The sequence below is a fragment of the Carex rostrata genome, chromosome 19 (genome assembly GCF_964058835.1).
Source record: "Carex rostrata chromosome 19, lpCarRost1.2, whole genome shotgun sequence".
Taxonomy (NCBI): domain Eukaryota; kingdom Viridiplantae; phylum Streptophyta; class Magnoliopsida; order Poales; family Cyperaceae; genus Carex; species Carex rostrata.
Genome location: NC_135936.1, coordinates 6,685,753 through 6,755,958, shown reverse-complemented (window position 1 = coordinate 6,755,958; position 70,206 = coordinate 6,685,753). Strand labels below are relative to the sequence as shown.

The 70,206-nt window shown below is 34.3% G+C and overlaps 8 protein-coding genes and 1 long non-coding RNA gene across 20 annotated transcripts; 4 read left to right on the top strand and 5 right to left on the bottom strand.

Annotated features, from left to right (window-relative positions):
- Nucleotides 1-122: 122 nt before the first annotated feature.
- Nucleotides 123-3,131, bottom strand: LOC144571388 (uncharacterized). Of its 2 annotated transcripts, XR_013517505.1 has the most exons (3): nt 1,263-3,131; nt 531-750; nt 123-362 (listed from the first exon to the last, which is right to left on the bottom strand). It is a non-coding gene; the product is annotated as an uncharacterized LOC144571388 (long non-coding RNA). The 2 variants fall into 2 exon arrangements; XR_013517504.1 differs by having other exon boundaries at nt 531-3,131.
- A 2,669-nt stretch (nt 3,132-5,800) lies between these two features.
- LOC144571683 (uncharacterized) lies at nt 5,801-10,637 on the bottom strand. Of its 9 annotated transcripts, XM_078321032.1 has the most exons (11): nt 10,574-10,613; nt 10,097-10,162; nt 9,922-9,978; nt 9,765-9,791; nt 8,522-9,589; nt 8,111-8,221; nt 7,909-8,007; nt 7,551-7,661; nt 7,155-7,455; nt 6,877-7,016; nt 5,801-6,540 (listed from the first exon to the last, which is right to left on the bottom strand). In XM_078321032.1, exons 5-11 carry the CDS (start codon nt 8,726-8,728, stop codon nt 5,995-5,997), a joined length of 1,515 nt encoding a protein of 504 aa, XP_078177158.1. In that variant the 5' UTR covers nt 8,729-9,589; nt 9,765-9,791; nt 9,922-9,978; nt 10,097-10,162; nt 10,574-10,613; the 3' UTR covers nt 5,801-5,994. The 9 variants fall into 9 exon arrangements, with proteins under 9 accessions (XP_078177158.1, XP_078177160.1, XP_078177157.1 ...); XM_078321034.1 differs by having other exon boundaries at nt 8,522-8,672; nt 9,542-9,589; nt 9,922-10,637; XM_078321031.1 differs by having other exon boundaries at nt 10,097-10,637.
- Nucleotides 10,638-15,561: 4,924 nt separating this feature from the next.
- Nucleotides 15,562-19,741, top strand: LOC144571787 (N-(5'-phosphoribosyl)anthranilate isomerase 1, chloroplastic-like). Its single transcript, XM_078321165.1, has 6 exons — nt 15,562-15,771; nt 17,550-17,652; nt 17,756-17,818; nt 18,076-18,419; nt 18,778-18,941; nt 19,192-19,741. The coding sequence occupies exons 2-6, from the start codon at nt 17,616-17,618 to the stop codon at nt 19,433-19,435; spliced, it is 852 nt and encodes a 283-aa protein (XP_078177291.1). The 5' UTR covers nt 15,562-15,771; nt 17,550-17,615; the 3' UTR covers nt 19,436-19,741.
- A 3,454-nt stretch (nt 19,742-23,195) lies between these two features.
- LOC144571475 (Pentatricopeptide repeat (PPR-like) superfamily protein) lies at nt 23,196-25,898 on the top strand. The gene is made up of 2 exons (XM_078320767.1): nt 23,196-23,536; nt 23,767-25,898. Exons 1-2 carry the CDS (start codon nt 23,422-23,424, stop codon nt 25,605-25,607), a joined length of 1,956 nt encoding a protein of 651 aa, XP_078176893.1. The 5' UTR covers nt 23,196-23,421; the 3' UTR covers nt 25,608-25,898.
- Nucleotides 25,899-30,622: 4,724 nt separating this feature from the next.
- On the top strand, nt 30,623-33,119 carry LOC144571474 (small ribosomal subunit protein eS8). 3 transcript variants are annotated; one of them, XM_078320765.1, is made up of 5 exons: nt 30,623-30,798; nt 30,924-30,996; nt 31,320-31,554; nt 32,032-32,312; nt 32,817-33,119. In XM_078320765.1, exons 1-5 carry the CDS (start codon nt 30,795-30,797, stop codon nt 32,893-32,895), a joined length of 672 nt encoding a protein of 223 aa, XP_078176891.1. In that variant the 5' UTR covers nt 30,623-30,794; the 3' UTR covers nt 32,896-33,119. The 3 variants fall into 3 exon arrangements, with proteins under 3 accessions (XP_078176891.1, XP_078176890.1, XP_078176892.1); XM_078320764.1 differs by lacking the exon at nt 30,623-30,798 and having other exon boundaries at nt 30,810-30,996; XM_078320766.1 differs by lacking the exon at nt 30,623-30,798 and having other exon boundaries at nt 30,940-31,075.
- Nucleotides 33,120-34,417: 1,298 nt separating this feature from the next.
- LOC144571747 (S-adenosyl-L-methionine-dependent methyltransferases superfamily protein) lies at nt 34,418-35,930 on the bottom strand. Its single transcript, XM_078321117.1, has one exon. The coding sequence runs from the start codon at nt 35,892-35,894 to the stop codon at nt 34,470-34,472; it is 1,425 nt and encodes a 474-aa protein (XP_078177243.1). The 5' UTR covers nt 35,895-35,930; the 3' UTR covers nt 34,418-34,469.
- Nucleotides 35,931-42,650: 6,720 nt separating this feature from the next.
- Nucleotides 42,651-43,627, bottom strand: LOC144571710 (late embryogenesis abundant protein At1g64065-like). Its single transcript, XM_078321071.1, has one exon. It carries the CDS (start codon nt 43,539-43,541, stop codon nt 42,873-42,875), a length of 669 nt encoding a protein of 222 aa, XP_078177197.1. The 5' UTR covers nt 43,542-43,627; the 3' UTR covers nt 42,651-42,872.
- A 7,478-nt stretch (nt 43,628-51,105) lies between these two features.
- On the top strand, nt 51,106-53,253 carry LOC144572042 (ABC transporter G family member 4-like). Its single transcript, XM_078321438.1, has one exon. It carries the CDS (start codon nt 51,218-51,220, stop codon nt 53,105-53,107), a length of 1,890 nt encoding a protein of 629 aa, XP_078177564.1. The 5' UTR covers nt 51,106-51,217; the 3' UTR covers nt 53,108-53,253.
- Nucleotides 53,254-61,506: 8,253 nt separating this feature from the next.
- Nucleotides 61,507-65,959, bottom strand: LOC144571450 (uncharacterized). The gene is made up of 6 exons (XM_078320731.1): nt 65,113-65,959; nt 64,234-64,533; nt 63,903-64,058; nt 63,045-63,361; nt 62,477-62,921; nt 61,507-62,254 (listed from the first exon to the last, which is right to left on the bottom strand). Exons 1-6 carry the CDS (start codon nt 65,285-65,287, stop codon nt 61,719-61,721), a joined length of 1,929 nt encoding a protein of 642 aa, XP_078176857.1. The 5' UTR covers nt 65,288-65,959; the 3' UTR covers nt 61,507-61,718.
- Between the last annotated feature and the right edge of the window lie 4,247 nt (nt 65,960-70,206).

Genomic DNA, 70,206 nt, shown 5'->3' with positions numbered 1-70,206 from the left:
ACAAAGAAGTTAAATATGCTAATTTTCCTTTCTATTCTATTCCATTTCATTTTATTCTTTACCTCTCATTCCTTCTTTTACTCTCCGTCCATCCAAACAGGAGTAAATATAAAGTAAATTAATTCACATGAATAGGTAGTGATTTATTTCTGATTAATTAATTTTTAATTTCATCTTACAAAATTACAAAACATGATTCTTAATCTAAACAGAAATTTAAATGATAAAATCATTAACCAAATTCGGGGGGCTTGCCACATTTATCCATTGCATTTTCATTGTCGTTGTCGAAGAGGTACACGTGATCACAGCTCTCTTGGCTAACATCTCTCCTTTGCACATCCACAGCCCAACCCTTTATCCTACACAGAGACATATACTTGAACTTTTGCTTCTTGGACTACAGATTTTTCATGTTTCTTTAATATCATTTTACCTTGTTTACAAACACGGCAAATCATACAGAGAAATTAAAAAAAAAAAAAAAAGTAGATTATGTGGGAGATGATTAACTACTTCACGGCATTTACCTTTCTAGCTAGATTCTCCTCAAGACCTTCGAGAACAATTTAGATTTATGGATGTCAGAAAATAGAGCTGGGGCCACTTTAGAACACTCCTCGTCCGTTAGCTGGCACAGGCCAATTGTTTCTGTATCCACTGAATCTTGAACCAAATGCTGGTTCGAAATCCAAAGTTTTTTACCAGAGCTAGTAGTGCTGCTGGTTCATTGAAATTAATTATGTTCATCTACAATGTATAATAACACAACCATATTAAACATTTGGTGAACTTTTCCTCAAATTCATATATACATGTAAAGAAATTATCCTAAAAAAGGTAGGAAAGGGCAAAATTGATGAATTAGGAATCAAATACCATCTTCTACCTTTAAAAAGACCAGACTCGTACAAAGCTTTAAATCTTTGGGGTTTTCTATTTCTCTATCCTTTTGTTTTCATGTTTTCAGGATAGAACAAGTTGGTTAATATTCTAAGTTGCGCAAAGGGGAAAAAAGAAAACATAAGAGAAATTGTCCATATAACTCAATAGAACCCCTGTTTTCCTAATTATTATCTGCAAAAGTTTGTGCACACGAGAGAAATTCTGTTGAAGGTTTTGTTGGAAAAAATGGATAAACACCTAACAATGGCTTAACACTCATAATTCATCATTTGTACACAGAAATGAAGGAAACAAATGTGCAAATTGGCTAAGAGGAGTAAGACTAGAGAAGACTAACCATAGAGAAGCAAGCTTACCAGTCTCAGATTTCAGTACTGCGAGCACCATTGACAAATTTCGACAATGTGCACACTTCCATAGGCAAGGGAAACCTACCTCTTGCAAATGTTAGCTTCGAGTGAAAGCGGCGCTCCCATGGGCTTTTAAAGCCATGGAACCCTAGAAAGAACATCAACGCTTTACAATTGAAGAAGAAATGAGAATCAACGGCTCAGAAAAAAGCCGACAACAACTAATAAAGTTAATCTAATCAAGTGCAGAAAAGAAATGAACAGGTTAGGAAAGAAAGGAAAAACAATCAATTCTCCCAGCTCTACCAAACCAACATAGATTTGCAATCAGTTTTTATATTATTATTACCTTTGTATCTATATTTAACTACTTCATTTTCTGAATTAGCACTGGCAAAAGATCATCAACAATGTACTTCTTTTCTTTTTTTTCTGGAAACAAGGACCTCGTCTCCTCGATGCCCAGACATAAATTTCCATTTTTGTTCTTTTTAAGATTTTATGAAAAAAAACATTTTACACAATAAATATAAATTAAAACTAACCACAGGATAAACAAAGCAAGATCAAGTAAATGACACTGATGGACCACCTCATAAAATTTTTGTATATACAATTTTTAGCCAATTGGAACTAAATGCACAATAATGTAAGAACCCCGCATTCATTTGCAGTGACTTCCTCTCTTTTTTTTCTCTTTTTTTTTTTGTTCTTTTGAAATAGTGTTTACACTAATTTCATTCTCCATTCAAACTGTTCCTACGAAGGGTTTAACTACGGTCAATTTCTATAGTAATTCTCTTATCATTTTAGAAAGACAGGTAAAAAAATAACAAAAGAAAAGAAGTGTAGGCTACTGCTGCTTCTTCTTCTTCTTCTTCAAAGTCTTTATTCCCAAACAAGTTGGAGTAGGCTAGAAATGAAATCCAACCGGAATCAGCAACACAGGGGCTTCCCAGGAGGTCACCCATCATAGTACTACTCATGCCCAATTCGTGAGGGTTTCATTTCCATAAAGATGCTGTTTTTTTACTGTTGGCTCGCCAAGCCTATCACGAACCCTCTTCCTTTTTCCTGGCTTGGGACAGGCTGTGTAGAAACTACACAGGCGGAGTTAAGTGTATGCTGCTACTAGATCACAATTTTTGTCAGTATACTGCTACTAGACCTGACCACTGGGATAACCAACACAATGAACAAGCCATCATCAGAGTTCTGTTTCTTTGCAGTGTGGATGTGTGATATCCAATTAATAAAGATGTGACCATAATTATCAAAACCTCAAGTATGTACAAGTCTGCCATAAAATACACGCATCTGTGGTCGATATTCTCACAAGCATTTAAATTTAGCCTTTTAATTTTCCAATACACATCCCTTTTATTTCACTATTTGATTGCAAAACTAATCCCAGCCAATGTAGAGTTACATACTGTTATAAGTTTTATAAACGGAAACAAAATAGACTTCTATTAATGTAAGAATAATTGTATGGTAGTAAATAAATGCAGTGAGGAAAAAGGAAAAAAAAAAAAAAGAGTATGCTACAGAATGTAGACATTTGATATTTTGGTGAATATCCAGACAGTCAATCTCACCAAAATCAAACGCAACTCAACATTAGTTGAGACCAGAAAATATAGTAAATCAACCTATATGACATTATATAAAAAAAAAAAAAAAAATCTTAGATTTCTTGTTATAACGGTACAGGTATTGACACCGTAATTCACAACTGAAAGAGGGGGAGAAAGAGTACCAACAACCGTGTGGTTCTCTGGGCCTAGAACCGACCAGCCGTGAAGCAAATCGGTGGGATCTCCGATGGAGGAAACCCCCCAGGGTAGACAGGTAGTAAAGACCGAAGGAAATGAAACGGAGAGGAAAAGCAAAAAAAAATAGAAAATAAAAATCCGAGGAATGTAGAGTATAATAGGTTAGGTTATGTCAATTTCAATTGGAGTTGTTTGGTAACACCTCTTAATTCAAATTAGGATTAAGTCTTAAGTAAACTTAAGGAATCGATATTCGGTTGTTTTAATCAGGAAGTAATAGTTCAAAAAACTACAAGAAGGGGTACAAGTGTCTTAAGACGAATTCGTATCCTCTGCATTAACTCAAAAGGGAATCTTTTGAGTTAATAAATCTCAACCGTTTGATCTGTTTTAAAATTCTTGCAGACTAGATCCGCACTAATATTAAAAGACTCCTAATGTTGTAGGCAAGTGTCGGATTAGCTCCGTTTAAAATCAGATGGTTCATATTCATTAACTCAAAAGATTCTCTTTTGAGTTAATGCAGAGGATACGCATTCGCCTTAAGACTCGGGCTGAGGATTAAGATCCAGGCAAAAAGGAGGTTAAAGAAGGTGATCTTAATCCATGCTAAGGAACCGGTGTTCGGCATGATTAAGCGGCTAAGGAAGCTAAATGAAACTTCTTTAGTCTTAAGGAGACTTAAGGAAGCCTTGCCGAACAACCCCTATAGGATCAAATTGATGTTAAATGATCAATTCGAATCATTGAAATATCTATTTTATAACTGATGTGTCTACGTCTGAAAATATTAAAATTTTAAATTAATTTAGTACAAAATTAAGCAGTCAAAATTAAAAGGTTCATAATTTAATTTTAATGCGTTTATTTTTTAAATGTTTTTTTATCACTTGACTCTATACAAAATTAATTTTAAAATTTACAATTTTCATATGTAGATATAACACTCATAAAATAGATAGATTTCAACCGTCAACTGATATGTCTACGTTGAAAAATTTTAAGCTTTCAAATTAATTTAGTATAAAGTTAACAAGTCAAAATTAAAAGGTTCATAACTTAATTTTAATGTATTCATTTTCCAAATGTTTTTTTACCACTTGATTCTATACAAAATTAATTTTAAAATTTAAAATTTTTATATATAGACATATCACTCGTAAAATAGATAGATTTCAACCATTCGGATTCGACTTTGAAACTAATTCGATAGATTTTAGAATTGAGTTTACAAAGAAACTTAATGAACTTAAGAACCCCTAATTCTGCTCTTTAAATTAATTATTGTAATAATACCATCATTCAATTTAAGATCCGACTCTCATAAATAAAAAATCGTGACATCAATTTTTTTTTTTTTTTTAAATTTTCTCCTAAGCATGTCGTACAGGGGAAAGACGACTAAATTTAATCAAATACGATAAAAATATGGTATTATTGAAAAATCATAGATAAAATGAGCCTACATGTATACTATATTCTATCTTTCTACATACGAATTATTTTTTGTCAGATAAATCAACTTTGAGTCTTTGACACTTCTGTAAATATGAAGATTTTATAGATATTTTAAATAAATGTATATTGTGTCTATAAATCAATGACAAAACTAATTAAAGAGGATATTGTGCAGGTAATTTTATTACATATTTTTATTAATAAGAATAAAAACTTCTTTAAAGAAAAATACTTAGATTTTTTTCCTTCTTAAAATTTTCTTAATGGAATAAAGTTTTAAAAAAGTCCAGGATCAATAAAAACATACCATAAAGTGAAACAATAAGTTGAGGAGCATAAGCGATCCACTAAATTGAGTAATGAATTAATATGGCCACTTAATTAGTTAATTCTGGATCTAAGTTGTAGAGATGTTTAGCCCCATTAAGGATGAAGAAAAATTAAAATGAAGGTTCCAGCAAGGGAAGTCTGCCATAGGCAGAATGGCTGTTTTTCTTTGTTCATTTAGGGTGTGCTCCAAAAGGTGGGGAGAGGAGAGGAGGGGAGGGGAAATAAGGGGTGATTGGATTGTCCGAAGGGTGTTTACTTGTGGAATGCTGTCGGAGGGTAGAGATGAATTTAGAATTGATTCTGGTAATGCAATGGGCTTGAATGCCTTTTTTAACAAAAAGAAAAGGACAAGGAATGCTGGTAATGAACTAAGGAATTCATATGAACCATAGAATTATGTAAGAACATATATATATGAACCATCTCTCTTTTCGTTTTCACTTGTGTAGTTTTATATTGATAATCAATCAGTAAAACAGCAAATTTGTATGTAGTAAATTCTGACAAAAAGTTCATATTACAGGTGACATTTCTTTTTTAACCCAAGTTAATGGGCCGTGATGGAGTTTATTGGACATGAAGAGAAAAGAGAAATCTGAGATTCCCATTGACCTTGCCCGTTGCATTTCGGCCTACGAGGGGAACAAATGGATGTCACAAAAAAATTAAGTCACAAAAATGCCAGTTCGAACTTTAAAGATGCCGCAGAAACGAAAACTGCATTTTAGATTATACGCCAACAAATTGAAGCCAGTTCCTGATCCCAATTCCTAGATACCCTCACATCAAAAGAACACCAAAAATTAAAGAATCGAGAAATTGTTTTCAGGGACACTAAATTCAAAATACCATCTATATCCCTAAAAAACACAAATGCTCATATGACCACTAAAATATAAGAAATATATACATACACCCATAACCCATTCAAGTAGAGAACCAATTATAATAGTAGTTCGGTATTTTTGCAGGAAACTGCTAGAGGGGCAAAAGAATCCATACCCATGTTTTGTACTAACTACCAAGGCATCCATGACAAAATCAATAATGCATTGCTCAAAGGGAATGCTATAAATGACATTCTGAACTTTGAAAATTGATTTAATGACATTTCCAAAATAAAAATAACGAATTAAACAAAACAAATGTAATTCAAATCTAGACACAGCACAACACTACACTCTCCAAACTTCATCCGGACTCTCCTCTGAAATCTGATGAAGTCCCTTCTCCAAGTCACCTAAAGTAATAGTCACCATCACCTCAGTATCCTCCACATCAAAATCTAGCCGTTCGTCCAAATTATCCCGGGCATTCTTCAGCCAGGGTATAATCAAACCTCCATTCCACTCCTTCCTCAATTTCTCGGTCGTCTCCTTCTCAATAAGCCGGGCAAGTGCGTGAATAGTACAACACTGGTGCAATTTGTACCCCTTCAAACAATGCATCTTCAGGTGTAAAATCTCAGCAAGTTCTAGAGGGGTGAAATCATCGAAGTAGAAAAACTTCTCGACCCGTCGGCGAAAACCCTCATTTGCGTCAATCACGCGCTTCATCGGTTCGCGGTATCCAGCAAAAATGACGATGACTTTGCCTTCATCCATGACTGACATGATCTCCTCGAGCGCCTCTATCCCATAGTCCTTGTCGTCAGATTTCTGCATCGGTATCAGCCTATATGCCTCGTCCACAAAAAGTATTCCTCCTTCTGCTTCTTTTATCTTTGAATGTATGGATTGGTTTAGTTCAATTTAATAAAACAAACATTGGATTTTGGTAATTGAATGCATTAATACATCATGTCAGTTGGCGCATGTTCCTTGGCTATTGATTCTGGTATGATTTTATTGGCGAGTTGATTTAATGCATATGTAATAAAACATGACCAGTACAATTAAGACTTGAAATGCCTTAGGTTGCCTTACCTTACCTTACATTACTGTATAAGTAATGTCAGGCACATTCTAATTTCTAAGGATCAATTCTAACATCAATAGTGACATTTTTTAGTTGAGACAAAAAGTAGATCAGAAATTTAAAAAAGGGCATCTATCTACCTTTCGTCTTGTCTTTGGTCCTGTATGCCCCACAAATTCACCAACAAGGTCTGTCCTTTGCACAACAGTTACTCTATCTGAAGGTAAAATCCCTACATGATGCAGAAGCTTGCCGAGGATATGAGCTACCATGGTTTTACCTGACACCAAAAATATTAATGTATTAGCCTGATTAAAACTTCAATCTCAACTCTTTTACAGGATAAACAGAAAAGTTAAAAAAAAAGGTACTCTATAAAAACAAATTGCGTTTCCGTAGTCTTGGAGTAAAATCTTACCGGTCCCTGGGTTACCCAAGAAAGCCATATGTGGAACCTTTCTTTCTTCAATGTCCAAGCCCATGGCCCGCCGCTTCTCATCCAAAAGCATCCCCCGGGCCCACTTTCGCATTTGCAACTTCATCTTTTTCAGCCCAATAACATGAGAAATAGATTTGTCAAACTCAGCCATTGCTTCTGCCTCTTGACATGATTCAAGTGCCTTTCTCTTCCTCTGCATCAGTTGGTGTTGATTAAGCAAATTTCTCAATCTCTCGTAAGTGGGACCCGCCAGCAGATGGTCTATTGGAGTCTTCCCTTCCTGATTAGGAGTGTTCAATTTAGGACAGGACTTAGCAAACATTTTCAAACATGATAACATAAATTAATTCTAATTAAAAGAAATCAAGCTTGTACATTGTCCTTCATGCTACATTCCGCATTATGGGAAAGTAACATGCTAACAGTAGTGCAGTCGCCTGAAGGGATTGCATGCCAAACTGCCAAATGCAATGGTGTCATGCCATTCTGCAATATGTAAAAAAAAAAAAAAAAAAAAGAGGAAAGGAATAAACCAATAGTCAAACTTTGGAAGATACATTTAAAGGTTCATCTTTTTCATCCAGCTGTAAATGAAATATTGTCTTAGAATTGAACAAGAGCACCAAGCCCCAGAAAGTCAGTGTGTTTTAAATCCAGTGTCAATTCATGATGTGCCAAGTACATGCATAAGTAAGTCATTTAACTTGAAATTAGTAGGGTCAAGTAAATTTACATCGGCTTTGGCTTCAAGAGCTGCTCCATGTTGAATAAGCAATTTGGCAGATTCACAACAACTATTTTTTATTGCCACGTGAAGAGGTGTTTCTCCATACTGTCAAAGAAACTGTCGTATTTATGCATTTGATAATTTAAAAATATAAATGAAATATAGAATGCACATGCCTGGAGAAATTACGGTGATTAAATTGATTTACCGTGTTCCTCGCCTCCAGTTCTGCCATTTCAGGACCCGTCCAATCAAGCAGATACTTCAAACCATCAACATAGTTTTTGGCTGAAGCCACGTGCAGTGGTGTTTCACGCATCTGAAAAGGGAAAACAAGAAGAAAGAACAACACATGCTATCAAAATTTCCTAATATCACAATTTAATTGATTAAATCGAACAAAAGAACAAATGTTTGGACCTAGGACCGCACATTCAAGATAAGATGGTTCCACACCAGAATAAATGAATCAGAGAAAAAGGAAAAAAGTATAGCATAATCAAATTGGGGATGTAAAACATCAAACAACAGAAATGATTGAAATGATCAAGTTCAAAACACAATGTGAAATCAGTAAAAATGAAAAATTAAATTAGAATCTATAAGAGGGACGAAGTACCACTGAATCTCTTGCATTAAGAAGAGAGGGATTCTCCTGGAGCATTCTCTCAAGGCCATGGAGATATCCATTTCGCGCGCAGCTGTGGATCGTCTCTGTTTTAATAGGTCTCATTTCACTGGAAGACCGTCCATTTTGGCTACCTGGCATCCTGCAAAAGACAGATCGAAAGAGAATGAGAATTTGGGACAAAAGAATAGGAAGCATGTGAAGAATAAAGATTTTACAATGCCGATATTTTCTGTTTTTCTTTTATGCAGCTAAGCCTTCAGTACTTCGCAAGAAAACAACGAAGAAGAAGCAGAATCGATTCGCGCCAAACTACTCTTATATTTGTGAGATTTTTTAACGCGACTTTCACCTCTTCAAATCCTGCCAGTTCGATTCGTCTCGCTTTCACTTTTCTCTTCCGATCGCTGGAGAGAGTCCAGACGCGAATTCTTTTCTTGTTTGAGTGGAGAAAAAATCATTCTGATCAGATTCTTCTTCCCTCCCCCTTCTCTCTCTTTCTGGCTGTGAGTGTGCGCTTGGGTGGTGAATATAGACTAATTGGTCTATGTTAAGAGAGTTATATTCAATATAGACAAATAAAGCCCCGACCCCGAGAATGCATCTCAGGTTCTAAATTTATTTATTGATTAGACTTTAATAAACTTTTTAAAAGGGATCATCAATTTGATTTCAAATAAAAAGAAAATATATAATTGCTGAAAATCAGAAGTTTTACACAATTTTGTAATTTTAGAGGACCACTTCATATTTAAAATATTATATGATATAAAATATTGGATTGGGTTTTGCCCAAAAGGCTTTCGACAAAATTTCATTAAAAGTCATTCTTTAAACGTTCGATTTGTATTGAGATTCGTGCAAACGTATTTAAAACTTAATAAATTTAAATGACTGGTGGTAGAACGTAATTATGGAACTAATTAGCTAAATGAAAGGAAAGAAGCCCAATCAGACCATTTAGACAATTTCAAAAGTTAATTATCATAAGAGACTATTTATGAAGCGTACCAAAAAATTTAGTGTCAATTAATGGTATAGAGCAATGCATCTGCCATCCTGCGCCAAATTGAAAGCAAATTCAGCTTCTAAGCGGATTGAAAGAACAATTCACGCACGCACGCATAGTTGGGTTCCTTTGGTAGCGTACCATTATATATTTGGGAACTAACACTAAAAGTTGAATATTCCATCCCTTATATGGCATAAACATTGGTTTTATTTACCGAATTACCTCTATTGTGTCAAGATCCTTTGTCCTCTGCAAAACATACATACACAAAAAAAGAAGTATACACATCAATTCACAACATATTGATAAGTACAATACCAAATTAGAAACTGAAACATAATTTAGATCATATAATGGTGGATTAGTCTCCTAATCATACTTGAGCCTGCGCAAACATTCAAGTCTCTCCTCTAAGAACAATGTGCAACACCAACACCTAAAGAAAGAATCAAAGTAGTACACTATAAGAGAACAACATTTATCAGAGGTGCTAGATTATAATGTCAGTGAGGTTAAAAAATACTGGTGCCGGATCTGTACTTAAGGAACCACACCTTGCAAGACCTTGATTAGTAGTTTTCTTCAAAAAAACAAAAGAGGAAACTGAAATCTGACCAGAGCTGAGGCAGCATGAGGAGGCCGAGAGGTAGCGATTGGAGAGCGAGGTGTGGCCGCACAGGAGAAAGAAGAAAGTTAAGAAAGAAAATTAAACAAAATATTATACAAAATGTTCATCTAGAAACTAATAATTGCAAAGTTAAACTGAGAAGGCAACATATAGGATTCTGTATTTTATATGATATGCGAAAACATGAATGAGTTGTACAGCGAAGGTGAGCTACTAATAGATTTCATAAATCGTACCAAGAGAAGAGAAGCAAGGAGAATTCAGATAAAACATGAAAAACTAATCTTGTAAATATCAACAATTGTTTTTCAGACAGCTTTTAGTGCCACAAAAGATGGCAAGGTGATAATACCAAAAACAGTATAGGAACAGTTTTGGCAAGAAAATAACATATTGTGCTTACCACTAATCTCATACTAATCAAAGCCGGAGTTGCATTTTATGCTAGTCACCACCAAGGGTATACCCAACCTACTAAAAAATTATAACAATTCAACTGTTTTTTGAACCAGTTAACTTATTTGTTGAAAATTGAATGCCTTCTAAGGTTCACCTTTCTAGCGCAACTCAATTGTAAGAGTGTTGTAGGCTCATGTGTCCTTTGCAAATCTAGAAGCGGAGGCGCGGGTTTAGGTCTGGCGGAGGCGCAGATTTAGGTCAGACGGAAGCGGAGGCGAAACGGAGGGTTGAAGGAATGAACGAAGAAGAGGGCTAATCTAGAAGAATTAACGAAAGAAGAACACATGTGACTCTAACAGATCTGAATCTATCACAATCCGTTGGATCAAATTTCAACGGTTTAGAAGATGACACCACTTTAATGAACAGTGCCCAACCCTTCCAACTTTATATATATAAAATGGATATCAAATTATATTATATAAATTAAAAAAAATACGAAGTTTTATTGTATATAGATTTTTAAAAAGTTTATATGAGTAGAACTAGGGTGTTTTTAAGCTCACCAAAGTATTTGGTGAGCTTAACTCCAAAATTCATTAAATTAATTTTAAATGATGAATTCGAACCGTTGGAACCCGCCTACCTTACGAGTGATGCGTGTACATGTGAAAATTTTAAACATTCGAATTAATTTAGTATAAAGTCAATCGGTTAAAATTAGAAGATTAATAAATTAATTAGTGCATTTATTTTTTGAACGTTTTTTGACCGCTTGACTTTATAATAAATTAATTCGAATGTTTAGAATTTTCACATGCATCACTCGTAAGATAGGCGGATTCTAACAGTTCAGATTCGTCATTTGAAACTAATTTAATGAATTTTGGAGTTAAGCTTACCAAACGCTTAAGAACACCCTAGTTCTACTCTATAGATATTTGTTGGAGTGTTATTGATTTGTATTAACCGCCTCCCCTCAGTCGCCACCGCCTCTCCCCTCAAGGTACAAACTTTGCTTTGAGTTCGGACATAGTAGACTAGTGGCGATGGTTTTGTATTGTCCGCTGAGAATACGATGAAATCGATTCTGAATCTATACTTGGCTATTGAGAATTCAAAACATCAGAAATCAATAAATTTAGATCTTTTTGAACTTTAAGAAAAAGATGGCAGGTCCCACGGACAATCAGAGCAAGTAAAAGTCCATGAAACCAGAGAAAGGGAGTCACAGAAATCGGATGATTTTGAATAGCTTTGTTTAGTTTTCGGCCATTTTTATTAATAACCCAAAAAAAAAAAGTTTTTTACAAAAGTAACTCCAAAACCTGAGTTTTTCCAAATATAACCAAACCGCCAGGCATGCTGGCGGTCCAGTTCCTTACCAGACCGCCAGGAACCTGGGCGGTCCAGTAGGGACCAGACCGCCAGCGTTCTGGGCGGTCCGCTTTTTTTTTTTTTTTTTTTTTTTAGAGATCTGATTTTTTTTCTTAATATTTTCATTTGTGAAGTTTTAGTTTTTTTTTCTTAGAGTATTTGCCAAAAAAATAACGTCATTTAGGGAGAACCCCTGAGCATCCGAAGCATCAGAATTAAAAAAAAACATCGTTTAGTGCCTCAAAAATGCAGTTTAAGTTTTAGTACAACGATCGGTATTTTGTTTAGTTAAAATCCTAAGAGATTATTCAAGAATTATCTATAAACAGCCGACACTAAACCTAAAAAAAATTCTCAGTTATTAGTGTTGCCTATTTATAAACAACCGACACTAAAGCTAAAAAAATTTCATTTTAAGTCCCGCGCACCTCTTTCAAACGCACGCCTAGGGTTTAAAACATAGCATTCACTTCGCTTCACGCTTCTCTCCGATATGATCTTCTCAAACCTAGCCGCTTCTTCTAGGCAAATACCAGAAGATGTGATGCAATATGGTCATGCGCATGCTTCACGAAAATGGCGTAACTTTTGATCCGTCCGTCGGATCGGGCTGAAATTTTGACAGGAACTCCACAGCCCAAAACCGGATCCAAAACAATCTATGATTTGTTTTGCCCATTTTTGGGCTCAGATTCGCGATCCGAGTCTTCCTTCATGGACTTTTGGACCTTTCTTTATAATTTTAGAGTTTTTAGGGTCTTTTATGTTTTTTTTTATGTATTTTCTGTTTTTAGGGTTTGTATTTAAACAGACGTCATGTCTTTTATGTTTAATACTTATTAGTGTCGACTTTTTAATAAATAGCCGACACTAATGCCTTACTTTTAGTGTCGGCTATTTACAAAGTATTAGTATCAGCCCGATTAGTGTCGCCTAATGTCCGACACTAATACCCATAAACAGCCGACACTAATTCCAAGTTCTCCACTAGTGAATAATCCAATTATTCTCTCTCTCGCTCTCCAATTATTCTCTTAAAAAAAAAGTTGTGAATCAAGACCAAGTCCTTAATTAGTGTTATCTTTAGACTCGTGATATCCAACTGACAACTCAATTGAAAGTTATAAAGAGTTACGACATCACTTATAAATATATCAAATGTTTTATTTTTTGGCAAATACCCTAAGCAAAAAAAACTAAAACTTCACAAATGAAAATATTAAGAAAAAAAATCAGATCTCTAAAAAAAAAAAAAAAAAAAAAGCGGACCACCCAAAACGCTAGCGGTCTGGTAAGGAACTGGACCGCCAGCATCCCTGGCGGTTTGGTTATATTTGGAAAAACTCAGATTTTGGAGTTACTTTTGTAAAAAACTTTTTTTTTTGGTTATTAATAAAAATGGCCGTTCAGTTTTGGACAGAGGTAAGGGGCCTCAAAATCTGCACTGAACAGACTATAATTTATAACAAATAGTTTTCCCTGAAACCACAGCACTTTTGTGCTCAAATATGCAAACAATTAATCATAGGGGCACAAGTGTTCTCCTCGAGCTTGCAAATTTGACCTAACTACACAGTTGCTATCTACTGTGGTATGTTGCAACAGGGGGTGGCAATGGTTGACCTACAACCAGACGGATAGCTGCGTGGGTTGGATTCAGGCCCACATTGTCAGGTCAGGTTTGGTCATGACTCATTTAACACAACCCAATCCATTTTCGTATTTTCCTTCTATGTTCTGCTGTTTTTAACAGGCTATAAACATGTTTTGCTCAACTGAGCCGGAAAGGGGAGAAAAGCATTCGAGAAAATTTAAAGTCAATGCATCTGCAAATCGGAACTCCCCATCTCCAGCACAGCCTCTGTTTGTGCCCATTGCAGTAACAAATATATATCTAAGTTAAAATAAAGGCAAAACAGTTTGGTTCGGACCAAGCCATGAGCTGACAGGTCAGATGCCAGTTAGGTCCGCTCCAACCCATTCAAGGAAAATAATAAAACATTGTTGACCCAACTCAAATTTGATCCAACAAAACTTTTACCAGTATAGTTGCAACTATTGAAGGTTCTTTTTCTCTGGAAACAGTTTTCCTCTTATTACTTGCAATTATCTAAATCCAAATACAACAATCTAAATCCAAATACAACATAATTCGACACAGTAAAGTAATAACAACTTACCATAAGGAACTTCTTGAGGTCGCGCCCTAAAGCAACATTCCTCAGCAAAGAAAGAACCCTGTTAATATCATTTCGCAAAGCGAAGGCAGAATGTCGAGCTCTCTCTTCAGAAATGTGCACCTCTGGTATTCCTGGCAGTGTCCCGTCATACAGAAAAATCAAGTTGCAATTTAAATTCATGGCCCAACAGAAATTTGACTCTGTATTTTCCTATTTGCGTAAGTTTCGACAAGCATAACATCAAATTATCACATATCTCTCCACCTTTCAATTCTACCCTACTTGACCGGCCATAGTACAAATTTAGAAACCAAATCAACAAACCCGTCACACAACAACAAAAGGAACTCAGAATAAAACCTTCTCTTTTGATTTGCACGTTACAAAACTACGAAACTAAAAATTGTGATTTAATCCCCAAAAAAACGAATTCAGTAAACAAGACATTAATAAACCTGAAGTCTTTAATAAACTAGAAAGTAATGGAGTAATTTGAGACAATTAATTTTAAGAAATATGATAAGCTCACTTGTTGATCCAGCTCATGAGCTTGGAAACTATGAAAAGTGCACCAAGGGTAAACATAAAGCAGTAAGATATAAGTGTTAGGAGCCGGTAATTGAGCAGTTCAAACAAAACCCATATAGCAGTTGAACTGGCAAGGGCTCCTAATGCGCTTTTCTTGTCTCTCCATAACAATACATCAGCAGCTGAGGAATAGAGAGGTTAGAGATTATTCACAGATTATATTATGAAACAATAAAAAACAATTATTAATTTGCTTGCTTGTTGGGAATATATATTATTGTCCTGGAAAATCTAGTCAACCTCTGTTGTCAAGTGTCAACCATAGCAGAGGCGAAGGCAGTGTATCACTCGTGTAGGGACTTGCCTACCCTGGAATTTATTTATTTGAGTGAGTCTATGGTACTATGCATATTGCGATTTGTTACTGTACTACGGCTCTATATTCGAGTTTTCAAATCCTAACAGTCGATTCAAACCGTTCATCTTGTTCTCTATATTAATATGTGTTTGGAGACTAAATTTTATATTTTTTGAAATTTTTTTACTATTTTGTTAGATTTATTAAAAATCACTGTTTTTGGATGGTCCAAAATTTTCAGATCAAGTGATTTTCTAAATATCTAAAAAAAAATAGTAACAAATTTTCAAAAAAATGTAAAATTTGGTCTCCAAACACATATTAATATGGAGAACAAGATGAACGGTTCGGATCGACGGTTAGAATTTGAAAATTCAAATATAGAACCGTAACACGGTAACAACCCGTGATATGCATAGTACCATAGACTCACTCTATTTATTTTTATTTATTTTGAACCGGGTCTCTTTTTGGGTTTGCCTACCTCAGTTTTTTTTAATTTGCCTACCCCAGAACCTAGAATCCAAAGCCCGGAACTCAGAGCCCAGACCAGCGAAAAAAAATGCTCTCAAGTCTCAACCCTCCGCTAGCAAAGAGCCGAAGGCAGAGCAGCCAGGGGCAAAACGCGAAAAAAGAAAAAAATTGGAGGACCGTCGCCTCCGCCTGCGCCTGCGCGAAGAAGAAGGATCGCCGCCCCGCCTGTGCCTGCCTCTTCCAACCTCCGTCTGTGCCATCCCGTCTCGACTGCTGTAGTGTTCGGTAAATCTCCTTCTACTGTAATACGGGAGTTTAGGTCTAACCGAATTTCCTCGATTTCTCGCAAAATTGCTTGGATTTTGACCTAATATCCTCACCTGAACTTTGATTTGAAGTATATTTCTCGCAAATTTCCTGACCTGCTTGGATTTGCAGACCGTGATTTACATGATTTGTGTGTTTGAATTGCTTGGATTTTGACCAATACTAAACAATGAATTTAAACATTTGCTAGAATAGTAGAAAAATAAAATAGGATAACCAAAATAAAAGGGTTGTAACTTAGAACCTGAGATGCATTCTCGGGGTCGGGGCTTTATTTGTCTATATTGAATATAACTCTCTGAACATGAGATCAATTAGTCTATGTTCACCACCCAAGCACACACTCACTTCTAGAAAGAGAGAGAAGGGGGAGGGAAGAAGAATCTGATCAGAACGATTTTTTCTCCACTCAATTTCTATTATAAGTTACCATTATATTAAAAAATTTGAGTTTTGAATAAGTTTGGTTCCTGCATTATTAAAGATTGATGGCTGAATCCATTAGTTGCAAATCAATTTCGAATGAATTATACCCAGTTTGAGTTTGATTTGGATAAGATTTGAACCGAACTGGTTTGATTTGTATAATCAGAGCATTTTCATTTCACCTAAAAAGTAAAAAGTAATTATAAAGAATAACGTGATAATTGAAGTTTTAATTTGTATGTCTCATACTTGTCTTATTTTTCTAATCCAAACTAGTCCAACGTTGAATATGTTTTGCCTCTATTTTTATTGTTGTCTATTTCTTTCGGTGATTGGTCCTCAAAATATATAAATTGTGTTGAATTTAATATAGAATCACACTCTTTTTTTCGTTCTTTCGTCGTTTTAATTCCTATAAATTCAGTATTTTACACATCATTTAAATATATGGACATTGATCTCTCATCAATTTCCCATTTTTAAAGTTAGAATTAGTGTATATATTTGAAAACATGATTTTGTTGTTATATTTGAGACACGTAATTAAATATAATATGAAACAGACTTTAGAAAAGATTAGAACGATATTGGTATAATTTGTGAATTCTCCTTGTTCCAAGTTTATTTAATTGTTGAATTGCTTCATGTATTAAATTTTTATTAATTTTTTTTTTCGTTTTAATTTTACACTGTAGTATTATCAGATATTTTTTATAGGGAAAATTATCAAAATGCCACTCCAAAACCTTCAAATTGTCAAAATGGCATTAACCATGGGTTTAGGGTTTACGAGTAAAACCCTAAAAATATTTGGAATTATAGCATGTTTAGGGTTTAGGAGCAAATATAGCGTGTTAATGCCATTTTTTTCTTAAAGTTCCAAGTTCTATTATTTTTGAAGCCTACAGGCTATTGGCTATACTTAAATTGGCTGGCTTATATCTTTAAATCTGTCTAACTTTTTCTTCTTTGGAGAAAGCACAAGTTTTAATAATTTTTTCTTCTATCTAAATTGTCCATATATGTTGTCCACACAAAGCCCGTTGGTTGTCCATATATTTTTGTCCAAACAGGGCTAGTTTGAACTGGGGTTTGTAATGATCTGAGTTGGATGGACCGAACATGGTCCAAAACTCCTCAAGTTCGGGCCGGTTATGGACTGGACATTTATCATTCAAATTTCAATACGGGCCGGTTATGGACTGAAACCCGCTCATTAGCAGGCCTACATCAGAGGCTGTCCTCTACCCACGGATTTGCCCTCGTGGCATCTCTCTCTCTCTTCCTCTAACTATTTCCGCTCCGTGCAGAGCTCGAGCTTCTCCCTTGCGATCATCCCGAGGAAACATTCTATCTCTCTCTGTCTTTCATGATTTATGCTCCCTCAAGCTTCAAGTTGTGGTTTTTGCCGAGGTACTTGTTACATATATAAAGAATTAAAAATCGTGTAAATTTAACCAAATAGTTCTTCTCAAGAACAACAATTTGTACAAGTTTTTTTTATTTTGTCGTGTAGTTTTGGAGATGGTGTCATCTTGCTTGGCTCATGTTCAAAGAGTTCCTGCACTTTGCAATAGGGGTAGGTATAGAGCCTTTAGTTCTATCTTCTGATTCTGAACTTTCCTTGATAATTTTCTAACTTACTAGTGGCGATTTTTGGTAGGCCGGACTTTTAACTGGTTGGTTGGTTCATTTTTGAAATGTGGTTGTGAAAATATTTTTCACGAGTACTTAAAATTTCCTTAATCCTTATTCCTGACCTCAAATATGATCTAAAATGATTTTGAAAATGGTGCTCTCTCTAACCTTATATTTTTCTGCTTTTGTACTTGTCAGTCTTGTATGTGGAACAACCAAAGCTTTCAAAAGTTAATGCCTCATGTCTCAAAACCAATCAACGTCCCTTATCAACAGATACCAATGCCAAAAGAATAGAACCAATAGTAAAGATGTGTGGCATTACATCAGCCAGAGATGCAGAAACGGCTGCAAGAGCCGGTGCAAGTCTAATTGGTATGATCCTCTGGCCCAAATCAAAGCGATCTGTCTCTTTAGAGGCAGCAAAGGAGATATCAAAAGTCGCAAGAGAATGTGGGGCTGAGCCGGTAGGAGTTTTTGTTGATGATGATTTGGATACTATTTTGCGCGTTGCTGATGCTTCTGGCATTGAATTCATTCAGGTTTATTTTGGTCTCTTTATTTTCTAATGCTCCTTTTTGTACACTGAGGCTAAACTGTAATTAGTTTGATTAAGTTGATGGCAGTTAAAGGTCAGTTGCATCTGTAGTTAAATTAGGAAAATTGTAACTTACTGGTCTGACATCTATTGCTCAGGTCTATTGTCAGTACTTATTGGCCAAAATTGGAATTATGTAAACAAGAATTCTTTTGGTTCCAAACCCCTAACAAGTTTTTTTCTATGAAGAAATAATAGGAAAAAATAATCCTTGTGAAATTGCTGCAAATCCTGTTTCTGTTTTGTAGGTGATATTCTTTTATAGGCAGTTTGCTTTATTCCATATTTTTCCTAACATGTAGCTTCATGGAGATGAATCTCGTGCGTCGCTTCCCCAGCTATTAAGAAAAAGTAGAATCATATATGTACTTCATGCTGATGATGGTGGTAATCTTATAAACAATGCGCCGTCTGAAGATTGTTTGCTTGTTGATTGGTTTCTTGTTGACAGTGCGAAGGGTGGCAGGTCAGATGTTATTATAGTTTATTATATAAAATGGTTTAGCATCAGATAAAATGGTTTTTGTGCTTTGATGGACTAAATCCTAACCGACTTCTAAGTGTTAAACTCTAAACCCTTATTTCTAAGCACCCAAACTTTACAATTACTTGCAAAAATCTTTATTATTTGCATCTCCTACTAGAAATCTGACAAATTTTCTCAAAATGACGGAGTGTACTTATAAGATTTGTGTTTTTCTAACTGTTGTTTGCAGTGGCAAAGGATTTAACTGGAAAGAGTTCAAATTGCCACCGATTGAAAGCAAGAATGGGTGGCTTTTAGCAGGCGGCCTCCATCCTGACAATGTCAGTGAAGCTGTATCTCTACTTAGACCTGACGGTGTAGATGTAAGTAGTGGGATTTGTGCTCCTGATGGGATTAATAAAGATCCTCAGAGAATTGCTTCCTTCATGAACAATGTTAGATCCTCAAAGAATTCCTTCATGAACAATGTTTAGAGCAAAAATTAGAGCTAATTTCAAGTTCTGAGAATAGTAGCTAATTCAATTTTTGATTGGGTTAATAGAATAATGAGCTAACTCATATAAGACAAACAAATAATAGTGGGTTAGTGCTATTTTTGCTCCATCCAAACATCGAATAGCTCAAAAGAATAGTGTTATTCTCGGGTTAGTGCTATTTTTGCTCCGTCCAAATGCACCTTAGTATTTATCTTCATTTTTTTTTATTTGAAATCGATTAATTTGTAGTTTTTATGGAATAATAGATGTCTGCTTGAAATAATAAAACTGGAGAGTTCGGTAGTTTCACCAGGCCTGAATATTTACTGAAATTTCTTCCTGTCTACGACGAACAAATTATCTTAGCTTTTTAATTGAGATTAACAAGATAAGTCTTATCATTTCAATAATGGGTGATGAATATTAACGTTAAAAAAAAAATACAAAAGTAATACGATGCATAAATCCAGATTATTTAAAAATAAAATTTATACAAAAAGAACTCTAAAGAGCTACAAATTTGAGAATATGTCATTGTTATAAAAAATATCTGATAATACCAGTGTAAGACTAAAGCGAATTTTTTTTTTATTTTTATAAATTTAATACATGAAGCAATTCAACAATTAAATAAACTTGGAACAAGGAGAATTCACAAATTATATCAATATCGTTCTAATCTTTTCTAAAGTCTATTTCATAATATATTTAATTGTGTCTCAAATATGACAACAAAATCATGTTTTCAAATATATACACTAATTCTAACTTTAAAAATGGGAAATTGATGAGAGATCAATGTCCATATATTTAAATGATGTGTAAAATACTGAATTTATAGGAATTAAAACGACGAAAGAACGAAAAAAAGAGTGTGATTCTATATTAAATTCGACACAATTTATATATTTTGAGGACCAATCACCGAAAGAAATAGACAACAATAAAAATAGAGGCAAAACATATTCAACGTTGGACTAGTTTGTATTAGAAAAAAAAGACAAGTATGAGACATAAATGAAAATTTCAATTATCAACCCATATTTCAACAACACCTATGTCAAGATGGATTGCCAGACTCTCCAATTTTCACATTGGCCATTAGGAAATCCATGCAATTTTGCCACATGTCCTTCACACACACACAAGGCAGGTAACGTTAAGCGACTACAATTCTGGGACAATAACTGGGGAGGGAATCACCTCCCTGACATGTACACTGTACACACATGCACTGGACACAACCATCACCCTCCAAGAAGCAATTCATGCTACAGCCTTCCACTCTCTCTTCAGAGTTCAGACCCATACAGCCATACTCTCTCTCGAATACCGCTACAACAAATGATAACGGGTCTGTCACTAAACCCGTTAACACAAGATGACATAATTTGGCGCTGGAATGAATCGGGCACTTACACAGTCAGAGGAGGATACTGTGCAATGCAAGATAGGCCTAGAATACAAATCAACATTAATTCACATGATTTGGAAATTAAAAGTCTCACCAAGAATCAAAGTTTTTGGATGGCTGGTGTTATCAAATAGACTTTTTACCATTGACAACCTAAATAGACGACGGTGGTCTCTGGTAAATAGATGCGCGCGTATTGTGCAAAAATCAGAGGGAGTCAGTAAAACACATGCTCGATGATTGCAATTTCTCAAGATCGGTTTATTTGGAATTAGCAAGATGCCAACTCAGCAGACCACTAAGTCTCCAACAGAAATTTTGATATGCACAGAGATACCAAAGCCTCAACGAGGAACTATGCTGATAGCACAGTTCGTTCTTTGGAAAGAACGTTGTGCTAGAACATTTACAGAGGCCAGTAAAGAAGTCTGCGACATCAAACCAGAAATTTTAGGGCAATTGCAATTTTTTACCAGCAGCAACACCAATAACGGGACAGTGACCAAAGCACACCAGGGACATACAATAATTTTATTTTTATTTTTCACATTTAATTGCTTTATGTTTTATTGCTTTTCATATTTTCCTAGTCCGGCTCAAATGTTTTGAGCCTTTTCTATTTTCATTTTATGTAGTTACGCCAACAGTGTAACAGAACATTTTATCTCAATCAAATATGGACTAGACTCCTATTTTTCATCAAAAAAAATCAATTATCACGTCATTCTTTATAATTACTTTATACTTTATGCTCTGATTATACAATGTATAATAATTAGGGGCGTAAACGGTCAGATATAGATCGGATAGTAGTCTTACCTTATCCGTATCCGTTATAATTTTTCGGATACGGATACGGATACAGATACAGATTGGGATATCGGACGGATACAGATATTTTTCATAATTAGCTTGTTAATTACAGAACATCTATTATATTATTAAAATATTAGTCACTAATTATGTATTATATTATTCATCAAAATATATATCTATATGTAGGGGTGAAAACGGAGCCGGATTATCAAACGGATACGGATAATAGCGGATACGGATCCGGATAATAACGGCCTACCTTCATATTACCCGGAAACGGATACGGATAATACAGATCGCCTGCAAACGGAACGGATATCCGCGATATCTAGCTGCATATTGCATCCTCCGCACGTTCTCTCATCCAAACATGTTAATTGATTAAGCGACATACGGAAGGGTATATATACCGCTCTCTGAATTTATTTATGTCTAATGTGGGACTAAGAGAACGCACCGCTAGACCATGCCGGACAACTTTTACAGTTAATAATTTTTAAAAAGTATCGGAAGACTACGAAATTGAATAATTAGTTTATTGGTACATGCTTTGGTTAACTCATACAAGGTCTGGGGTTCGATTCCCAAGCAGCGCATGAATGTTTTTACTCCTTTTTATGTTTTAACTTTTGTAGCCTGTACCTGTCAAATATCAAATGCTATTACAAGAAATAATATTTCCTCTTCTTCTCCATTCTCATATGAATGGACACCTCTTCTTTTTTCTATTTTTTTTTTTCTTATTTCGTTTTTGTGATTTTTCTAACGTTAGTTCCTATTTTCTTTTCTTTTTTTTGCATTACAAAAAAATCGGTTTTTATTATAATACTTGAATTATATTATACAAGTTGATCATTTGAGTGGATTATTCATATGAATGAATTATCCGATCATTATTCGTTTTATATCCGTATTCGAATCCGTATCCGTAGAATATCCGTTCCGTATCCGTATCCGTTTAAGGCGGATTTGGTTTTGAATTTTGATATCCGTTTACTATCCGTATCCGTATTCGTATCCGCTCATTATCCGACGGATGCGGATATGGTATCAGCATTATCCGCTCCGTATCCGCTCCGTTTTCACCCCTATCTATATGCAATTTAATAAATTATTGGTATAATACGTAATTTAATAAATCAATTTAAGAATATATATCACATTTATTGTGGTTTAAAATTGTTAATGATCGGATACGGATAGTTAAAAGTCTTACCGTACCCTTATCCGTTATAATTTTTCGGGATATGGATACAGTTACGGATAATCTCGGATACGGATACAGATTATTTTCCAGATTTGGATCCGGACGAAATCGGATAATATCCGATCCATTAACACCCCTAATAATAACCCAAAGGTACGGGACTAAGCCAATATAAGTTTACTTTGAGAGCCATTGAGAGCCATTTACATCAAAATATAATATAATCTTAAGGAAAGGAACGTCAGCCTATGTACCCGGTTCACGCATTAAAATCTCCGGAATTAAACATTGCTATCACTGCCTCTCAGCCGATCAGCTCTCCATCCCCAGTGCTGATTGCTGAAGTCCGACCCTGAAAACTCCAAGCCCCGTAAACGTCCCCTCTTTTAACCACGAGCGTTCGGGACAGAAGCATAAGCATTCCGGCTGTTGTTCTTCTATTATTTACGCGCTATCCAGAAATCCCAACTGGTTCTCGCCCCCAACTCCTCCCCAATTGATCCTTCACACTCAAGCGCGATAAATTCATCTCTCGCTGTCTCTCTCATGCACCATCAGAAGTTACGAAGAGAATGGCGAAGGGTTACCTATTGGGCTGGCGATTTCTTTCAAAGGCACATCACCTCCTCCCCTCATCTCAGTCGGAGATTAAAACAAACAGGTTATGGGCACTGCCTCACCTTTTTTGTTTTTCAATGCTACTCCAGTTCATGCTTTTGCTTCTTTTGTACAATTGTACTACATGGTTGAAGCAAATTACAGATAGCATGATTGTAAATAGTGAAGTAATATAGTTTATTGACTTCCAATTCTCTGTGCTATGAGCACTTCTTTCCTGTTCAATTTGATCAAAGTTGTTTTAATACTTCTTGTTTGATTGATGTTTAACAGAGAGTGAGATTGTTGAAATGTTCAAGCTCCCAGCTGTCAGAGAAAATGGTGACACCGCGGCACCATCCAGGATTTCAAAATATGAACGCACTGCACGTGTACTGGATAAACGATTTATTAGAATTCTGAAAATATTCAAGTGGGGTCCAGATGCAGAGAGGGCATTAGAGGTGCTCATGCTACGTGTTGACCACTGGTTGGTTCATGAGATCATGAAAACTGACGTGGAAATTTCGGTAAAAATTCAATTCTTCAAATGGGCCAGTAAAAAGAAAAACTTTAACCATGATTCCTCCACTTATATGGCCTTAATTTATAGTTTGGAGAAATCGGGTCTGTTTGGTGAAATGTGGCGGGCCATTCAAGACATGGTTCGAAACCCTAATTGCTTAATCACCCCAACCGAGTTGATTGAGGTAATAAGGGTTTTGGGAAAGGCGAAAATGACTGCCAAGGCATGCTCCATCTTTTACCAAATTAAGTCCCGCAAGTGCCAGCCAACTGCACAGGCTTATAATAGCATGATACTAATGCTTATGCAAGAAGGGCAGTATGAGAAAGTACATGAAATTTATAATGAAATGTGCAATACGGATCACTGTTTTCCTGATACGGTAACCTATAATGCCCTTATCATGGTTTTTGTGAAGTTGGGTCGTCACAGTTCTGCAATTAGACTTTTTGAGGAGATGAAAGAAAATGGAATGCAACCTACGACAAGAATTTATACCACCTTAATTTGCATGTATTTCAAAATGGAGGATGTGGACAAGGCTCTTGCATTGTTTAAAGAGATGAGAGACCAACACTGTTTACCAAATGTTTATACCTACACTGAGCTGATAAGGGGTCTCGGCAAAGTCGGTCGGGTAGATGAGGCATATGATTATTTTATCAAAATGCTTCATGAAGGTTGTAAACCGGACACTGTCGTCATGAATAATATGATAAATATATTAGGAAAGGCCGGTCGTTTAGATGATGCAATAAGAATCTTTGGTCAAATGGAGAAGTTGCAATGCACACCCAGTGTGGTTACATACAACACAATTATAAAGTCCCATTTTGAATCAAAATCACGTGCCTCAGAGGCTGCTTTATGGTTTAACAAAATGAAAGAGAAAGGAATTGATCCTAGTGCTTTCACCTATTCAATTCTAATTGACGGGTTTTGCAAAACTAATAGGCTAAATAAGGCAATGATTCTTCTGGAAGAAATGGATGAGAAAGGGTTCCCACCTTGCCCTGCTGCTTATTGTAGCATAATTGATGCACTTGGAAAGGCAAAACGGTCTGATATTGCTGCTGAGTTATTTCAAGAATTGAGAGAGAGATGTGGCTCTTCAACCGCTAGAGTTTATGCGGTCATGATCAAGCATTTGGGCAAGTGCGGGAGGTTGGATGATGCTATAAACTTATTTGAAGAGATGAAGAAACTCGGATGTGTCCCTAATGAATATTCATACAATGCTATCATGTCTGGTATGGTACGGGCTGGAATGGTAGATGAAGCCATCACCATGTTAAGAAAAATGCAGGAGGAAGGTTGTCTACCAGATATTAACTCGTATAATATAATATTATATGGCTTGGCCCGGGTGGGTGGACCCCACCGTGCATTGGAGATGTTGTGTAACATGAAACACTCTAATGTCAAGCCTGATGCAGTGTCATATAATACAGTAATTGGTGCATTGAGTCGCTCTGGTTTGTTTGAGGAGACAGCACGTTTGATGAAGGAGATGAAAGAGGTGGGGTTTGAGTATGATTTGATCACATACTCATCTATTCTCAATGCTATTGGGGAGGTCGATAGTGAACCGGTAGGGTCAGTTTGGTAAATGCATTAATTTGTTCCTTTTGTGTTTTTATTTTTATTTAATGTTCCTTTTGCTTTATATAAAAAAAAATCAAAGCTACTTGAAGAGCTCAATCTTATATATTATCTTTTGTTAGAATACAACATGGTTGATTTATTTAATTATACTGGATTTCTATACCTTGGCACCACTACTGTTGTTCCACAGGCTCCAGAGGTTTAATTTCTTTCTGTTGCTTTCCTTCTTTTTTTGAAAAATAAAGCTTGTAAGCAAACAACTTGATTTTGTTGATTTGTCGCTTGCTTGTCATGATTTTTGTAGTTATTTTATGTAATTATTGTCATATTTTTGCTATAATTGGATTAATTTACTGTACCTACTTTTAAAGCTGAATTGTGACAAGCTCTTTTCTTATAATTGATAACTTATGCTGGGGGGTATTTCAGATGCCCATTTCTCATGTTAAAGCTCACTTTTCAAGTTCACTCAGTCATCAGCTAACCCTAGTAATAAACAGTGGTGGATTAGCAAACAAATAGCTAAACGAAAAAAATGAAAAAGAACCTTGCTGCTGACTAGTTCAGTTGGTCATTTACAGTAGCTAGTTAAGGAGGAGGGTGTGTGTGATTGAGACTAATTTGGGTACTCATGGGGATTCTTGTACAAGGTTTCTCTTTTTACTTTTTACAAGTAGTTAGTATAGATATAACACTTTGTAAAGTCACTGATAGCTCATAGTAATAAAATTGGGCTGTTATTAGTCTTTCATCAGATAAAAAAACTGCTGTAACTAAAAAAATTAAATTGAAAAAAAGAGTTGATCTAAGCAATTTTGGCATGAGCACATTTTAGTTTTTCACATCTTACCTATGCTGCTAGATTATTCTCAATTGCAATTTTTAGGCTCAGCTCCAGAAAGGGTTAGCGGAGGAGAGGATAGGGAGGGTGTGGAAACTTTATAAGATTCACTTGCTCCACAGGAAAGTCTGAAGGAAAGAGAAAGACAGATCGGGGTGAGCATTTCACTTCGGAGGACCGAATATTGTCACTCCTGATTTGGGTTGTAGCCGAAGGAAAAGTGGGTCCACCAGTGAAATTGACCAACTTTACCCTCTTCCCGCCTCCGTGTACTTCTCCCTTTCGTCTTCCCTCGCAGAAACAAACGAAAATCACCTTCGAAGCTTTGTCTCCGTAATGGCGATCTCCACTTTTTCTCTCAGTGATCTCCATCGGTAGTGTGGTCAGGTAAGTTCTCCTTCTAAGTTATATTCACTCTCTCAACGATCTCCTCATTAATTGAAACAATTATTTTTTTCTAGAATATTTATCAGTGAATTATAATTGCGCATCCAATCTCGCCACTGAAGCAGACGGAAGAAATGAGCTTCAATTGTACACAGCGTCACAAATTGTTGGGCTAAATTAATTACATTATAAATCTTAGCTTTATTTAAAAAGAAAAAATTATTGGTAACAACTTTTCATTAAAAAAGTTGGTCAATTCTAACATATGCATAATATTTGATATATTTTGAAAATATTCTATTCAGACATCTAATAATTCATATAGTCAATTCTTCAAACAGACGTACTTGTACGGAGGTGAATATATTTTTTGTTAATTACAGAAAAATGAATACCTAGCTTTATTAAATAATGGAGAATGCTACAAGCTGATTCTGGTACATGCTTTCCTTGATAATTTTGTATTTATAGTACAAGCTGATGTACTGTTGGTACCAATTTATGAACTCAAGATTGTTGGTACCAATTTATGTTATTTTTTAGGTGTGTTATTTAGGATGTAATACTGTGTAACAAGTGGTACATTGTACATGTTGCTAATGTACAGTATTCGGATATGTTGGAGTTGCAAGTTTGTTGGTTGTTAATATGTTGATAGTTTCTTATTATCAGATGGATGAACAAAGAAACAGTAGATGGAAATTGTTTTCTACAGTTCATCATGGTCTCATGGACATCTGTTGGTTGCAGTTTTGTGTAATTCTGTTGAAATCTAGGGTAAAATTAAAAAAAATAGTTTTTGGGTGTAATTCTGCTGAAATATGGGGTAAAATTGGAAATTTTAGTTTGCATTCTATCTTATTTGCAAATATGATAACTGGTAAGTTTTTCTGTGTTGGATTGTAGATAAGTTTTCTGACATGCTTCATTACGAAATGCAATCGAGTTTGCTAATATGTGTTGAACTATAATGAACTTTGGAAATTCAAGGTAAATCTGAACTAAAATTGGAAAGAATGCATTTTTGTTGATCTAAGCATAAATTTCACAACCTTTAGCATTCTCCATATTTGAAATAAGTCTAAACCAATCGCTGGTTGTATACCACCATAAGAAAAAATAATAAATGAAATTTGCAAGCTATGTGCAACACTGGTACGGGGTACTGGTACCAATGTATGGCTCAAGTCAACCTGACTTTCACTTGTATAAGAAGTTAAGGTTTGTTAAATGAAACTTAATTTTTTGAAATCACAATTTTGTGTCAGATTACCGAGGGTTTCTGATTCCTTTTTTATGATAACATTGATTTAGATTTTGAATCAGACGCAATAAATCATGACAATAGTCTGTGCATATGATGATTACTCTATCTTCATATTGTGCATAAGATGATTATTAAATTTGCAAGATATGCATTCTATAAATTACCAAGCTCAGTGAAATGGGTCAGTTTGACGCACCATCTCAATACCATTGGTACAGATTCAATTTTATTGTAAACAGGTACTACATTATAAGAAAAAGGGCAAACTGGTCACAATGAAATAGGAAGGGAAAGACAGCCTGGGTAATTTACCCCTTTCCCGCCTCTCTCGTTTTCCTCTTTTGTTTTCCCTCCCAGAAGCAAACGAGCAAGTTTTCAGTCTGGGTATTCCTCTTTCGGTGGTGCTTTGTCTCTCTTGGTGGTCGCTGTTGGCTATCATTTTCTCTCTCGGCTGGCTGGGTAAGTTCGGAGACAATTTAGTTTCTCTGATGTTATTATATTTATTTGGGTTTGAGAATTATTTTTGTTTTCTGTTCATATGCCAAAGTTGTCATATGCTACTTCCCAAAGTGCAGATCCAGTTCCTAGTAATGAACGGTAAAAATTGATAAAAGAGAAAGATGTGAATCCCTTGTTATAGTTCATCTTTTGTATAAACAGTTATAGCTTCGATTCTTTCCCCTTTTGAATCTCTTTAACTTGCATCTGCACTTTAGCTAAACAAAATAAGCAAAAAAAAAAAAAATTAAATATTAGGGGTCTACTTGCATTTTTGCATTTTTCAGATTCACTTTACACTTCCGTTGATTTTTGATCCATTAGGGTTCCTACTGACAGTGCAGGCATGCCACATCCACACAAGTGACTCATTAGAAGCAGAGGCCCTGGTGCTCAATTTGGTTTTGGATTTACATCTCAACTGCCGCCACTTCAGATGACGAGAAGGAATATGTGATATACACAGACCGTAAAATCCTATCTAACAATATACAAGACCTACCTACTGGCAGGCAGCACAAACAGCTGCTCAATGCGCGACTACATTCCAACAGCTCAAAGAGAGAATGATTATACAACATGTAGGAAGGGTAGGAACCACACATGCTGGCAAACTGGGGGCAAAAAACCGAAGGAAACTTAAACGGCTATCTAAGTGCTAGATTCATGCAGGAGGTACAGCTTCAGACAACCACCAAGTTTACAAACTGGAAAATTAGCGTTTCAGAGTGAAGCAATACTCTGGCAAGTTAGAAGTACTTTTAATGTAATATTAATCTAGATATATGTTTTCTTATGAAAGTAGTAAAGTAGGATGATTTCTTTCTTATCAGAAGTAATAGGCCACATACTGGTATTTACTGGTATTTCATGGATCAACTTCTGTAATGTCTGTTTTTTTTTACTTTCACTCTATTGTCTTAAGGGATGTTAAGACTAATCTTTGATCTTTATATTAATGACAAGCATACTGCATACCTACGGGTTTAAATAAAAATAATAAATAATAAGATGGAGTCCGTTGTCTCTTTTCTTTGTTTTCTTGTGCGATTCATACCAGTTAGAAATGCAGTCTTCGTTTCCTCCTCTACTCTCTATAAAGGCAAAATAATCATATTTAAATAAAATATATATTGAAAATTGATTTTTTTATTAATCAAAAATAAAATAAAAAAATATCGGAAAAGGGTATCGTTTATTTGAAAAATTGAAATATAGGAAAAATGGGATGGTTTATTCCGTTCAGCTATAGTTTCTGGAATTAACCATCCCGTCTAGATTAGTGCTCCGCTAATCGTAGAAAAAAAAAATTGGACGTGATAGATTATCTCGTCCAGCATTGTAGTATTTTTTTTTGTTTCATCTTAGAGAATGAAAAAAAAATTAAAAAAAAATGCTACAGTGCCGAATGCGATAATCTATATCGATATATATATATATATATATTTTTAAGTAAAATCGATAATTAGGGTTAAGATTAACGGGATGAGATGGTTTATCCCGTCAGACACTGTAGTTGGACGGGATAAACCATCCTGTCTTTCCTAGATTTTGATTTTCCACCAAAACGATTCTCTTTTGCGATATTTTTTATTTTTAGTTTCTATTAATAAAAAAATCGGGTCAACACCTCAGCAAGCCCAATTTGAAAGAAATCTATTGGGCCCGGATGAAATGTCAGCCCAGACATAATAAAAGCACAGCACCTCAGCAAGCCTAAAATCTTAGTACGAATAGTTGACCCGATCCGATAAGGAGAATAAATTCAACCTTTATCTCAGAATTTTTGTTAATTTTCCTGTTACAACTAACTGACGGAGGGGCTCACACAACGAATTCGTATCCTCTGCATTAACTCAAAAGGGAATCTTTTCAGTTAATGCATCTTCACCATTCAATTTGTTTTAAGATTCGTGTGCAATAGATTTCGGGCTGAGGATACGCATTACTCACACAACAGCACCTGAGAGAGAAACATTATGGTAAAAACCCGTAGTTAACAGGAACAATCCAACGAATCGGAAGTTCGGAACAGAGAAACTGGACTCTTTTTATAAGATTGCTTTACGGACCCAAAATAATCCGCCCGAAACCGATCGCATTCCAAATAGTCGCTGAAACATAAAGCTCTACTAGGGTTTTAGGCGGCGCACGACGTAGGCGAGAGAGAGACAGTCAGTCTTCTTCGTTCGGAGAAAATGGGTAAGAGAACATACTACCTCGATCTGAATTTCTACGTTTTCGTTTAATGGAAGATATATATCTATATAGACATATAGTTATATACATATATATTATCGACTGTTGTTTGATTATCTTTTGTGTAGGTATCTCCCGTGATTCTATGCACAAGAGGAGGGCTACGGGAGGGAAGAAGAAGGCTTGGAGGAAGAAGAGAAAGTAACGTTCTAAACTAATTTTTCTTTTGTTTCCACCTTATTTTTCCTGATCTACGGTTGTTGGCCTTTATTTTAGAAATGTACGCTGTGTTTCATTGCGAAATCTTTGCGTTTCAATAATGCTACACATGAAAAATATTTAAATCTTACATTTGATTTTTTATTTAACACATTCGGCAAATTTTGCTAGCTGAAGCCCTTTAAGCATGTTTACATCATGGAAGAGTGGATTTCTATTTTCTGAAATTATAACAGTTAAATAGGAGAACAATGACATAGGGTGTTCCTGCAAATGTAACTCTTGGCATCTTATGATTTTGTAAGGTATGAGCTGGGACGGCAGCCAGCCAACACCAAGCTGTCAAGCAACAAGACAGTGAGGCGGGTGCGTGTCAGGGGAGGCAACGTCAAGTGGAGAGCACTTCGTCTCGATACCGGAAACTACTCGTGGGGTAGTGAGTCTGTGACCCGTAAGACCCGTGTCCTTGATGTGGTCTACAATGCCTCTAACAATGAACTTGTCAGGACCCAAACACTTGTGAAGAGTGCCATTGTACAGGTACTACTACAGTACTACTGATCACACAATATCAGGGTTCTAAATAGCGCACTATAGCGACGCTATAATGTTTTTTACCATAAAAGCTATGGTGCTATAGCATGCTATAGCGCCATTTTTTTAGCCGTTCCGCTATGACGCGATAAACGCTATTTAAACCTTTGCATAATATTCCCAATTTCCCCTTGTATTTTTAATAAAGGGGTTGATTTAGAGCAAATGAATTGGATAGTTTTGAAATATAGCAAAAAGTAAATTTATTGGACTGCTAAACACATTCTGATCTCATGAAGGTAGGCTTCTACCAGAAGTTGTGTGATTTTTTTTGCAAACTAATGGTTCCTGCAGATGTTCTTTCAAACTTGATTTAAGATTTAGTTTTAACTTTCGTAAAAATATCATATTATGATTGTCCCCATCGACCTCTTAATTTGAACCTATTATGAATAATTGTGCATTGCATAACTATATTGACAGGTTGATGCCACACCATTCAAGCAGTGGTACCTCCAGCATTATGGTATCGACATCGGCCGCAAAAAAAAGGCTGCTGCATCAGGCAAGAAGGAAGGTGCCGAGGAGGGAGAAGGGGTAGCTGCAGCAGCTGAGACGGTGTCAAAGAGCAACCATGTGCAGAGGAAGCTGGAGAAGAGGCAGCAGGGCCGCACCCTCGATGCCCACATCGAGGAGCAGTTCGGCGGAGGCCGTCTCCTAGCTTGCATCTCCTCCCGTCCTGGCCAGTGCGGCCGTGCTGACGGGTATCCTTCTATTTTTAATCCATTTTCTTGCTCCATTCTTCTTTGGTTTTACTTCTGATTACGTATGCTTTTGGAACTGTGTTGGTTTTTGGTGTGAAATATAAATAGAGACCTCATTAGCCTCATTTTGTTTTGCTGCCCCATTTAGTCTTGCAAATTTTAAATATTTCATCTCTGGAGAGAGAGAGAGAGAGAGAGATTGGAGCAGTAATTTGGATTATGGCAAGGAACTATGGAAGAGGTTATGGTATTTTTTTTTTTTTGGGTTAGTAAAATAGGGAACTGGTAGGAGTTCAGCTTGGGTCCGATGCCCATATGCTTTTACAATGGGCATCGGACCCAAGCAGAAGTCAACTGGTAGTTCATTCAGTAAATTAGGGAGCTATGGAAGAGCTTGTGGTAGTTCATTCAGTATTATTCTAATTTAGAAAACCTTCACTTTATTGGTCTGTAATGCATGCAATAATATCAAATAAAACTTTAATTATAAATTTTCATTGGCAGGTATATTTTGGAAGGAAAAGAGCTGGAATTCTATATGAAGAAGCTCCAGAAAAAGAAGGGCAAGGGTGCTTCTGCCTAAAATTTTGACGGTACTTGTTTTGAGTATTTTTTTTTGCAGTTGTTAGTTTCACTTTGTTATTAAATTCTTTCATCTAGACAAATGTCTTTTTAGTCTTTTAGTAGCTGTCGGGATGTCTTCTGATTAGAAGCCTGTCATTCTGATTGTCATTTGTATTTGGCAAGTTATATTTAATTTTTGTAGTATCAGATGACAGTTATTTTTTATAGCAGTGCCTTTCGCAATTGTTTTTTTTTTTATTAGAAACCCTTATGTGTAATTCATTGAACTTTAAAAAGTCTCATACAACAGTTGCAACGTACAGTGAAATGAAAGAGCTAATAAAAGCTGAACAAAAACTGGTACATTTCTCTACCAGTACCACTGAATTGAGTGCTTACACACTTTGTGCAGATAAAGCGTGATATCTACAAGACTAGAAGTTATCATTATTCATTACTGATGTCCCTTTTTTCTAACTTTGATCTAAATTTTTGAAAGTTGATGTCTGAATCGTAGGAAGCAAGAATATACCAAAATGATATTAACATGACTGAATATTTTCTCCTACATTATGTTTATCGCTTGTGTAGGGATGTTCTTATAAATAAAAAATTGCCCCAGTTTTTTTTTTTTTATAAATACCAGATTGGACAAATATTTTAGTATATGGTTTACTTTTGGCTAAAGTTTTTTAAGTTTTTTCATTTAGTTTACAAGTTTTAAAACTATTTTTCAAGAGAAATTCTATAAATTTGTGTATGCTGCAGCTATGCAGTTGTCAACCCACTCGCAAACAGCACATTGCATTTTAGATTATGCCGAAATTTTTATTTTTACCATTAATGAAAAATGATAAACAAAAAAACCATGATTTGTGGAATTTAAAATTTAACACATGCAATTTCACGTTGAGTCCATCAACTTTGACCTTTCAAATGGTTTGATTGAATCTGATTGGCCCAAAAAATGTGGGGCCGACCCAATTTCTGCTTTTCACGTTACATGATGTGAGTTGGAGAAAAACAAAAAATTAGTGGACTCAACATGAAGTTGCGCCCACCCTTTCGGTGCTAAATTTCGAATTCCCATATATTTGTCGTTTATTGGTTTAATTTTTTTTTTAATGCTACATATAAAAATTTCGGTAGATTATCGATGAAATTAGTCATAAGAGACCATTATAATGATCAATTGATTTTCTCTTAGCCATTCTATTGACACAACATTTAGAGATGGCTTATAATTTTCTTGATCCCAGTAAGGTCATTGACTGCATTCTCAATTTCTCATGAACCGATCAATGGCCTATGCGTGAAAGGCCAAATTAACAAGGCACAATAATTCCTAGATGATACAGTTTCTAGAGGAGCCTGATGTTATGTGATGTATAGCACGGAATTGAATGAAAACCCGAGCATTGTATGTCCAAATCATGATTCACAATCACATATCACCAATATAGATTGTAAATGACAAGGTTCCTTTTGCAAAGCAAGTAAAAAGGGAAAAAAATACAGCAAAAGTAAACAACTTGGAAGAACTATTAAATAACAAGTCATCTTGAAACAAACAAAAAGAGATATAAAATTACATCAGAATGGCCTCGGTGGCTTCTCAAGCACAGCTGAGAAGTAAACCTCGTTACCATCTTTATCAATCTTTGGCATCACAACCCACTTGTGTTTTTTGTACCTTAGCATGTTAAACACCTCCAAATAATCATGCAAATCATCCTTCAAACAAAAGAAACTATCAATCCATAACAATCCGCCTGGCCGAAGAACCCGGTCCCAGTCGTACAAAACAAAATCCAACAAAACAATATCTATCCACCCATCAAGAAACCGTGTAGTGTGTATAATATCGAGCGTGTTGTCGAAGAATGGTAGTCTCTGATTCACGGTCAGGTACAATGGTACGAGACCTCTCAAGGCAATCATCTCACTGAATGGTGCCCCGAGATTTATAGTAGCAGAAATTATGGTTATGTTGTATTCTCGCATCCTAGCAGCAAATGTCCCAGTACCGACACTGAAATCCAAACCAATTCTTATTTCTCCAGGTTTAAGGCGCAATATATCTTGAACCAGAAAATCTGAAGTCGAATTTGATTTTGGGTCCCCATAACTGGGTTCAATCCATCTAGGCAACTCATGGTGTGTTAGGTTAAAGCAATCAGTGCACTTAAAGAAGCCCTTTCCTGTACTGTTCCTGGCCAGACAGGTAAAATTCTTGCACCTATACTGACTCCAACGCACATTTTGGTCATCTGGAAGCTTCCAAATCGATTCATTAATAGGGTATGGTTTTGTGTACAACTTTGGTGCCACAGAAAAGCACCTCCGTCGCGGTAACGGGTCGCACCCGTGAACCATCAGCTTTTGTGCTAATTTCCAATCATCCTTGCATATATCACCTACATCATAATCCATGTATTCTTCTAGTTCTTCTTTCATAGAGAAGCATGCATGACCAATGCTTGTAAATGTACCATTAGCCCCCATGAAATTTTGTTTCCCTAGCCTGTTTGGTTTGACTCTGACATATTTTCGAATCTCTTCTATCAGAAAATAATCTAATATTTCATCATATGGTTTATTGTTCTTTGATAACGAATAGCGGCTACTCGCATCGTCTTTTCCAAATGGGGCTTTTAGATGATTTCTCAGAGAGCTTGTTAGGCTTAGAATTTCAGTTAAAAAGGAAGCTTGCTTTAGCATTTCATTCTTCAATTGTGATTGATCTTTTCCTGAACCTTTTAATTTGTCATGTAGATTTTCAATCTCCTCTCCAAGTTTTTCAATGATAGTGCCTAAAATTTTGTTTGGAGTACTTTCTTGTGATTCATAGTTATTTTTGTTGAAACCAAGGTTGGCTTGGCTAAAATTTGTGATATCAGCGTAAAACTTACTAAGCGTGCTTATGTTGAGAAGAATTGCTAGATTAAAGAAGATAAACATAAATGCATAAACACACCTTTTCAGCCCGGAACGAAGGCACAAATTGTGTCTTCTCATTTTGAATTCGCAAAAGTCTCTACAACAAAGAGAACTTATAAGCAGCCAACACAACACTTTTCAGATCCCTGGCACTAAAACACTAATGATATATTATCAGACCAAGAAAAAACAAAAGGTGAGGACATACTTTTCTTTTTTGTGAAATGGGGAAAAAATAAAGTTTCAAACCTGAGACTTGAGGAGAGAGAGAGGATAGATGTCTAGTGTACATTAGCATGTGGTTGTTAATATGTGAGATTAGAAAAATCAATTAAAACCTTGGGAGTTGCTCACGTAACTTCATTTAGAAGGAATCTTTACTAACTTCCCAAGTGAGTTTTGTAAATAATCTTTTATATCAATGAAATTGACAGTGTCCTCACTGTCCTTCAAAAAAAAAAAACTTCCCAAGTGAGACTTTGAAGTTGCTTTAGATTGAAGTGCAATTTCCAAGCTGTAATTTCTCTATTAATTAGCCCTCCTCTTTTTTTTTTTATTACAAATGATCAACTTGCACAGCAGGCCCAACAGCAGCCCACGGGCCTCGTTTAGTATGGAACTTAATTTGTCAAAAAAATCAATAATTAGTTGAAAGAGGAGGGTTATTTGAAACTTAATTAAAACCTCAATTATTGATGTAAAAATATTTATTCTCATGGTGTATCCTAGAAAATTGGTACACTAGTCCTTTCTTATGTACAAGACATGATTGTTTATTTAATGTTATATTTAATATAATATTTAACATTTGCATCTTGTTTTTTCAATATCATCTAAATAATTGTCATTAGGCTCTTTTAATCTTATTAATTAATTTGCCTAAACATTTTAATTATTTTTTACATGCCGCTAGTATTTTATGTCAATGCATGTCAGATCCATTTTTCTATTGTTTTGTTCATGTGTTCCTTTTCTATTTGTACGCAAAGCATGAGCGCTGTTGCAAGAAAAAAATTATGAAATATATATAAAACGAATTGGTTAACTGATAAATATTTCTCCTAGAGAATACCTAACAGTTAAAACATTTTTACATGGAAACAACAGAGTCCCCAGTATGGAACCAATAAACATTTTGTTCCCATTCGATTCTCATTGTGCAATTTTGCTTGTTTGAAGAGTTAACCATTTCACATAAATTACCTATAGACTTGCTAATTAACTAGACGAAAGCTTCACTATATTTTAATTTGCCTATTTATTTATCTTTTATATTTTGGATTGATTGGTTGTTTCTTTTACTATTCGACAAAGAATTATCAATCTGCTTCTCAAAATATATATATATATATCAATCTAAAATAGCATTACGTAAACATTGACAAAGCACAACAACATTATTATATTGAAAATAGCATTACGTTAATATCATTGAGAAAAAGATTAGCAAAGTTTTGTGACAAAAGAAATGAAAAATGAAACCCCCCCCCCCCCCTCTTTTTCTTCCCTCTTCAAAACCACATGTGCTGCCAGCAAGTATGGTTCTTCAATGAAAAATTCATCACATCAAGCGTCATTGTGCAATTAAACACTACATCAACATGGTGCGAAACACTGAGAACCTCAACCTTACCGCCTACGGATACAGTTGTGTTTAACTCGATCAATCCTTTCATATACGCATCCGAAAATTGCCGATCATCCAACAGCTTTGTAACATTCAAATTCAACTTAGTTTTCATCGTGACCGTCCCTCGGGCGGGTGCTACTCCTGGTGGGGCCACAGAGTGGCCCACTAGCTGATCGTGGTAATATGCGGTGATGTTAGGATTATGGTAATGCAAAGCAAGAATATTAGGGTTTTTCACGGACGCATCGGTGGTTGTTATTATGGTAGTTGGAAGGAGAGATTCTCCTCGAGGAGTTTCGAAAGAAAATGAGTTTATCCTCATGGTAGGATCTCTAACCTTGTAAACCGTTAAAAAAAGAGCGGCCAAGATTGCTGCAATGACGATAATCAAAGCTACAAATACAGCACAACATATGAAGCATGTGCGGGGGCGTTTGCTTCGGGGTGGGTAGTCCATGCTAATTTGTTTACGAGAAATTGCAATGGAAATTATCGACTCGGATGAGTTTGTTCAGGTTGAGGTGCTCTTATATATAGCTAGGAATGGTTATTGTTTTTCTTGAAATATCTTTCGTTTTTTTCATTTTTTTTGGATGACTCTTAACCAAAACAGTTCCCAGAATAGAGTAAAAATCAGTTCCAAAAATACTGTTTCTTTTCTTATCACTTATCATCTCCATTGCAGTGTTTTTACTATTAATAATCAAGATTTGGTATGATAGGATTGTTATGAAAAGATAACAAAATTACTATAAACACCAAATATGTTCTACAACTAGCAAACTATTTTTCAAGTTCAAATTCCCCTTTGTTGTTAAGTTTCTCCCAAATATAACCAAGGTTTGCTACAGGAGAGATCATTGATCAATATACCACTTCAAAACAGAAAATATAAAAGTTGAACCAAGTTCTGGTACTTCAATTTGTAAACCTTTAATTTTCCATCTTCCTCTGACAAATTTCCGATAACAACATGTTCAATCTACCTTTTTTATTTTCTTCATCAGAAAACTATATAAAATTATAAATAGATAAAAGGAATCTTTATTTCCAACTTTGCATTGACCCAAATTATTTTTGACATTGCTTCTAATTTTAAGAAGTTAACATTAGCATGTTTTTAATTTAGCTCCAAGAAAATGAGTCATAATTTAGCATAATTGTTCAGTGACCCAGGGCTTTGGGCTTTATGCTTTGGGCCTGGGCCTGGGGCCTCAGAAAAATATTTCATTAATCCAGTATTACTGGATGCTCCAAAATATTTTTCGTTGTCAATCCAAGTTGATAGTTTCAAATAAAAGATAAAACCAAAATAACAAATTAATAGATTGAATACGCAATGCTATATAAACAGTATTGGACAATAATATCGATATCATTCATAGAAGATATTTTTGTATCTCAAAACGGTTAAAACATCAGTTAATTGGTTAACCACTTCCTGGCTAAAAATCTCATTCGCAATATGGAAAGAGATATGTGTCCGTTTGTCAATGCCAAGTAATGTTCGACTTATAACAACAATGTTACTTTCATGGTATAAGAAAGATATTTATCATGTTGAGCTTAATAAAGCAAAAATTGTAAAATTTCATTAACGTGAGCAAAAAAAAAAATAAGACTGCAGTTTGAGCGGATCCGTATCCTCCCAGGTACCTGACTCAACACAATTGAAATGGACGGTCCAGATTTAATTTCATCCGGGTAGGTGCTCGGGATGACGTTAGGGGGCAGTATTATTTGTTCTTTGAGATTCGTGCCAAGTTAAAAATTCCAATTTCAGACCGTCTGATTTAATTGTACTCGATCAGTCAGGTAACATGAGGGGATGTGAATTCAGTTTGAACAACCAAAAAGTAATTTTGAACATTTCACCAAAAAAATTTAGATAAATGGGCACATTATTGTAGCCATAGCTATATAGGTTTTGCTCCAAATTTTTATTAATAATATTAGAATCAATCAATTAAAGAACCTGACATCATTTTTCTGGAATTTTTCATAAACAACATTTCTGCTGGATAATCTAGCAGCAAATTCATGGCCAATTCTTTTGGATTATTCTATGGAATTAGTTTTTCTTAAGGGTAGGAATGAATGAACTTAAGAAAAAAAAAATTCCGCTGATAATCCAACGGAATTGGATTCATACAATTCCGCTGAATAATCCAGCGAAATTGGCGATAAATTCCGCTAGATAATCCAACGGAAATGTCATATCTGAATTTTTTCAAATAATGATGACATTTTCTTTAATTTGATTGATTTTCATGTTATTAATAAAAATTTCAAGATTTTGCTCGTCTTCAGGTGGCTTCTGTTTTTTTTTTTTTTTTTTTTTTAAGAGAAATGTTCCTGTACCTCGAGCCACCAAACCCGAGCCCGTCCCCGAACTGGTTTAACTGGGTTTAACTGTCCGCTAATAACGATAATTTATTAATTTGCCATTAATTAACAAATTGCTGTTTTAACGCATTGCAGTTTTAATTTAATTGTTTTAAATGTTAGCTTTGCATGCTTTTGTACTGTGTTTTAATTTCGTGGACAGTTTGTTAGGAACAGTTGTAATCACCAATTCCCGAATTAGTCCCCCAGATTGTTAACGGTCCTCTAATCATTAATTAACTACTTAAGTACTTTAACTAGTTAAACTAGTTATAAGTACTTGAACGTACTTTAAAGTACAATTTAAACCCAGTTAGCTCGGGGACGCGGTGGGAGATTTGTTATAATTTTAATTATACAAATTAACAGTTTTTGATATTTAATAACTAAAAAAATAGTCTTCATTTTGAACAATTAATCTATTAAATGAAGATTTTTCAATGTTTGAAAACACAGGTTTATATGCTTTAAAATGTGTTTGAAGAATAAGCTTTAAAATGTGTTTGTAAACACAGGTTTATATGTTTGTAAACACATATTTTTTTCATATTTGTAAATATAAGTTTATATGCTTTAAAATGTGTTTGTAAACACATGTTTATATGCACAAAATTTCAATGTTTTGTTTATGTTGTTTGTTTGTCATTACATATTGGTTTACATGCTTTACTTGTTCACAGATACTGTTCCTGACACATTCGTATACAAGTCTGCATTTTTTTTGGCTTACAGAACTGACTCCATTCTCTTCGTGCCTTCGACATTTCTTATATTGAATCCATTATTTGGAGGTACATTATTTTCTTTTTTCTTTGTATTCTAATTTTCTTTCTTTTTTGTTCATATTTCTAGAAATATATAAATATAGGAGATGAAATTGTCCAAACCCGATAACATTCTTCTTGATGCAAACTTTTGTACAAAATTGCAGACTTCTTATTGATACTTGTTCACAAGTATTAGTCTTAGTGTTAGGCATGTCTTAGAACATGAAATAATTCACAGGTATTGATATTAATCAGAGAATTTTCAATGCTTTGTTTATGTTGTTTGTTTGCCAGTACATATTGGTTTACATGCTTTACTTGTTCACAAGTACTGTTCTTGGCACATTCTTCACAAATGAAAAAAAATGTGTTGGGGGATGCCCTCGGGGATTAGTACAAATTTAGAGTTATAAATTTCGTGCTCGGGGACGCGCTTGGGGATTGGTTCAAATTTAGAACTGTAAATTTTTGCTCGGGGACGAATTCGGGGATTCGTTTTTGTTTTAAAAAAAATGAAAATTTAACTCATTTACAATGAAAGTTAAACACTTGAATGCAGTTTATTAAACGCTTTTCTTTATATGTTTAAATTATATGATTGTTTTACTGCATTTGGCTGCTTTTGTTAAAAAAATTTAACAGAGCATTTTTCTCTTCATGCAGCGAAATTCTATACAATAAAGAAAGATTTGTATTGTTATTGCGCTGTATGAAGTAAAACTTGATCTTTTTGTCATCGACATTCTAGAAAGTTGAGGAACGCGGGCAGGTACTTTGTTTGGGGTACAATTATCAGCTTCCCTTTTTTAATATTTTAGTTCAATTTGTGTTTTCTACTTTTCTTCTTTCTTTTACTTTTGATTTAGTAAAAACCATTCTGTAGAATTTTTTGCATTTTTTTATTTCATGCAATTTTTTCTCAAAAAAAAAAGTTTTTGCTAAGTTATTTTTATTCTGAACTCGTTCATTCAGCGACGCACATTAAAACCATCTTTTAATGAGGATCAAGTATCATCTGCATTGTTAATATTAATACAATGATTGTACTAAAAATATAAAATTGTAATTAAGGGGGTCATAAATAATAGAATAACTTTTCAGGTACTTATGGGTAAACTATGAAATTCTTTTAAAAGAAAGGCATCTAAATTGAGCAAATTTCAATGTATTATTAAAAAATATTCAACTTAAATGAAATTCGGTTTATACTATACTTATGTATCTAACAACGTACATTTACATCTTTCAGATAATAACTTATTTTCAATGCTCATTTAAATTAATTTAAGGAATACTCATAAATAATATTTCAATATTGCCATTGTATTGGTATCTTTCATCCTTTTTACACAAGTAAATAAAGTTTAAAACAAAGACAACTTATATATAAACACACACACACTTTTTGAAAGAGAACTAAACTGGTCTAGGGACTGTTTAGCAATACATGGGAGATTAAATATTAATATTAATATTAATCTGCGTTAAGGAGAGGCTATTCAATAAGCTAAAAGAAGAGACAGGAGATTAAGATAGTTAAAGGAAACTAAATAAAAGGGGGAGATGCCTTAAAGAAGAAGCACGAGATTAAGATAAGGATAAAAGGAGAGGCTAAAGAAGATTTTCTTAATTCACACTAAATAATTCATATTCAGCAGAATTAAGTGACTATAAAAGTTAAAAGAGACTCCTTTGGAGCTGTTCGGCAAAGCTTCCTTAAGCCTCCTTAAGACTAAAGGAGCCTCATTTAGCTTTCTTAGTCGCTTAATCCTGCCAAACACCGGTTCCTTAGCACGGATTAAGATTACCTCCTTTAGCCTCATTTTGTCCGGGTCTTAAGACACCTCTATTCCTTCCTTTAGCCTCCTTAGGAGGTTTAAAAAAATCCTTGCGGAACAACACCCTAAGCATCTCTCCACGGAATCAGCTATCTACAAAAGACAGAAAACAAAAAGTGCATTGTCCTTTGACCCTAACAAAGTTATTCTTCACACAAGGACCCCTCACAAAATTCGTGACCAATAATTGATATATAACAACCCAAAACAGATATAATTCTGGAAAAAAAAATTATAGAATACAAATACATATAAAAGAGTAAATAAATACACATGTGGATGTGGAATATACCGTATGTAGTCAACTCCCAATCTATATTTTTAACCTACTTGTAATAGACCTCCTCTTTTCCTAATCTGATTCTACTTTTCTCGTCCCATGGCTTTCCAGTTATCTATCCATCTCCTACCAAGATCTCTCCAAACTATTCTCCTTTCACAGCCAGACATGCTGTGAGCAACTCTGGTTTCTAAGTGAAAGATTCGACACATCAACTGTCATCGAGCAATTCATCACGACGTCGACATGGTGTTGTACCATTCCGAAAACCTTGACCTTGCCACCAACTTGGGTTGATGTGTTAAACCTGACATCTCCTGTCACCAAATCCTGCACAAACTGTGAATTTCTTGTCAGTTGACTAATCATTAGATCCACTGTCACATTCATCCGGACCGTTCGTCGAGCCAGTGCTACACCTGGCGGCGCCTCAGCCTGACCAACCAATATCTCATGGTAATAAACTGAAGTCATGCTCGATCCATACCGATACGAAACAGCATTAGGGTTTTTAACTGACACATCGGCGATCACTGACATGTTAAGGGAAGATGAGGCAGCTGAGTTGGCGGAGAGGTTTTCAAGAGCTACCGAGTTCATGGTCATGATTGGTTCTTTGACTTTGTAAACTGTGAGGCCGATCGTCAGAAGGACTATGAAAATGGCAAGTGAGATGCCACATGTGCCAAAACAAAGGAGGAGGAATTGGTGTCGGCGGTGGTTTAATTTGCTTCTCTGAGGGGTTTTGGTGGAGAAGGGAGATTCAGGTGCTACAGCCATGGCTAATGGCGTAATTTGGTCTTGGCTTGGAGAAGGTTGAGGCATGTTAATTAATGGTGATAAAAAGAGAAGAAGTGGAAGGAAGAGAAGTGTAGAGGTGAAGAACTGGAAGAAATTGGGAGGAAGGAGAGGGGTACTTGTTATGTGTTAGACTATTAACAGTTGGTATTATTTTTCCTTTAAACAACTATTAGCAGTTGGTTAGGAAAGAGACATTTTTTAGTGTTGTGGAAAGTTTTCAATTATTTGAGAAGTCTTCTCTCCATTTTAGCACAGGGAATCTAGACTTGAATTCTAATTGCATGTTTTATCTATGTAGTTATAGAATAAAAATATACGTCTGGTTTCATGGATTCTGATCTCTCAAAAAAATTAAAAGAATGAATTGAGTTAGAACCAAGTGTCATACAATTTAGATAAGAGTAGAATTACGGTGTTCTTAAGCTTATCATGTTCTTTGTAAGCTCCACTTCAAAATCAATCGGATTGATTTCAAATAACAAATTCAAACCGTTGAAACCGATCAAAAAATTTAACATGTAATTAAACGCATTGTTTGTGAAGTAGACCGGTTTCAATGGTTTAGATTTGTTGTTTGAAGTTATTTCGATAGATTTTGAAGTTAGGGGTGGATCCAAAATTTTCATGAGAGGGGGGACAATAAAATAGCGAATCGGAGTACTAGATTAAAAAAAGATAATATTTTGACTTCTAATTTTCAATACTCTAATTCTAGTTTTCAATGCTTTCAATTAAGAAGGGGTCTAAAATAATTTTCAAAGGAGAGCAAAGGAGGGAGTTGGAGTGTTGAGCTCCCCTCAGAATTTGTATCCTCTGCATTAACTCAAAAGGGAATCTTTTGAGTTGATGCATCTTAACCTTTCGATCTGTTTTAAGATTCGTAAAAACTAGATTCGTGCTAATATTAAAGGAAACTCTATGTTATAAGCAGAAGTTGGATTGACTTCATTTAAAATCAGACGGGTGAAATTCATTAATTAACTCAAAAGATTTCCTTTTAATTTAATGTTGAGGATACACATTCCCTCCCTTGAATGTCTCCGATCAAAAGACTTGAGCTGAAGAACAATAATGGATCACCGTCTTTTTGTTAAATTACTAAATCTTCGTTCGTATATCTAGCTATAAATGATGAATTTAATGAAAATAAATGATGAATTTAACGAAAATTGATGTGTTTAAACATTAAACTATTAACATTTTTTATATGTATCTATCGACGAAGAATGCTATGCGGTGATAATAACAACCCAATTCAATCAATTCCAGATATCCTATTAATGTAATTAATATGATTAAAGTACTAATACATCAAGAATCATTAAAATTTTAGACTTTTAAAAGTTATTTTCATTAAACAATAATATATGCATAAAATTTACAATTTTTTTATACATGTGACACATCCATCAATTAAGTCATAACCTCAATTATTTTATTTTAAATTTAAGCTTCATTTACAATCACATGTCTAGTAATTTTAGATGGATCTAATTAACTTTATAGATGATGTTCTAAGTATAAATTGGACGTGTTAATTTATGTTGATAAATTGGAGAGTGCAACCAATTAAGAATGCTAAAAGTAGATTTTTTTTAAATCATAAATAAAAAACATATTTTACCAAACCAACTTGATTGCTTTGATTTTTTTCAGTCCAAAATTTTTTTTTTCCGAGACTAAAATGTCATTTTGATCCGAGGTGTTTTCACAAGTTTATCATTATTTTTTCATCGAAATCTGTGAAAATGGCTCGGACCGAAATAACATTTCGGTTTCAAAAAAAAAATTCAGACTGAAATGACATTTCGATTTTTATAGTTTTTCTAAAATCTAAAGCAATCAAGTTGATTTGATAAAATATTCTTTTTTGTTTATGATTTTTAAAAAAAGTTCTTAAAAGTACCAGCAAGGGCAGCTAGTCATGTCTCGCTCTATATATTTTTTTTCTATATTTTATTATTTTGACGAACCGACTTGATTGGTGGTTAGAATGTGAAATTTCGGTTGCTCTCCGAATCTTCCCTTGGTTCTGTAATTATTAATACTGAGTTATAGGGCTGCAAACGAACCGAACCAAATCGAATCTGTCCTAGTTCGAATTCGAATTCGAAATAATTTCGAATCAAACCCAGATCGAAATTGAAATCAATTTCAAACCTAAAAGGCCAGTTCGAATTTGATTCGGTATAATTCGAACTAGTTCGATTTGATTCGAAATTAGTTCGAAATTTCTGATGCTGACTGCTGCTCAATCAGATCTGCAATCCTTCTGGCCTCGAAACTACCAGAAGACCACATCCACCAAGAGAGGAATCGAAACTTGTCCTTCTAGGTCGTGCAAAATCATCACAGCAAGTTTGTGATTTGGATTATTTGGCTGAAATATTGCAATCAAGAGAGAAGGCGAAGAAGAAGAGGGGTTTGGAAAGGAAGAGATATCGTGCTTCGACTAGGGAAAGAGCTCCAAACCTTCGCTGTATGCACCAGCGCTTTGATCGGAGAGAGAAAAAAGTCGATTGGGAAAGAGCGAAATTCGGCGTTTAGGTTAAGCGAGAGAGAGATGGAGAAAGAATACTGGCGACGTAAATTAATTGGACGGTCAATATTAGTCGGAGTTTCGAACCTTTATAAATTCACGAACCTATCGAACCGAATCTACCCAGATTCGAATTCGAAATTGAATTAATTTCGAATCGAACTGGTTTGAATTAATTTCGAACCGAATTACTTTCGAATCGAATTTTTTTCGAACTTTTTCGAATCAAACTCGAATCGAATCACGAATCTCGAATTTTTTGTGCACCCCTACTGAGTTATGCTGACTTACCATAAACTAATAAGAATTATAGTCCATTTCAGATCTACTTTTTTATAGCCCATGCCAGATCTTCAGCGAATTATTTTTTTTAATTTAATGATGTAAATTAAGTCTAAACCTCCCTCTTTAATTAGTCTTTAAATCTGGAAATATCTGGTGCATTCCAAGATTGTCGGACTTTTTTCAATGGCAAGAGAAAGAGGAGGTATGACAATTAGTTAGAAAAAAAAGAGTTCTAAAACTGTTGTACTTAAAGTTGTACTTAAAGGTTGAGAGTATTTTGCAACTTATGTGAAAATTTTCAAAAAAAAGTAATAGCCATTCAATTTGCACTATTTTTTTTCAGTGTCGTGAAAAATTTATATATTCATTTAAAATATGTTCTAGAAAGATTTGAACTAAAAAAAATGATAGCCATGACCATCTAAGAGGTTTTTTTTAGAGAGAAGTGGAGATCAGTTTTTCAAATGGTAATGTTCATAAAAAAACATTATTTGAGTTTTGAATTTACGATCTTCTACACAGAAAGTGTTATATTGTTTTTGGCACTAAATTAAAATTTGATAAAATTAGGAGATGATTTCACCCTTCCGATCTTCATATAAATCATGTTACCTTCTCAATTTCTCAAATCGAAGTGCAAAAGATGTAGATAAATTTTGATCCGGTGCAATACCTGACTGAGTACAATTAGATCTGAATCGTCAATTTTAACTTGACACGAATCTCAAAATAGACCTCCTATGTTTTTTTTTAAATAGCTGTCTTTTTATTAATATATAAATACATGAATTTAATTTTAACAAATCTTCATTTTTTTTAGACGACGGTTCAAATGCCTCCATTTTTTTTTCTTTCACTATGCCTTCATTTTTAAAACATTAATAACTCCATTTTTAAATCATAAAAATCAAAATAAAATTGTTAAATGTGATCTATATTATTTTCTCCACGTGCTCATAAAAATTATCACGTTTAAATTTTGTTTTTATGTGAATCCATAAGTTAAAAAATAAATATCTATAAATTATCCACGTTAGTATGTTTTTCCATTCTGTTGATGACAACCAAAATAAAATTAAAATGTCATAATTTTTTACACACGCATAAATAAAATGATCTAGGTCATATCTAACAGTTTTATTTTGACTTTTAAAGTTTTAAATTTTGAGTTATTTAAATATTTAGAAATAGAAACATGATGGAGGAAAAGAAAAATGAAGACATTTGAACCCTCCTCTTCTTTTTATTGTTTAATTTTGTACAAAGCAGATATAAATTTATTCCCATAGCTCATGTAATATATGTATGGGTTTAAAATTTTAAAATAGTTATATAAAAAAAAATTATGGCAGCCTTATATGTGGAAGCAAAATAGTATACTGAGGAAAATTAAGTTTCTTTCCTTAGCAATAATAAAAAAAAAACAATTGCAGCTTTTTTTTATTTTTCCAGTAGGATGGTACCTATTGGGCCATTTTGAAACCTAATAATTTATGCACCTCATCAAGTCAGGCGCAATCAAAATTAACCAATCTAACCCTGATTGTCATAAAGCTCTTTTGACTGGTAATAAGAAATGGGCCAGAAATGGGCCATAAATGGGTTTACTTGAGCCCAAATTGTAATCACGTGATTATTGTTCACACAGTATCCGTGCTGAATAGATAAGCGATTTTTTTATTAATAACGTTAAGAAAATAAAATATAAGGCAAATGCTTATGTGCATATAAGGACCTATTTGTAAAATGAACATATTTTTATTTTCAAAGTTCAAACAGTCGATCCGAACCGTTCAACTTGTTCTCCATATTAATATGTGCTTGGAGACCAAATTTTACATTTTTCTGAAATTTTTTACTATTTATTAAGATGAGTACAAAATTCAATGGTCTGAATTTGATATTTTTTGTACTCATCTTAATAAATAGTAAAAAATTTCAGAAAAATGTAAAATTTGGTCTCCAAGCACATATTAATATGGAGAACAAGTTGAACGGTTCAGATCGACTGTTTGAACTTTGAAAATAAAAATATGTTCATTTTACAAATAGGTCCTTGTATGCACAGAAGCATCACTCAAAATATAAATGTATGGCATTGATCTCCGAAATTATGCAAAACTTACACGGTCGGATGGTTATCTAGAGTGAAAAAAGTGTGCCGTGTTGTGTCATGATTAAAAAGTCAATAGATAGTTACGTCAAGCGAATAGTTACGTCATGTGAGTTATGTCGTTCTCAAACGTGCCGTGACCAAACGTGACTTGTGTGACCATTTGATTATAATTTTAGTTAGTATATTCAAGAATCAAGATTGACCATTTGGTCAATATCTAATGGTCCTAATTACACATGACTCGTGTGACCGCGTGCCGTGCTGTACTGTGACTAAATCTTTCGCATATTGTGTCGTGTCAAATTTTCTAAAGATGGTCACGACACACGATTGGTCACAGTATGAGATACGCGAGTCACGGCACGTAACCGACACACATACCGTGTTGTTCCATACCATGACTGTACCGTTTGTGACAGAGCCGACTCCGCCGTGCCACTTTTTAATCATCATCTGGATATAAAATACTGCTTAACAAACTTCATACCTTACTGTATATGCATTCATATTTTGTTTCTCACTATATAATGACAAACTATATGGATACTGAAAAGCACTTTATAAAAAGTTTGTTAAATAAATATAAAAGTAGGCAAATGTCCGTACTGTGATGCCAAAAACAAAAACCAGTCACGGGCCTCAAAACCCTTTCATCTTTTGCGGGCCCAGTCCAGTACAACAGTCCAGTACAATACGACAAAGTCCGACCTCAATCACGCACCTTTGTTCCAGCTAGGTCCCAACACAAGCTCTGTCATTGCCTTCTAATATACCCCAAAAATAACAGAAATAAATCTGCTGTTATTCCAAGGGGATCAGGACCCTGTTATTCCAATCACAGCCGTTGACTGTTGTTGAGATTCGGGCACAAAAAAAACTTTTTTTTGAGATTTGCGTATGAAAATTTTTGAACGGTTGAGATAGGAATAACAAGGTCCTGTGATCTCTTTGGAATAACAGCAGATTTATATCCCAAAATAACAATCAAATCAAAACCGAAGAATTATAGTTCCGCAAAACAATTGCCCAGTTTTATAAAAAAAATGTGACCTTGTGAATTCTGATCTTATCTACATTCATTAGAATCCAACCAGCAATGAAATTTAATAAAATGCTATTCGCACAATGATATTATAGAGCTAATTAGCGTTTTTGTACTCTTTACAATTCCATACATTTTTCTTATAATGAAATTTTCATATATTGTGATGAACTTTTGGAGTAAAACTAAATGTGTTTCTAAGTTTATCAAGCCATTTTGTGAACTCGACTCTAAAATTTATTAGATTGATTTTAAACGACGAATCTAAATTGCTGAAATTCTTCTATTTTACATGTGATGCGTCTACATGCAAAAGTTTTAAACTTTCGAATTAATTTAGTGTAAAGTCAAGAGGTCAAAATTATAAGATTTTTAAATTAATTTTAATGCATTTATTTTTGGAATATTTTTTTATCACTTGATTCTATACAAAATTAATTTGAAAATTTAAGATTTTTGCATAACTCGTAAAAGTAAAAAAAAAAAAAATTTAACAATTTGAATTTGTCATTTGAAATCAATACAATGGAATTGAACTTAAAAAAAAACTGATAAAATTAGTAACACCCTAATTTTACTTGAACTTTTGTCAATAAAGCAACAAGTTGGGCGTCGCAGAGATGATCAAAATATCATACTGCGATTCTTTAATTAGAATCGTAGGGTCCCTACAATTTCAAATCTGATCATATCTTTTTTGGAAGGTACGAATTTCAGAGTAGTTATTTTCTCAGCATCAATCTCAAAACAAATAAAAAGGTAGATTTGGAATTGTAGGGTTCTTATTTCCACCATCGGATATGTATCGCTCGTGAATTTCTCTATTTGTCTTGAGAAAAGGTTTCTGTCCACTGAGTTTTGTCCACTATTTGTCCACAACTTTATCCACTCTCATCTAACTGTCTTTTTACAGTATAAAAGATTCAATTGAAAATTTACAGTATTATTTGAAAAATTTACAGTATTATTTGAAAATTTTACAGTATACGAGATTTAATTTTACAGTATATATTTTACAGTATGCAAGATTCAATTGAAAATTCTAATGTATACAAGATTTAATTTTTACAGTATACAAGATTCAATTTTACAGTTCTGCTGATTCAATTTTACAATATACAAGATTCAATTGTAAATTTTACTGTGTAGAAGATTCAATTTTACAGTATACAAGATTCAATTGAAAATTTTACTGTATACAAGATTCAATTTTACAGTATACAAGATTCAATTTTACAATATACAAGATTCAACCCAGTGCAGACGCTAATAATTAACTCTAACTGCCAATAACCGCTAATAACTAACTCTAACTGCCAATAACTTCCTATAACTGTAATTTCCGAAAGTATAGTTTGAAAGTACATTTATTTTGTCCTGTTGTGCAAGTTGCAATCTTTTTCTAATAGTTGCTGGATGTTTTGTAATTAACTGATATATTTTATGTGATATATTGTATAATTTTACAGTATTTACGCAAGTCAAAGCTGTAGATAAATGGTGGACAAAAAACTGTGGACAATTAGACGCTTCCATTTGTCTTATGATAAATGAACCAAACCCGGTCCATAACCCAATCATCTCCCCTCCATCCCTCCATTTCATTGTCATTTAGCTCCTACGTACGTGCCATTTCAATTTCCAACCCCTTCACCATGCATGACACTATGCGTCCCCATATGCTGCTCCTAATTGTCATGACAATATAACACAAACACATGCATGCAAGTGCTCCCTCTCCTTCACTCAACAATTCATACAATTCATTCACAAACTCAAAACACCATCTCTTCACCATGTCCTCCGCTGCCGCCACCTCATCCGACGAAGACGAGATCACCAAGACCCCACCGCCTACAAACCCGCTGAAAACCTACGAGCTATCCGCATGTTCGATCTACTACGCAAAATCAGCCACGATATCTGCCATAACAAACTGGCTCCGTCCATGCCGCCCGCCCTCTCCCTCCTCCTACATCCTCCAAGACATCTCGCTCACTGCCCGACCAGGCGAACTCCTTGCCATTGTCGGCCCGAGTGGTGCCGGTAAATCAACTCTATTAGACATCCTCTCAGCTCGCCTTATACCTTCGCAAGGTTACCTCCTGCTCAACTCATCGCCTCTTCATGTCTCCTCCTTTCGAAGAATTTCTTCTCACCTGCCTCAGCTTGACCTTGCTCTGCCTCAACTAACGGTAACCGAGTCGTTCTTCTTTGCTGCTTCTTTACTTTTCCCTGATTCAACCTCTGCAGCATCTGAAGCGGTTTCTTCGCTTCTAACAGACTTGCGTCTGACACATGTCGCTCACACGTTTGTGTCAGCTACCCTTCTTTCTGGTGGCGAGCGCCGTCGTGTCTCGATTGGCTTGTCACTCCTTAGAGACCCTCATATTCTTTTGCTCGATGAACCGACCTCCGGTTTAGACTCCTCATCAGCTCATTTGGTTCTGCAGTCGCTTCGTTCAATCGCCACAAAACGGTGCACCACCGTGGTATTGTCCATACACCAACCGAGCTCACGCCTATTATCAGCAATTGATTCCCTTCTTCTCCTATGGAAAGGTCGTGTACTTCACCACGGTTCACTCGCATCTCTTGATGCATACCTGTTATCTGTCGGATTCACCGTACCATCACACCTCAACCCCTTAGAGTATGCAATGGAGGTTCTAGACCAACTTCCTCCCCCCAAACCGGTCACTCCATCATCTACATTAAACCTCGCAAAAGAGAATAAGCTCTGCAATTTTGAGACCGCCTACACCAGCTCAAGAGTTCATGAAATCATGACCTTGTACAGCCGTTCATGGAAGATTGTTTACCGTACTAAACAACTCCTTCTAATTAGCTTCATCGAGGCTTTACTAGTTGGTTTTCTCCTCGGCACAATATACATCAATGCCGGTTACACAGAAGAAGGAGTTCATAAAAGGCTTGGCCTCTTTGCCTTCACACTAACCTTCCTTCTCTCAGCCACCACCGAAACCTTACCGGTCTTCGTCTCAGAGAGACCCATACTATTATGTGAGGCTTCTTCTGGCCTCTACCGCCTCTCTTCTCATGTAATTGCTGCCACATTCGTTTTTCTTCCTTTCCTTCTAGCAGTTGCAATCATCTACTCGACGTCAGTATACTTTCTCGTAGGATTATGTTGCAAAGCCTCGGCATTTTTCTCGTTTGTCATAATATCATGGGCAGTTGTTCTCACTGCAAATTCGTTTGTTCTTTTCATAAGCTCATTTACACCCGATTACATTGCGGGTACCTCACTCGTCATAGTATCTCTAGCCGGATTCTTTCTGTTCTCAGGATACTTCCTGACAAAAGATAGTATGCCGGTGTATTGGGTATTCATGCATTATCTATCGCCGTACAAATACGCGCTTGATGCATTGCTTGCGAATGAGTATGGATGCGCGGCTCATAGATGCTTTGCATCGTCAGAGAATGGCGAGTGTACCAATCGAGGAATCGAGGTGTTGGAAGCAAGAGGCTTGATTGAAGAGGAGAAATGGACCGGGTTACAGGTTCTTTTCGGGTTATTCGTTCTCTATCGGGTGCTCTATTGGGTGGTGCTTAGCAGGAGAGCATCCATGTCCAAGAAGTGAACGTATATAGATGATTTATAATTCAACCTTAATTTATACTTGGATTTTTGTATGGTTAATTAAGGAAAAACGATATACTTATTTAGAAGTCTATGTGTTAAGTGTTCATATACTATCGAGATAATTATTATTCTGGCAAATAATTATCAGTAATTATTTCTTTCTGAGTCGATCGTCTTCCTTTGAGATATATGAAAAAAAAAAATGGTAGTTCTTATTTGAAATTAAGGAGGTCATAGAATATTTAAGAATGCTTAAATTTTCTCTTTAGAATTTTGATTTGCTTAAGTTTGATTTTCTCTCTTTTGAAATATAGACGCTTCGATTGAGTTTGCTTAATTAATGTATATATATACTTGTAATATTTTATGTGCATTTGCCTGTACTATATATTTAATCAGTGAACACTGATTATTAAAATGCATTAAATTTAAAAACCTAATTAATTATTACCATAGAAATAATTTTTATAATTTTTTAAAAATTACTTTTATCATTGACAGTTGTCTCAATATCCGTTTCCATTCATCAAATTTGCATGAAGTATACATACTTTTTTTTTTCTTTTTTTGGAAAAAGTGAACATGTCCACCATTCTCCATTGAAAGAAGAGTGTGTGTGTGTGTGTGTGTGAACTAACTAACATTTGCATTTTATTCATGAAACAACTAAGCATATTAATCAGGATCAGGGGACATATCTCTTTTATATTACTCATAAGGTCAATGGATTATAATTGTTTCAGACTTTTTGGTTCCCATCTCTCTATAAAGTGTAAAATCAACCGGATTCAAAGAATGTCACGCAAAGCAAAAAGGGTTCGCCGACGACATTTACATTTTTCACGAATACCATCGAGCTAGATTTACTAGCAACAAGTTGTATAACTTTTAACATGCATATCCGTGCTTTTTCTTTAAATAAAAAATAAAAAATTAATGTGTGCTAGGATCTATTCAGATGTCACACGATTATATGGGATGGGATTTGACGGGATGGAAATCTACTTTTAAAAAAACAGAAACCAATGAGTGCGAGAACACACAGGATAATATGTTGAAATGAGTGTTCAGTTGTACGGTGGGATTAATTGTGGGAAATCCTATTTTTTTTTCTAAGTAACAATATTAATTAATTATTATTATATAAAATACAAATTTTATTCGTTATAATTAAATAAGATGTTTTTAATGAGATTTGGTATTTTTTTATCTCATGTTTTGTAATTTCTTTATTTTTCATGAAAATTATATTCGTACATGTCACATCCCAACTTAATTTGTAAAAAGAAATAAGAATAAGAATAATAATAATAATAATAATAATAATAATAATAATAATAATAATTAAAAAAAATGATGTGTTGTTTGATTTTTCGGGATTAACCTTTATTAATATATACTATTGAATTTTTTCTTGATTGTCAAAATGTTTGACCGAGCAAAAAGAAAAACAGAAAAAATATGTGTCTAAAATTAGTGGGTCCGTATGTGGAAAACTAAAATTAGTGAGATGAGAGAGAGTAGTTGGGAAATTGAAAATGCAATCTGAGGTCCGTAATTTTTTCCTATCAAAATAAATTGGTGTGGAAACTGAGATAGGATCAAAATGGAAAAGTTATGGGAAATAAACTGACAGCCGAACACATGTAGAAAATTTAATCACAATCCACTGAAAATCCCATCAAACCTCTGTTGGCCGAACAGACCTTCAAGAATTTAAATATGTATAAGTTTGTCTAAAATTCTGATCACATACAGCCGTACAGGCTATTTCAGGTATACACAGTGATGATTGTATGGGATCATAATCAATTCCAAATTATAATTCAATTAATGCAATTAGTTAGCCAGAAATAACAGAATTTATTCTGGTAAATGCTCAATCTAATGCCATGCCAGTCAGCCAGAACTCAGTAAGGCTTAATTTAATTATTCCTTTATGTTTTATGAGGAGGGTTCAAATGTCTCCATGTTTTTGTGTCTCCATCATGCTTCCATCTTTCTCCATCATTTTCAAAGTTCAAACAGTCGATCCGAACCGCTCAACCTAACCTCCATACAAAAATATGTTTGGAGAAGAAATTTTATATTTTTAAGAATTTTTTTACTATTTTTTTAGATAGATACAAAAATACTGTTTTTTAGATGGTTTAGATTTACTGATTTTGTACCTATCTAAACAATAGTAAAAAAATTCCTAAAAATATAAAATTTGGTCTCCAAACATATTTTTGTATGGAGGTTAGGTTGAGCGGTTCAAATCGACTGTTTGAACTTTAAAAATGATGAAGAGAGATGGAGGCATGATGGAGACACAAAAACACAGAGGCATTTGAACCCTCCACATGTTTTATTTACCTCTCATGATTCAGGCTAGAGGAACTTTTGGCTGTTGTCATGTCTGTATGTTATTGTATGGTTGGCATAGATAAAATTAAAATTAATGCCAACTTATCGATCCTGCCAATCACGGGTCCTTGTATTTTGTGCAACCCCCTGTTTCTCTCACGTGAACTCTTCTTGTCCTTGTAATTTATTTGAAAGAATTTTGAAGGATTAATTTCGTTTTTTTTTTTTTTTTTTTTTTTTAAGAATTGGCAGCGGCTGCCAAGTGCCAATTAAAGATCTTGTCTAAAATAATCAAATGGTATGTAGATGGTATGTTTTACTTCAAACGGTGATGGTAGTCACTGTCAACTTATCCTGCCAAGCAAATGGCTTTTCCAATCTTCAACACTTTATTCAAATGGTGATGGTAGTCACTCTCAAACAAAATATGTTATTTATTACTAGTATTGTGTAATTGCGTTGCAACGGAAACATATTATAAGATTTAATATAATATGAAGAAATATTTTTATTTGATATTCAAACAAAATAAGAAAAAATATATTCAAATTAAAATAAAAGACACAAATGAAAAAAAAAACGAAGATCTAAATAATAAATAATAATTAAAAGAAACAATAACAAATGAAAGCCCGATTAAATATAACATGAAAAAATATTTTTGAAGTATCATTGTCAGTGTGATCCTCTTTGATGTAGTCTAACATTTTTGAAAATGAACAAATAAAATATGAAAAATAGATTATAATTGCTTAAATTGAAAACATATAATAAAATTAGAAATATTAAATTAATTATGTATGAGATATATTTTTTTCCCTAAAATAACATAAAATAAATGAAAATAATATAAAATAAGTAATTTTGCCTTACCTGTCTGAAATCACCTCCGAAAAGCATGATCTTTCCGCCGAAAGGTTAAATTTCTTCAATTATATCTTGAATTGTTCTATCAAGTGCTTCAATTGCTTGTCACTTTGCTATTGATGTTTCATCCCATATGATCAAAGTAGTCATCCGTAATAATTGTGCAATCCACTTTGCTTCTTGATATCGCAAACATAGTTGTTCTCAATTTTCAAGGGAATTTTAAACCGAGAATGTGCGGTTCTTCCCCCCGGGCCCCAGCATGTTATTTGCTGCAGATCCTGATGAAGTAGTTGCCGGTGCGATAAGATTCATGAAACGCACTTTAGCTAGTAATGCTTTGTATAGATAGGTTTTACCTGTCAAATACATGAAACACACTTTAGTTTAACAAAGTTTATTATAAAAAGAAGTATTGAGTCTTCTTTTCCAATTAACAGACCAGGGATGTGCATTTTTTTTTGGCGCTGTAGTAGCATCTTTTTAGTAAAGTTCGAGTCAGATTCAAATTATATTTTTCATGATTTAAAAAAGTAGAGAATTTTTTTTAATAAATATTATTTATGAGATCAACAAGGAATTTGAAAGAAACAACACCACAGGCCTTTCAAACAAATAGTTTTCACCAAATATAATTAAATGGAAACAAAATTAAGGGACGGAAAAAAAGAGAGTTTGTATAGGACATTGGGATATTCGATGAAATAAGAAATATCAATTGCATTCCATTTGTCAATTTTAAAATTATGTACAGTTGATATCAGTGGCAGAGAGATTAACTGATTAACTGACCCAACATAATTTTCCAACAGAAAATATAAGCAAAAAAAATAAATGAACGATAAGCAAAGATAGATGATGAAATAGAGACCATGAACAATAAGTAAAGACAAATAACAAAATCTTCTTAATTTGAAATTTCGTAATGCCAAAATACAGTTCATCTTTCTCATTTTCTTTCTTTTCTAGTTTAATTTCTGTTGTAAATTTATTTTTCCCACTTAGTTCATCTTCTCCTATAGTAATTGTGACAGATGGCTCAACAATATTGGATTGTAGGTTGCTATCAGTGACATATTCATTCACATGAGATTCAAAATCAACAATCAAGACATATTTAGTTGTCATGTAAAAGTACCTAGTGAGTTATGTAGTGATTAACTTGCACATTAAAAAGAAAGAAAAACATCAAATACAGAGATAAAAAAGGAGAATTCATCAAATATAACTCCAATTCAAAAATTACTAACTTGAACTTACAAGTTTCATTGCACTAATTAAATTACTGACTTCAACTTATAATTGATATTGTAATCAGAAATATTTTTAAACACAAATCATCAAGCTAATCTTAATTATTTAAGAAGGATTTTTAAGAGGGACAAATTTAAGAAGGGTTGCAGAATTTTAGTAATAGATTGAAAAATATTATATCCCTGACTTTTTCAGTGGACAAATTTAAGAAGGGTTGCATAATTTTAGTAATAGATTGAAAAATATTATATCCCTGACTTTTCCAGTGGATTTTTAGTTTCAAACCCTTCATTTATCCCAATCAAGAAGGCTATTAGTGCAACTGCATAACCTCAAATGAATGGTTATGAAAATCCAATGCAACAAATTACTTGATCAGAAGAAAAATAGCAAAATACCCGCACAAAAAGACAAACGAGATAAAAGGGGAAATAAATTGCGTGCTGGAGTGGAATTTCACCTCGCTTGAAGTAATTAATCTCAAGCTCACAGAAATCACGCTCAATCAAGCTCCTAATTCGCCTCGATTTCCCTCGGCAATCTGTATAGAAAAAAATCAATTTCCATTATGTTGTGGCTGATCTGTATAAAATAAAAACGAAGGAGAAAGAATAAGACAACAAACAAATAAGAAAATGGAGATATCTCCATTCTATTTAATATATGAAATATAGTGAAATAAGAAATAAGAAATATATATCTTCTAAAAGAGGCGAAATTAAGAAAATAAACGGAGAAATAAGGAAACAAACGGAGAAAAATAGCAAAAAATATGTGCTCAGTTATTTTAATTGTAACGTATCATGTGGCAATATGTGTAGTGAATATATTATTAACTAAATTTAGATTTATATACATAAAGCGGATGCATTTAATAAAAAAAAAGACAAATTATTTGATTGGAGGGTTGATATTAAATTTGAAATTTCATCTTTTAATCGTAGTCGTTGGCGGATCAGAACATCTACGTGCATAATATAAAAATGGAGGTAAATAATCAATGAGAATAAAAAAAAAACATATATCTAGCATTTCTAACATGCATGTGAATTCCAATGATACCGGAACTGAAAGTGTACTGCAATAAATTAATTAAACTTGCTTTATTAGACTAAGTTAGAGGAAAATGACAGTCTCACACGGCATGAAAATCACTGAGGAGTGCTCTGGGTGGCCGTAGTTTGAGCGTTATGGAGAGAACGGAATAGGAGGTTATTCTCCAACAAAAGGCGACCGGTGTCTTTATTAATAAATGATACAACTCTTGATATATTTTTGTGGACTACCAATGTTTATAGATTTGTGTACTTTGCTAGTGGCAGTCTACGCTACTTAGGTATAGGATTTAGCAATTTGAGTGTGAAGCTTTTCATTTTCTTTGTTAATATGTAAATATTACTATTTTTATTAATATATTGTTGGTGGCAAACTTCGCCACCAATTATTAAAAAAAAAAAAAAGTAGAAAAGTTCATTGATCTAAAGATTCTGAATCAAAGGATTCTTAAGAGTTAATAGATGTCTACAAAATGCCAAGTTAGGATATGCTAATATGTGATTTGTTACATGAATTGATTACATGTATTTCAAGGTTTTTGTACATTAAACGATTACAATTTATAACATTTTTCTTCTATTAAGCTAAATGACATTAATTTCCAGAGATCTTATAAATTTTGGTCAAATTTGTGCAGAAATAGGCCACAAATATATTAAAAAAACTTGTTGTAATTTAACTATTGATCACTGTTCTAAATAGCACGCTATAATGATGCAATAGCGGCGCTATAGATTTTTAGGACCTCAAACGCTAAGCTATTGGATAAAAATGCGTTATTTCAGCTATGACCGCTATAGCGGTAATAACGCTCCACTATTTGCACTACACGCTATGCTACATAGACTTTTATAAAAAGCCTAACTGAAAATTAATTTTAAAGATCAATACTTTCAAGGCCCAGATTGATTTTGTTTTAAAATAGAAAAAGATAGTAAGTTTATTCCATGATGCTTAGGTTTTTTTTAATAGAAAAAATATACAATTTATGTCATGATGCTTAGGTTATTTTGAATAAAAAAAAGATAGATAGTTTATGATATTATTAGAGATATTTTGAATAGCAATTTATACTTTGTACTGGTTCAATATGAATATTCTAATTCATTAATTAATTTTGTGTTACTTATTGCTTTATAAGACTTTAGATAATATTGATAATTAGTAGAAATAAAAATATTTTTTTAAAACAAAAAATGCTATATAGGATAGCTTTCGCTATAGCTACGCTATTTGTGATAGTTTTTTTTTTAGTCTTTCCGATATAACACGATAATCGCTATTTAAAACCTTCCTATCAATGCATTACAACCTCATATTTTTGCCTTTTTCTGAATGTAATCGGAACCATAAGCTCTTTACATTCTATTAAATGATATTTGCAACATTTGTATGAAGTTTCCTTCTTTTTGATATGAATGTTACGTGAATTGATAAAAGAATATCCACGGACAGTTGTTACTGCACCCAAAAACTACTGTAGGTAAATTATTTGAATCTCACCTGATCTGTAATCACTTGTATTCAATAAGTTTTTTTTATTTTACAGATCTTAAGATTTTGGCGAAACTAGACTTCATTTGCCATTTATGTCATGAGCATTTTAATAAGAGTGAGTCTATGGTACTATGCATATTACGATTTGTTACCGTGCTACGGCTCTATATTTGAGTTTTCAAATCCTAACGGTCGATCCGAACCGTTCAACCTGTTCTCCATATTAATATGTGTTTGGAGACCAAATTTTACATTTTTTGAAATTTTTTTACTATTTTTTTAGATTTATTGAAAATCACTGTTTTTGGATGGTCCAGAATTTTCAGATCAAGTGATTTTCTAAATATCTAAAAAAATAGTAAAAAATTTTCAAAAAATGTAAAATTTGGTCTCCAAACACATTTTAATATGGAGAACAAGATGAACGGTTCGGATCGACCGTTAGAATTTGAAAACTCGAATATAGAGCCGTAGCACGGTAACAACCCGTGATATGCATAGTACCATAGACTCACTCTTTTAATAATATGTTATCTATTGGACAATTTAGTATAAATTGATTTTTTTTCATAACTATGGGATTATTTGATACTTGACCACTTTTGAAGTCAAGACTACTTTTGGATTAGATATGGTACATGAATTTATTATAATCCTAATAACCAATCAAAGTTTTTTTTTTAACGAAGTGTGTGTGTGTGTGTGTGTGTTAATTTCAGTTTTATCTGAATTTTCTACAAGTGGTGCTTCCTGAATACTAGAAATGTAGGGAAATAAAAAGGCATAGCGCTGTCTCTGGCAGTCTATATGTTCTTCATATAATATGAGACCCGCAACCGCAAGTATGATATCTTCCTCTTGAGTTAGGCTAATATGACATTGGTGTTATTTCAAACTAAATAACACCACATCTTAAACCGTTAGATCTGCTTTCATATTCGTACAATATGCTTTTACTGTTCAAGCACTTTATTTTGTACGAATATTAAAGCAGATCTAACGGTTTAAGATGTGGTGTTATTTAGTTTGAAATAACACCAATGTCATATTAGCCTAACTCCTTGTGTACCCTTCTTTAATTCTTCTGATCAGTCACCAGAGAAGGGTCCAGTAGTATATATAGCCCATTTTCTGTTATTCAGCCCATTAACTAGACAACATTATTTCATCAATCATCAATATTTATTTGCTTAGACGGACTAATCTAGAACGTTAGGTACAATATTTCATCAAAACTTCTAGGTTATCTGAGCCTATCAACAGTACTTGACAAAAATAGGCAACATTTGACAAAACAAGCATCTGCATCGTTGTATGCAGAAACAGAGCAGTACACTCAAAAATACACAGCACAAAAGCATCGAACCATGGGTACAAATAAATCAGCCCTCGAATAAATAATATACATGCACGGCCTGTTTGCCGACTTGACACCTACCGCTTGAACAAATTTCGAGCTGCTTTTATCAATACTAATTGACATAACTTACAATTCATACCCTACAGAATTCACCTTGCTACAAAAATAAAATAAAAGACGCAATCAATTTGCTTTTTTTTTTTCCTTTTTGCCTACAATTTACAAGTTAAACCCTCTTATTCCTAGGTCGATTCCAATCCCCAAAACCTGAAGTGGTGCCGAGGGATGCTGCTAATGTTGCTTTCTTGATCTTCTGTTGATTTTCATAATCTCTCTCCAGACGCGCCTGGGATGAATAGGGGCTATTTTGGGGTCTCGTAGCATTTCCACGGGACTGTTGTTGCCTTGGATCAATAGGCACTGGCCACCTAATAGCTCCTCTTGTGGGGCTGTTAGTGCGGTTGTTTAACAAATCATGATTATGATTCTTCCTATCTATTGGCACCTTGTACTTCGATGGTTGGATAGAGAAGCTTCTAGAAGGGGAATCGAAGTTTCTAGAAGGTGACAAGGAACTAGTGCTAGTATTATCTGTCCTAGCAGCTGGGAATGGTAAAGGCTTGTGTGCCTTCATAGTCACCTGCAATGGAGAATTGGGCCATTTAATGGCTCCGTTGGTGTGCTTTTGTTTACCACACGAGTCGGGGCTACTAGCCAATTCGCACAATATCTCAGCTGCTCGCAACGTAGTAGGAGAATGAACTATTTCATCAAATAAAGGATACATGTCAGTAAGCTCCTACGAAAGGGAAAAGGAAAAATCAAACACCTATCCTGCATGCTCTATTTGGTAATTCTCCTTTATTAGTTATTTTCCAATTTCAACATTTCACAAACAAAAGTAACCAGTGCTGGTATGTTAATCATGTCAGATACTATTTTGTATGTATAAAGTCTAACAACACTAATGCAATATTAGGGTACCTTGTCTAGTTGACTGGCCAGAGACACTAGCAATGTTGTCACGAGCTTCTGTACGGCAGTTGTCAGGTTGTTCTTTATTACAAGTCAAGTCGCCACAAAACCCCAGTATCTTTTCTTCACAAGGTATTTCTTTCTCCATCTTCTCCAAATCCAACAAAGAGAAAGCAAGTTCGTGGGAAGTGAATTCGCCACCTAATTTCACCCATGGCACCCTTCCAGAGTCGCAAATAGGTTTATGGGTCCCACCTTGAGTCGTTGACCACGGAAGAGGTGGTAAGCTGCTACCACGAAGTGGAGTGTGATTTATGGGGTTCAAGCAAGGAGTTGTTATGCTCAAGTTCACGAACAGGGAGTTTAAGTTGCGATCTTGAGGAAGTGTCAATCTATCCAGAACATCTTTCGGCTGCTGTAGTTCAATATTTTTTAGTTTTATTTGAGAAGAATCCTGGTTTAAGGAAAAAATACAAACAAAAAAACCAGGGTCTTTCATGAAGGCAATTTCATGGTATTCAAGCGAGCAAGAAAAATTTGCAACTAGAAAACAGAGAGAAAGACTCCTCAAGCCTACCTTACTCAAAAGCACAGGCTCATCACAATTCTGCACCTTATTGTCAGCCTCGCCTAGAACAAAGCTTGAAACAGCTCCTAAATCTTTTTTATTATTTCCAACACTGCTATCTGTTGGAACTGGAAGCATGGAGTAGGACTTCCGAATGTAGATCAAGAACTCGTCTTTTGTACACACAGCTGGTCTCTTTCCCTTGTCTCGGCTAGCATTAGTATTATACTTGCTGGTGCCTTCGGCACCTTCTAGAAGCTCCTCAAGGGATGGCTCTTGCATACTCTTGGTTATGTCATGAGAATCTGACTTCAGGCCATACATTCCTGAAATCAAGAGGTTTTAGTGAAAATAGAAAAAGATTATTAAAGATAATTTATTTAAATTCTCCCAAACACTTGTAACCCCCGCCCCCCCTTGAAGGGGGAAAAAACCAAAACATAAAATATACCTCCCATTATATATTGCTGCCCACCTCCTAATTATGTTAACATGAATAACATTTTGAATGGGAAGTTAAAGCATCAGGTAATTTACAATATACCTTTAGACTTTAGTTATAGTATAATGCTCGAATATCTAATTTGAAACAGAGAAGAAAAAAAGAAAGAACAGAAGTGACCTCTCATACTTCCGACGCGCTAATTTTCATACATTTCCATAAAGTATTTAAACTTTCCACTTAAAACTATGTATATACAAGTAGAAGGGGAGAACCCATATTATCAACAGAGTATTTTGCAAGGATCTTAAGAGGGACAAATCACCAATTTCACAAGTACGCTGGACACAATTAGTTCGAGTTGCAGCCTCTTAGAACAAGAAAAGTTGATTGGACTTGTATAAGCTAGCAGAAGGCTGACATACCGAGAATGCTGTTTCCTCCAAAAGTAGAATCAAAATTAATGAAGCCAGATTTTGAAGTGGAGAAATCGTGCTTAGATCTTATCCCACCTCTGAGGGCTTTCCTGTCTGTTCTTTTTCCTTCAATGCAGCGCTTTTGCTTCAAAACCCGTCCATTCTCTGTAGATTACAAATATATTAAGACATGCAAAAAAAAAAAAAAATTCAAACTAAATACCAGCACTGTATATGTACATAACAGACCATAAGTCACAGTTCTATTCAAGTTAAATTGTAAAAATGGTAAGATATGAGGATGATCTAGCACGCTAACTAAAAAAACAAATTACTGTACCAGAAATCTTCGCATCATCGATCTCCATGTTGAATGCCACCTCACCATGCTCAACTTTTGGTCTTTTACCAGTAGCAGAACATGGTAAGACATTTAGCATCTTGACAGATCTCTTCTGCAGGGATTTACCATCTTGTTTCGGCAAAGAGAGAATCATGCTGCTTTCGCCATTTAAAATCCTTCTTGAGCTGGTTTCAGATCTGGAACTGAGAGTTGAGTTAATACCAGGTTTCAGTGGTACCAATAAGTCAGAAGGTCTTTTGGAGAACCGATCAGGAGATTGAAGAGGGTACTTGACATCTGAAAAGGTGAAAGAGCAATTGCATACTCCTTAGCAACAATACAGGTACTAATTATAAAAAAGTTACTATTAACAACTGACAAGTGCACGAGCTAGTATGCGGCAATTAACCTTGCGAGTTGAAACTTAAAAGACCTAATTTTACATAATTCAAGTATACTGCTTCATGGCATAGTCAGTAGCATAGTAATATTTCTAGCAAGGAAAATTATTAATATGCAGTTCTCATAGATATTTCTCAGTAGCCTATTTAAGAAAAACCTAATTCTTCAATATAGACAAAAACATAATCATAATTGATAATACCTGAATGTGATGCAGTTAAAATCATTTAGAACAACCTTAAGAAAAAAAAAATTCCAAAAAGCTCCTCAACTGAACATAAGGCGATTGAACCATTTATCCAATGCAAATAAAATCATGTCCAGCAGCAAAAAAGACAGAGAATCTTTAAAGATGACTATACAATTATTGCCTAAATAAATCTCAGGTCAATCTTAGGAAAAAAGAAAAGAAAAGGCAATATTATAGAGATTAGAAAAAAAAAATCAAAGAGGATTTCAGAGTTCAAATTGTACCGCTACGAGATGAGCTACAAGCTGAATCACGACCTCTAGCAGTAACTAATCCATCTGTACTCTCCGATCCCCTGATCTCAGGCCCCACAGCTCGGCCAGACAAATCTTGCAAAACGACCTTGGGGTTTACTAGACTAGTAGGCAAAGGCAACTCGACAGCATCCATGGCAAGCATAAATTGGTCTCCAAATAATTACAAATAGGTCGTGATGAATATTTAAAAAAAAAACAACAACAACAAGAAGAGGCCCTATCTCCTTCCCATCCTCAGAAAGAGGGTTTCATTCAAGAATCTCATTTAAAATTATTCCTCGAAGTTGAAGACAAACCAGACCTGTTCGATCTGCGTCAAATTTAAAATTAACGCTCGAAAATCAGACTAAGACCCATCACTCTTATCCTTACCATCCAGCTCAACACTGATTAAGCCCCAAATGACCTCTGAATCTTCAGAAATTGGAGAAAATTTGCAATCACCCTACAAATCAAATCTATAACCACATCCACCTGGCCATCTCAAATCCCCCAAAGAAATCCTCAAATTCCCAATTCTAATAGCCTAAATCCCTCAAAAGACATAAGATCTTGATTCTCCCGGAAGCCAAATCGAAAACCTCAATCCCCTCCAATTCCGGTTCGATCTCAGCGATGTGATACCAAAAATTGCGGATCTGACACAGATCTGCAAGAAAAGAGGTTGGATTTAGAGGCGGCGCGTAGTGAGAGAAAGAGAAATGGGGTTTTCGATTTTTTAGGGTAGAGAGAGAAGTTGTGATTAGAAGAGAAAGGTATATATAGTTTTCGGGAAAATACAAAACGTGCCGTCACGAAGGAATATTCCGGCAATGAGAAGAAAACTAAACGAACGAGGTCTACATAAGCCGTATCTGATGTCCCTGCATTGTGGTACCCACTTATATGGTCTGTGTGAGATGGTGCTGAAAGCTTGACTAGAAAGTGGTGTGACTGGTCTACTGTAAACCGGGTATGAAAGCAAGAGAAATGAACTCAAGTGGGGCCGTCGTTGCAGCCGAAGTGGGTAGGTCTACGTAGCGGATTGTTTTAGTGCGATCTAAATATTACTGTCCACTTAGGCACGGTCTACTATTAGGAGGAGGACTCTGCAATAATTAGAGTGCCAGAGAGGCATGTAAATTCAAATTTACATTTTTTAATATAACGGACTGCTCATTTGTTATGATACTACTAGGGTGGCAAAAAAAATTAGTAGCTCGTGCCTCGATTGTGATTCGCACTTGACTCGCTCATTATTGGAGCAAGTTATTAGCGAGCCAGTTCGCTACTAGTTCAATTCATAATTAATAAGTTCAGGCTGAGGCTTAACTTGTTCGTCAGCTCACGAGCTAGCTTGGCTAGACATCAATTTGTGAATTTGTATAAATTTGTGTGCATTTTATACTGTCCAGCTCGGTCCAAAAAGTTTGTATAATTTATTTTCTTCTTAAAACAAGATCCAGTCACACCTAGCAAGCCAGCTTGACAGCTCGCGAGCTAACTCGATTTAGCTCGTGACAATTTCAAGCTGAAATTTCAGCTCGAACACCTAAAATCAGGTCGCTCGTGACTCGGACGAGTCAGCTCGTAACAAGTTCAAGTTGGACCCAACTCATGACAAGTCAGCTCACTGCCACCCCTATACTTACAACATTAATATTTCTTGATATTATCAAATGCAACGTCTGAAATCAAATATTCATTTTTAACAACTAAGATTTAATAAAAAATATTACAATATAATTTATTTGTTTGAAATAACAAGAATAAAGAAAAATAATTTAACTTATTATTTTTGTGTTGCACAAATTTATTATGAATGTATAATAAGTTGACAATAATGATATTTGTTCATAATAATTTATTAGACGTAGTCAAAGATAAATTTTGATTGTTTTTTTAAAATTTTGTAGTACCTTAAGCGAATATCTACTTCACAATCTAAATAAGACTTATCAAGTTTTAGTAGTAAGAAGTCATATCTAATTTTAGTAGTCTAAAAAGAGCATCTTCATCACTGCAGTTAATTAGCAATTGCAAGACAGTTGTCAAATTAAAAGTAGCCACTAATTGCAAAATAAATGCATTCATGAAAGAATAGTAACTACAAAATTTCACTTTTTAAATAATAGTAACTGTTCATTTTCTCAAATGAAAAGGCTTTCATAATATGAAAGCTTTCAAATTTTGAAAGAGTTTAATATTTTTAAAAATAGAAATGAATATGTCAATAAGAACTTTGCAATTATATTTGCAAGTCATTTTAGATGCTCTTATTAAAATGAATAGTTTGAATCTACATCGAACAATCACCGATTAACAATCATTATAACGTAAAGATTATCGATCTTGTCCTGCCATTTAACTCAAATAAAATCTTTCAAAAATAAAACAACTCAAATATCATTCTTATCATCTTGAGGAGGATCAAGCTTGAATTCTTCGTCTCTTTATCCTATACAATTAAACTACATATATGCAGAAAAAAATGACAAAAAAAAATATGGTCATTATTATTTTTTACGCCTATATTAGCACTAATGTATGTTGGAGCCTGGAGTCGTTTAACCAATAATATTTTTTTCAATAAATATTGAACTACTTTATTAATTGGAACTAATATTTAATCTCGAAATTTTTATCATAGAAGATTATGTTATATTATTATTATTATTTTAATTTCTATTGGAAATCAAAAAATTGTGAATAAGTATCTAAAGCACCGAAATTTTTTTATATACCATAATAAAAATAAAAATAAAAACCAAAACATCTATGTTTTAAGGGAATTTCACCTATACCCAGGTCGCAAAGTCAATCTACAGTTCCATTTTGGAGGAACCGCAGAGCCAATCTGCGGTCTCACTTAATGGCCGCAAAGAAGTGCTTTAGATTGTTGTAACATGCAAAGTGGGGCTGAATAAAGTTGAAATTCCTCATAACGAAGATATTTTGGTTTATTTTCTTTTTATTATGTATTTAAAAAAATTTCGGTCAAAAGCCGCTATGGCTGCTATGCTATATTATTATAATTAGATTTGAACTATGACAATGTCAGCTTGATTTGGAATAATAAAATTCGATGGGTACATCGTACTGACCGTTCTACCGAATTAAAATATAAACCAAGTTTATGCCAAAACCTCTTCAACCGCGAACGCCGTGGATACATCTCGTGCTTCGAGCATGCTGCTGTTCTTTGTTAGCTTCGTGGCACGATTTGAGGTGGTACCAGGAGTTCTGTAGCCAAATAGGATAAGTCTCTTCTACTGTCTCCATTTTTGACAAAACATGTCCTCTCTTTTGGAGACTCCATTAAATAACTAGTGTACAAGGCTACAAGCACAGACGATTTTTTTTTTTTTTTTTTCAAAATAGCATTAACTTTAAATATTTCAACGAAACAAGCACGTTGAATTTGATTTTTATAAAAAACAGTTCTGCCGATTCTGTAGATCAGTAGAGATAGAATTTTTTTTTACTACATTACACTTGCTGCTGACATATTAAACTGCCTCCACCAATCTGTTTTTCATAAAATACAAATTTAATATACTTATTTCGTTGAAATATTTAAATTTGATTCTATTTATAAAAGAAAGGTCGTTTATATTAACTGAACGATTTACTAATGCGACCTCATTATTATTATTATTATTATTATTATTATTATTATTATTATTATTATTGTCATATTTATGAAAAATAGTCATTTTCTAATGAAATGAAACCCATAGATTGTCATATTTATGACATTATTTTTTTATTAAAATATGTATGATGTTTAACGATGTCATGTATTAGCAATTCTTTCGTTGTTTTAATCAGTGAGATTCGAGAACAATGCTAATTTAAAATTTAAGACAATGTATAGGATCTTGCAATCAATGCAAAATAAAAAATGAATGAACTAAACGATGAAAAAAAATCTTTCCATAAATGCAAAACCAATTATAAATATATTAATGTTATTTACTTAGTTTGTTATTATTTAATTTGGCAACTCCGCATTTTTTTTAACAAATTTCTAAAAAAAGAGAGTAGAAGCTATCGGACTCATAACAAAAATATATAGAAAATTATTAGATAAATACATTTCACGACTTTAATAAAAAAAAATTAACATTGTTAAATTCCCATTGATATAATTAGAGAATTTTTTTTGTTTTGCTATTGATTCCAACTTTCTTAAAATATCACTATACAAATAGCAACTTGTCACGTGGAATTTTTTTTTCATGTCAAAATTGAAAACTTGTCATTTTCTTTACAAGCATTTTGAGGTTGACGTTTTTTTTAATTAAAAAGGCCTACATCCAATTAATTATTTTGCTTTACAAGAGAAGTTTCTTTAAAATTGCCTACAGAAGGTTAAATAGAGTTATAAAAAATGAGGTATATAGAGAATAAGGAAAGAATAAATGGTGAAAGTGTCATCTAATTCTAAATTTAAAGACTTGAAATGGAAGAGAAGGATGAAAATTATTTTATTTGTTATGTAATATTTATTTTTCTTCCGAATTTAAAAAGCAAGCTTTAAAGAAAAAAGAAATCGCAACTCCAATACTAAATCACTTCCTAGACACGTAATGGATTATTTTTTAAATATAATTAATTTTAAATATTTTAACAAAACAAGCATCAAGAATCGTTGATTTGATTTTTATAAAAAAAACAGCTTCACCCATCCACAGGATCAGTAGAGCTATTTACTATTGATTTATGTGGTCAGATTGTATAGATGTGTCATAAAATAGCTCCACCGATCCAATGTTTGTGTCTCCACCGATTCGCAAGATCGGTGGAGTTGTGTTTTGTAGAATCTAAATCAATGGTGTTTGTTTTGTTAAAAATATTAAATTTGATTCTATTTTTAAAAAAAATCCCACGTAACGTATGTACTAATTATTTGTTGAAAACCTTATGAACGTTTAAAATATATTAAATTTCAATCTAATGTTTTTGTAGAATAATTTATAAGACATCATACCAATTCAAACGATATGTTATACTCTAAATTTTGGATATTTGTTATCTTTTTGTGTCCTTGAATTTTTATGGATATTTATTCATACAAGG

Coding starts and splice junctions, on each gene's coding strand:
- LOC144571683 (XM_078321031.1), bottom strand. CDS start 8,728: ATGCTTCCTATTCTTTTGTCCCAAATTCTCATTCTCTTTCGATCTGTC. Junction 8,222..8,521: donor TTAATGCAAGAGATTCAGTG/GTACTTCGTCCC, acceptor TTCCCTTTTCAG/ATGCGTGAAACACCACTGCA. Junction 7,456..7,550: donor AATGTAGCATGAAGGACAAT/GTACAAGCTTGA, acceptor ACTCCTAATCAG/GAAGGGAAGACTCCAATAGA.
- LOC144571787 (XM_078321165.1), top strand. CDS start 17,616: ATGCTCCCTCAAGCTTCAAGTTGTGGTTTTTGCCGAG. Junction 17,653..17,755: donor AAGTTGTGGTTTTTGCCGAG/GTACTTGTTACA, acceptor TTTGTCGTGTAG/TTTTGGAGATGGTGTCATCT. Junction 18,942..19,191: donor GACAGTGCGAAGGGTGGCAG/GTCAGATGTTAT, acceptor TGTTGTTTGCAG/TGGCAAAGGATTTAACTGGA.
- LOC144571475 (XM_078320767.1), top strand. CDS start 23,422: ATGCACCATCAGAAGTTACGAAGAGAATGGCGAAGGGTTACCTATTGG. Junction 23,537..23,766: donor TCGGAGATTAAAACAAACAG/GTTATGGGCACT, acceptor GATGTTTAACAG/AGAGTGAGATTGTTGAAATG.
- LOC144571474 (XM_078320764.1), top strand. CDS start 30,845: ATGGAAGATATATATCTATATAGACATATAGTTATATACATATATATT. Junction 30,997..31,319: donor GCTTGGAGGAAGAAGAGAAA/GTAACGTTCTAA, acceptor TGATTTTGTAAG/GTATGAGCTGGGACGGCAGC. Junction 31,555..32,031: donor TGAAGAGTGCCATTGTACAG/GTACTACTACAG, acceptor CTATATTGACAG/GTTGATGCCACACCATTCAA.
- LOC144571747 (XM_078321117.1), bottom strand. CDS start 35,894: ATGAGAAGACACAATTTGTGCCTTCGTTCCGGGCTGAAAAGGTGTGTT.
- LOC144571710 (XM_078321071.1), bottom strand. CDS start 43,541: ATGCCTCAACCTTCTCCAAGCCAAGACCAAATTACGCCATTAGCCATG.
- LOC144572042 (XM_078321438.1), top strand. CDS start 51,218: ATGCATGCAAGTGCTCCCTCTCCTTCACTCAACAATTCATACAATTCA.
- LOC144571450 (XM_078320731.1), bottom strand. CDS start 65,287: ATGCTTGCCATGGATGCTGTCGAGTTGCCTTTGCCTACTAGTCTAGTA. Junction 63,362..63,902: donor TGGAGGAAACAGCATTCTCG/GTATGTCAGCCT, acceptor TCTTGATTTCAG/GAATGTATGGCCTGAAGTCA. Junction 62,922..63,044: donor AGCCTGTGCTTTTGAGTAAG/GTAGGCTTGAGG, acceptor TCCTTAAACCAG/GATTCTTCTCAAATAAAACT.